Source organism: Artibeus jamaicensis, unplaced genomic scaffold, assembly GCF_021234435.1.
Source record: "Artibeus jamaicensis isolate MK-2021 breed Jamaican fruit bat unplaced genomic scaffold, CSHL_Jam_final contig_332, whole genome shotgun sequence".
NCBI classification, from domain to species: Eukaryota; Metazoa; Chordata; class Mammalia; order Chiroptera; family Phyllostomidae; genus Artibeus; species Artibeus jamaicensis.
Window position 1 is genome coordinate 22,686,489 of NW_026521788.1, and position 72,089 is coordinate 22,758,577.

A 72,089-nucleotide genomic window follows, 5' to 3' on the forward strand; every position below is an offset into this window, starting at 1 on the left:
GCATAAAGCACCACACGGGGGCCTCCCATGCAGTGCCCTTGTCCAGCCAGCCAAGCAGTGACAGAGGGAAGAGTTACGGGGCGCTCACTACGTGCCAGGTACTGTCATAAGCATTTACATGTGATAACATGGTTAATCCTCAAAACCTATAATGTTCCCCTTTTAAAGGAGAGTAGACGGGGGCTCGGAACGGTGGCATAGCCCACACATTTCCACCACTGTGAGTGACCGAGCCGGGCTTCCTGCCCAGACAGCCTGCCGCCGGTCTGTGGTCCCGTCCATCTCTCCACACCTCCAGGGCTTGGTGGGAGCAGTTCGACCTTTGGGGGCTCATGGACAAGCAAAGAGAGGTCAAGCCACGGGACCCGTTCTCGGACACTGAGCCTCCGGGGGATGAACTGCGAGTCCAGCTGTCATCGGCACCTCTTCCTGTCCCCACCCCTGGCAGAAGTCCTTGAAGTCCAAAGCGAACTTTGGATCACGGTGGTTTTGTCATGCGCTCCCTGTCGTCCTGGGGCAGGACGAGAGCGCCTGCTGGGAGAGGGAGATTCAGGCCTTCACAGAGAGAGCAGACGCGGCCGGCTCTGGGGACACGTTCTCCAGTCACAGAGTGACAGCGAACACAGTGCCCGTCAGCCCACCTGCCGGAACGCGCACACTCGTATGCACACACGCATGCACGCGCACACAATATTAAAGTCGTATTTTCGGTTGCTGGGAGGGCGCACTTGTCACTTCCTCCGCCCCAGACAACCGCGGGCCCAGCTCCACTTTTCCTCCCCACCCTGCCCCACTGTGGAGCACCATCCATTTGTATTTATGCAGACAAATCGGCCTGGCTAATTAAAGTTCTTTCACTGGAGAGTGAGGGAATTAATAAGAAGGAAAGAAACTTGGAACGGAGCCGACCGAAAGCTGGGGCCCTGGGAGCCAAAGCCAGAACTCACGGCGTAAAGGAGGCTGGAGAGTCTGGCCAATCCCCCTCGCCAGCCAGCAGGCAGGCCCTGTGAGCTCGCCCCCGCCCTCCCCCGGGGCACCTAGGGGACACTCCAGGGCCCCATTCGCTGTGCGTTTTGTGCTGTGGCGTCACATACGTGCCCTCTCGTTTACCTCAGGACCTGCAGCCCGGAGCCCCAGTGACGGGCTGCCTGGGCTCGGATCCTGGCTCTGCCGCTTACAGCGGTGCGACCTGGGCAAATCGATCTGCTGTTCTGCGTTCTATGTGTCAGTTTACTCCTCTGCAAAGTAGGAGCACCACGGGTCGGCACATTTAAATGGCTTAGAAGAGCACCTGGCAGGGGGCGAGGGCCCCATAGCCCTTTGCCCTATTATTGTCCACACTGTGCAGTGAATGAGCACAGAACGTAAGATTCCTGTGAGGACGTGGTGCACAGAGGCCTCGGAGTGAGCAAAAGGGCCCCTTTCCCCGAGCTTCCTGGGTAACTGGGCAGTGCCAGCTGCAGGCTGCCAGGTGAGACCACCACCCAAACACACCCTGGACTAGAGACCTGGGGGCCACCTTGCTTAGGCTCCCCCACCCGAGCATCCAGGATAGGCTCTTCCTCTGGCTAACAGGGCAGCTGCTCCAATCCCTGCCTGAGGCCTGGAATTTGCCTGAGAGATAAGTTCTAACCAAGCCGAGCAGCTGTGGGTGCTCCAGGACAGGGCGGGCCTGGGGCCGTTTGCACTGTGCCCCACCCTATCTCCCAGCCGCTTTCCCATGAACTCTGTCCTCAAAGACTCTTAAGGTCCCCGCTGCCCTTGGGCTAAGCTGGGGGAACAAGCCACCGACTCCTCCTGGAGGGGAAGGCACAGGAGGAATGGCATCCCTCACAACCCCTCCTTCTCCATTTTCCCAAACCTCTGTCCTCAGAAGACGGGGAGCCTGTAAAGCTGGGGAATCTGGATTCTCCTCTCTCTGTTACCAACAGGCTGGGTGACCTGGGTAGCTTCCAGCCCTATACACACTTGCACCCCTCCAGCTCAGCCCTCCGGGACACTGGACGCAGCCCCCAAAGAGCAGAGAGGGAAACGACGCCATTGCAGGCCTGGACTTATTTGCTCAGAGGAGCCAGCCAGTTGCGGGAGGACTCAGCACCGGGAAGTCTTGGACTCGAGCTCAGATTTCTCCTAAAGCTCCCAGAGGCCTCCTCAGCCCCCTGAAGGCGAGAATGGCGTAGACTGAGTTCCTGATCCCCCAGGTAGCCAGCTGGCCCCCTTCACCAAACCCAGCCCCAAAGAGGCAGCACGTCCCCCTCCGCAGCAGTCAGCAGGGGTCCAACCTTCTTAAGCTGCCCTTCTTTCTGTCGTGCAAGTCTCGACTCACGTGTCCCCTCCTTTGAGAGACTGTCCCTTCCCACTCATTCAGAAGCAGGCCCCTCCTGCCCAGTTCTCAATGCCATTTGCTTTTTGTTTTCTCCTCAAAGCACTTGATATACAACTTTTCTATTTGGTTACAATTTTGTCGTCTTTTTCTTCCAACCAGAAAAAAAAAAAAAAAGCTCCTCGTGGGTTCTCGGCATATCTCCAGCACCTGGCCCCGTGAGTGTTTTTTCAATGAGTAAGTAAATGAGTGCGTAGACCTCTGGGCAAGCCCCCTGTGGAGACAGTCGCAGGCGCAGCCCAGCCCGCGGGGGAGAAGGCCGGACCAGGTGGGCTGAGGCCCGGGCGCCCTGAGGAAGCAGCTGGACCTGTTGGAACCGGAGGCCCCCCGGGCTGGCGCCTCCTGTTTATCGGCCGATGCAGGCAGCGGGCCTGTCCCCTGAGCCCTGAGCGAGTTGAGGAGCAGAGTGAGGGCAGTGGGGGGAGGAAGGATGAGGCAGACATAACTTAGGGACAATGGAAAAGCGAGGGCCACAGGAAGAAAGAGAGGACGAGAGGAAAGCGCTAACACGCAGGACCGTCACTTGTGGGCAGGATAGCCCCAGTGCAGGTGTCCCTCCGGGGCTGGCTCATCCTTCCCCTTATCTCTCAGTGCAGCAGCGCCAGGAAAGCCCCTCCCAGCCGCCCCTGGAACCCTCGTTCCCGGTTTAGCTCATCTGGACCTCCCTTCATTTGTGCCCGGGCAGGAAGGTGAGGCTCTGAGAGGGCCAGAGACTTGCCCAGGGTCAGAGAGCAGAAGTGGCCACACCCCCTGTCTCCCGCCTGTCTGAGCAATGGCCTGTTCCTAGGCCATTGCGGGGGTTCACATGTCAACACCCTCACCCCACCCCAGCCCTTGTTCAACATCAGCCCGGGCAGACCTCCGCCAGGGCGTCAGCCACCTTTTTCTAGGCAGCATTTGCTGTCCAGGGCCTGGCGTCTGAGCGTCAAAGCCTAAAATAAAAAGACAGATTGTCCACCTCGGCAGTAATTATTGCCTAAAAAGACCCAGTGGGGAGAAAAAGAGAGAGAGGAGGAAATCTCATAGCCCATCATCCATCACAGGCAGACCGGCACATGGAGGGAGGGGCTGCGGTCACATGGGTGGGGCCCTCAGGCCTCAGACCCCTACCCCTCACTCTCAGCTCCAGGAGCAGTCTGTTCACAGCGTCTTTGAACTAGATAGAGACAAGGCAGGTCAGGCGGGAGAGAAAAGCCTGGGCCAGTTCAGCTGCCGCAGCCATAATTATCACCAAAAGGCAGACTTCTGTTGGGACTCAGTGATCTCACAAGAACAATGGGATCACTCATTCACTTAGCAGATGTGCCTACTGCGCAAGGGAGCTATAACGGGGCACTGTCTGTGTAGGTGGGAGTGGAGGAACCATTAGGTGGTTGTTCCAACAGTCAAGAGGGGAGACGACAGTGGCCTGACCCAGGACAACGGTAGGACAATGAAGAGAAGAGGGTGGTTTGGGCTGTGATTCAAGAGTCAAGCCATGTCCTGTGAGAACCCAGATGTCTGGGCGGAGCAGTGGGGTGGGTGATGGGGCCGTTTACCAAAAGAAGCAGCTCTTTTTGGGTGGACTTCAGTGTATTAAGCGTTCTCTTCTGACCAGGGTGATTTCAGATCCTGTGTGGTGATCTATCCACACAGCCATGCCAGGCCGGTGTGGTACAAACAAATACAGAGCTAAGTGGCATGGCTCAGGCCACAGAAACAAACGTAAAATCCATCCACAAGAGGCCAGTCTTGAAAATCACAGACCTGGGCAAGGTGATCTAGGAAGAAAGTGTGGCCAGAAAAGAGAAGACCCCAGACCAAGGCCTGGGCTTCTCCACATTTAGGGGCTGAGCAGTGCAGGGGTCAACAAAGGGGCCTGAGGAGGGGGTGGGGTAGGAGGGGAACAGTGGGGGGAGACTGTCCCCAAAGGACAGATTGTCTCAACTAGGCCAGTTGCTGCTGGACACCAAAGCAGTGGGACCCCAGGTTGGGTAACTCACAGTCATCGGAAATCCTGACAAGAACGTTCCACTGCAGTGGAGAGGCGAGAACGGGATGGGGACAGTGGAGACCGGCTGGAGACAAGTGTGTGGCACGTTCTCTTCAGGAGCTCGCGGGGGAGGGAGGGGTCAGTGGAGATGTGCTGTCAGGTGGGAGAGCCAAAGCACATCTGAAGGGAATGACCCAATAGTAAGAGACTTGGGGTGCCGGAGGGGGTGGCTGTGAGGACCGTGGGCGACGGGAGAGGTGGTGACTGCAGCACGGTGGTTATGAGGGGTGCAGATGGGGGCCTTTCTTGGGCCGGCACAGAGCCGTGCTGTGCTGAGTGTGCAGAGGCCCAGGGGTGGTGGCTGACAGCTGAGGCTGAGGGTGGGCACACGCAGGGTGCAGGCCACCCTGCTGGGACTATGGAACGGGAGTCCCCAGGTCTAGTCCCGGGAACAGCCTGCTCCTGTGAGGGCTGAGCAGAGGGGCCAATGGGAACAGCACAGCCTAGGTGGGGAAGGGCCGAGGCAGGACACCCCAGGGCCAGGTGGTCCAGGGCCCAGGTGAGATAGACCCAGAGCAAAATTGGCAGACCACTTCTTACCTTGTGACCTATGGGAAGTGCACGGGCCTATTTGTCCTGCCCCATCCCTCTGCCTCTCCTGCCTTTGCTGTGTTGCAGGGGAACTGGCCTCTGAGAGCTATTCAGATCCTAGGACCCCAGTTCAGATGCCTTCTGACCAGGGGGGCCAATGAGAGCCACTGGAGGGAGCTAAGGGCAGGAGGAAGAGAAAGCCCAGGGTACATCTCCCCTCCCCACCTGCCTTGGGTGGCATCTCTGCAGGTCTCCTCTGTGACTGCAGCTCCAGAATGAAGCACCAGTGACCCTCTGGCTTCTGCCCGTGGCCCAGCAGTCCAGGGCGGCCACAGCCTCCTGCTGTCACTGATCCCTGCACTGCCACATGGTCCCTCTCAACCTCTCAGCTCCTCCATCCTCTGTCCTATACACTTGAGGGCCCTTCTCTTTTCTAGTTAGAGCCTGACTGTGATGGCAAGTGGCCTGGCCTTTCCCACCTGTGTGTGTAGACAGCGCCTCCCTCCGAGCCATCGCGAGGATGAGGTGCCATAATGAATGTAAACCTTCAGTACTGGGCTGCACGGTGCAGAGAAGCAACAAGTGGGCGAGGGAGGACAGAAGTTCAATGCTCACTCATTCCACACTTAGCACCTGCTGTGCCGTGTGCCAGGGGCACCCCAAAATCCACACCTGGCCCCTGGCTTAGAGGCCTTGGCACCTGGAGAAGCAGGCAGATGTGGAGCTGCAATGCAGGCATGTAGGGATCTAACTGACTCTGCAGACCAGGTGGGTGGAAACTGACAGAGGAGGCCACTTCAGAGTTGACCGTGCGGTGAGAGGACAGCTCTGTGCTCCTGGACAGCAGGGACTGTGACTCCTCCTGTCCACTTCCCTCATGCCCGGGCACAGAGCAGCAACACTAACCAGTTAACAATACACACGGCTCCCTTTGGCCAGAGCTTCCCCCAGGTCCAAGCGCAGGGCGGAGCGCTCGCTTCACCAGCACGCCTTCCACTCCACACGGCAGCCCTGGGATTAGTGCCCTTGCCATTCCTCATCCCCATTTGACTGGATGGAGAAACTAGGTGCTCAAGAGTTGTGATGGCCAGGATGGGATTAGGAGGCAGAGGAGAGATTCGGGGGGAGTTTGCCTTGAGCACAGTGCACTGACTCCTTCGCTCACAAGACATCAAAGCAAGGCGGGGACAGTGGCCTGCAGGGCGCCGGGTGTGGTGTGCCCTGGACAACTCAGGGTGCTGTTGACATCCTGCCATGTACACAGTGCTCTCTGGTACTGGGCATGTGTGGCCTGCACAGGAGGAGGAGGAAGGGGCTTTGGGCAGGGGGCTTCCCCACGGCAAGCAAGGCTCCGTCCACTTGTTCCAGTAGAAGAAAGGGGCAGAGCCTTGCTGTGACTGGGGACAGCCAGTGCCTACTCCTTGGTTTTGGAGATCAGAGAGCAGGAAGGTGTCCCCAACCCTGTGTCCTGACTGGGCTTCTGAGCAGCCCTGTGGTTGTCAGAGCCGCAGCTCACACAGAGGCCCGCCCAGGGCCTGGCCCAACGCTGGCGAATTCTGGAAACTCCCCAGCCTTGGAAAACCACCAAGCAAACTGCTCCCACTTTGAGCCTAGACCATCAAGACGTTATCTGTGCGGTTTCCTGCTCATGATTTCATTAAAAATAAAGTGCTCAATAGGCGCATTTAATGCGTGAGGCTTCTCTGTAGGCCTCAGCTTCTTCATCTGTAAACCAGACCTATTAACTCTTCTGCACAGCTTTCTCCCAGAGCTGGCCCGAAGGGGATGAGAAGAGATTCGGGGAAACACTCTGTGAGCTGGAGACCGAAGCACGCGTCACTGCTGGTTCATTCTTAGGGCCATGTCCTGTTTATCTGTGTGCCCCTCTCAGTCTCCACAGATTTGCAGGGACTCTCGACCGAATGCAAGGCCATCAGCTGCCTCAGTTTCCCTTCTGTGCATTTCAGAGAGAGAGCCCCACTATTTCCCCAGACACAGCCAGAATTCAGTGAAGGGTGCAGAACAAGAAAACAGGAGATCAGTAAGGGATTGGCAGGTCTACTCTATGTTGAGAGCGTGGAGTAGCTCTCTATGTTGAGTGGCTCCCCCAGGGTAGTGTGAAGTGGTGGTGGTGGGGTGGGGTTCTCTTTCAACTGCCCAAGGGAGAGGTGCTCTTGCTGCAACCCCAGCCCAACTGCGGCAAGACCACGCCCCCTCCACACCCTCCCACCTCCCCAGCCATGTAGTCCCCTCAGCAGGTGCAGCGGAGGATGAGGCAGGGCCCTGTCTCTGAACGAGTGCCCGGCCCCCAAGCCCCATTGCTCCACCTGGTGATGGATAGGCCGGGCACATGGTGTCAACAAGGAATGTTCTTAGAGCTGCCGAAACCTACCAGCCTAGGCTTAGGCCTACCCTCATGCAGACCTACTCCTCAGGGCTGTCCCCCTCCCCAGCAGTGCCAGTCCCACCCCTGTCCCACAACAGCCCTTCCCTGGACAACTAGGATTTTCAAGCTCGGTGTGCCCTCAGAGGTGACGGGCCCTGCACCCCTTCATGTCTGGAGGGGAGGCCTGACCTGGAGCCCACCTGGGCTTTCCAGGGACTTCTCCCTGCTCTTTCCCTCTGTCTCCGCAAACCCAGCTGGGAGCTGCCTTCTGGCAGCTGCAGCTGCTGTCATTCATACGAGTGCTCCTGATGTCCCCCACCGTATAAGTGGGCAATAACGAAAGTAAAGGGTACCACCCCCATTGTCTCCAGCCCATGCATGTGCTAAGTACCCCCCTAAGTTTTCTGCACAGGCCTTGCTTAACTCTCACAGTGCCCCGTGAGCAGGCCCAATTATTAACCCCGTTTATAGATGAGGGAACTAAGGCTCTGGGACACTAAGTAATTTGGCCGAGACCACACAGTAAGTGATGTGATCATTTGTAAACCTCCATGACAAGCACCCTACGTGGCTGGGGTCCTGGGGAGCCTGGGCTGAGGGCTGCAGGTGCTGCTGGCTCCTCATCTTCCTCCTCAGAGTCACTTTTTAAAAGCTCCTGCTTTGTGCCAGGCCTAACACCAGACCCTGGAGATACAACGAGGAATAAAAACCCAGTCCCAAGTCCCAAGGGATATTAGAGTCTCAAGGGCAAGGCCAGATAGGCTTGTCTTTGGATAAAGAACCATGTGGTTAACCTTTAACATGTCACTTTATCAGTCCCTTCCCTCCCCCATCTGCGAAATGGGCCTCAGAGGCGTGAGCTAATGAACTAATGGCTGGGACCAGGCTCTAGAAAGTGTGATAAGTGCTCCACGGACAAGGCCCCATTATAGCCATTATCTGTGGGCTGGGTGCCTCTCTGCAAGTGTGGGCACTCTACCTTCAGGGCTGTGGCTGCAGGAAGGAGCAGCCCCTTCTAAAGCGGCTCTCACCTTGGGTGCACGTGTCCCCGTCAGGTCTCAGGTAAACAGCTCCCGGCCCCAGCACCAGCAAACCACGAGGGCAGATGGTGCGTCTCTGCTCAGGCCACCATCCCAGCACTTCACTAATGCCCTTTAATGGGCCTATTTAGCAGCCCTGTCTTGGCTGTCACAGCAGCAGCTAATTGTTCCTCCTCCTGTAGCCCTGCTCGCTCGGGCCTCTGCAATCAGCGGGCATTAACTGCTGCAGCAGATACGGCAATTCCACCCCGTCCGGCTCCACTCCCCCAGCCTCTCCAAACCCCCGTAGCCCCACATTCTTGCCATTGTCTCTGAGGGCCCTGAAGTGCCCTACACAAGTTCAAGGTGCAGAAAAGACAGCAGAATGGGGAATGCAGGCAATAGGCACAGGGTTGTTAGCAGGCAGTGGGGAGGAGAGAGGCCTCAGTGGCCCTGGAAAGGAATAGAGTTCAAGTCCTGGCCCCAGACCCTGTCTGACCACAAGGTACTTCCAGAGCCAACACTGGACAAGGATTCAAGTGCCAGTGCTTGTTTAGGAGGTGCCCAGGGAGCACCGTGAGAAGGATGGAGGGCGTAGACAGTGTTCGATGAGAGCCTTCAACACCATGGGGCTGCTCTGTGGGCCCCCGTGTCCTCATCTCCAAAGGGGGCCTATTAATCCTCCTGTCCGGGAGGGGAAGACAGCTGCAGAAAGGGCAGGTCACTGCCTGGCAGCCGGAGGAGCTGCCCCACAGGGCCCCTCCGAGAGACTGTGTGGAATGGACCTGGAATTTTCTGTTGGACGAGTGAGGAAGCTGAGACGCTAATCCCAGGGTCACTCCTGGGTCATGGAGGCTCCCATACTCCTGACCAGAGCCCTGCCAAGAGACACAGAGTGTCTACTATGTGGATGGAGACCAACTACTAGGATAGTTGTGCTGGGACACTTTTGCTGAAGGCCCTCAAACAATGGCCCCAAGCAGGAGGGGCGAAGCAGACTCAGCACTGACTTCTGGGTAGTCTCTGGGCTTACGGGGACCAACAGGGAGTGAATGCCGGGGTCTCTTCCAGTGTTGTGCCGATGTGTCTGATCATGACAGTCCTGGGGCTGCAGCCGCTGCATCCTGACCGCCCCTTCACGCCTTGAATCCTGGGAGCAAGGGTGTTGAGCAGGTGAGAGCTTGCCAGCTCCTGGAGGTTCCCCCTGAGGGACAAGGTGGCTGGAGTGTTGGCTGGGCAGGGACTTTCTGAGGTGAGCCAGACTCCACTGCCCCCAACCCTTTCCCTTTGTCCCTGGGGTGTGGCTGTGCCAGGCCAGCAGGCTGAGCAAGCCCGAAGATCCTTGCGATTCCTTGCCCCACCCCCACGTGCTGCAGAGTTCCAGGAACAGAAGAGGTAGCCGAGGCCTTTATATTACTCAGGCCGGGGAGATGGGCAGCCATCCAGGGGCAGCCTAGGTGTCCCCTGAGCCCATCTGCTTCCCACTGCCCCTTGCTCTAGTGACATCAGGCCAGAATCGCCCAACTTGAAGAGTCCAGGGGGTAGGGCTGGACTCCAACCAGTCCAAGCCCTGTGGTTTAAAAGGAAAAGCACCCCAAATACCCACGCCATCAGACCTCCTTAATACCTCTCCTCCTGATGGCCAGGGCAGGGCTCTGTCCCCAAGGTCATATCCCCAGATCTTAGTGGGCAGGCCCAAGCAGGACACCAATCCAGGTGACTGGTCAGTGTCCTGTCACCACAAGAGCCTACCCTGCACCCAGCCCCGGCCTGAGCAGAACTCTCCTCCTTCGTGTGCCCTGACCCCTCTGCCTGGCCTCCCCTCCCCTTCCTCACATCCCTCTGAGGCAGATCTTGTCTCTTCATGCATCCATTATTAATTTGCTCCAGCTACATGAAGCCTGGGTTGGTCTGTTGGCTCCTTTGTCATTCTTCCCTGGGTGGAGGGTGGGGGAAGCAGTGGGTGGGGATGGAGGCAGAGCAGACAGTTGGAGAGGAATCAGGACTCCTGCCCTGCAGATGCCTAAGTACACAAAGCGTGAATGGAGCTGGGTGGGGGGGTGGGGGGGTGGGCTTCAAGGTCATGAGGTCTAATTGGTGGGTAAACTGAGGCCCAGGGAGAAGAAGGTGCTTGCCAAGGGCATACGGTGCTCAGCTCATCCTAGGACACTTCAGCCTTCTATGGGGCTGTGACCCTCTTTCCCCTTCTTGGCATTGCCCTAACTGACCCGAATACACCCAGGGGATGCCCTGTGAGCCACTCGAGGTCCAATGGGGTTTCCAGAGTCACAAGCCAGTGACACAGAAAGCAGAGACTGCACTCTGAGGCCAAAGAACCAGCTTACCCACCAGACTAGGGCAGCTTTCCAATCCTGTTTGTGTTCGCATGAACACGTTTGGGGGGGGTCTCTTACCCCCAAATTCCCCTGGTCAAAAAGTTCAGAAACATTTCAAACCATATATATGTCTCCAGAGCCACGGCATAGCTCACAGTGTACAAAGGCTCGGAGAAGGTCCGCAGGCGAGAAACCTGACACCGTGACTGACGTAGGGCACCCCGGGGCATTGCAGAAAGTCCCGGACTCCCTGGATTCTGTAGAACGCAGGCCTCATGGGGTTCTACAGAACCTGCAGAGGGATGAGCTGAGATTCCCACATCCCCTCACCTCCACTTTGGGTAATGACCCCAAAGGGGGAGAAGCTGGGAGCATGAAGCTGGACTGCCTGGTGATTCTCACCTTGTTGTGGGGCTTCAGTGGGTCACTCGGCTCAGCAGGCATGGTGATAGAAAGTTCTGGGGTTTGGGAGCCTTACACATCTAGTCTCATCCCTATAAGTAGTCACCACATGTGCGCTCAGTTTTCCTCAATGCCTGCCATACACGTTGTCTCACAGAATCCCTGCCGTTTTTTCAGTTGGGGAAACTGCGACTCAGCAGAGTTAGTCCCTTGCCCGGTGCTACAGACACCCTGGGAATCTCAGCCCCAGAGCCCATGCCGTCAGCCAGGATGCTGCGCTGCTTCTGAGAACAAACCAGTACATCATTCTGGGCCTCGATTTCCCCATCTGTCGATGGGGGAATTAGGATGCTTCTTTGTCAGGCTGATTAGGAAGAAAATATCCTCACATGGTAGCTGGTACATAATAGGAGGCCAATAAATGGTAGGTTTCTTTAATCCTCTGTTGCATCCTACCCTTAAAAGGGCAATGGAGCCTTTATCCTGTCCTCTCCAACAAAAGAGACTGGGCGTCTCTGGCCCCACTGTCCAGGGCCCTGGGATCTGTGAAGGCAGAGGTGAGGGAGGGGATACCACTCCGTCCCCAGGCCAGCAGGCTGCAGGTCCACAGCCAAAGGCAGCTTCCAGTCACCTCGGGTGAGGCCGGCTCTAAAACACATTTTTTAAGGTCCCTTTCTCCTTTTCCTTTGCAAAACCAAGTCTTAAAATGTGATTGGTTGGGTAGCAATAAATACTGTTGGAATCCACAGCACGTAATGGTTTATAAATTGTGACTCATAATTCAACTGGTGCCTGGGTCTTGGGCTCCCTCCCCGCCACCAGCTCTCCAACCCGGCAGCCTGCATGAGTCCCCGGTGAAGCAATAAATAGGAAATAAGGGACACACTGCTAACTAAATTCCCCTTGTCAGCTTGAAGCTTGCATGCTGTGTGTTAAGTTTGTACAAATATCACAAAGCATATATATAGAACATATATATATACTATATATACACACACATATATATTTATACATATATTCATGTATATATAAATAAACTACCCTGCTGGCACGTAATTCCCTCAGGACAGAAAAACCTTTTCTGGCAAGAGCCTCATTTTTCCAACCCTATAGAGGCTTTGGCAGGTTAAGCCCCCGCCCCTCTCTCCCCAGCAGCCCTTTCCCCAAATTTAGGACTTTCCTGTGTGGTTGAGTCTGGGAGTCCTCCCCAGTGCAGTCAGAGACACTCTTATTAGCTCTAAGAAGGAACTTCCCCTAGGCAAGTGACAGTGCCTTAGAGTGACAGAGAGCCTGAGCTTGAAGAGGGGGAGATGGGGGTGGGGGGGTCTAGTCCCACCTTTGTTCTAGCTCCTCTGTGGTGCCTCCAAGGAGCAGAACTGAGCTGATGGATAAGAAACAGGGGCCAAGACCTCTTGGAGCCAGGCTGCCCAGGGCGTGACCACGCAGAGCGCTATGGCCTCAGAGCCCGGGCTCAGCTCCTGTCTTGGGGACACCTTAGGCTCAGTCCTGCGCTGCCGAAACTTGGCCCTCACCAGGAAATCCTCATCACAGATCCTAGGGCAAATTGGCTGCTCCCAAATCAGGTATTGTGGCTTTCTTTGTCACTGAGCTGTAATACCAGCAGTTCTCAAATTGTCTGATCCGATGAACTATGTGTTAATACGTGCATGGGGCTTCAGCCAGGGCAGGTGAGGAGCCCAGATATTTTTCACTCACCAGCTTTGTGACTTTAGGAAACTGATTTACCCTCTCGTAGGGTTCATTTCCTTGTGGAAAAGTATGAGCCAAAGCAATTGGTCAGTGGCTGGGTGGGTTCCACGTGGGGGTGCCACACACAGAGCCCCATTCTCAGAAGAAGGGGAGCACCAGTACCACAGGCTCTAGCATCTAGCAGCAAGCCCACCTATCTTGAGGCCTGGGGGAGGGAGGCTCTGGGCCCAACCCGGCCCATCAATCCCATCAACATGAGGAACAGCCCTGCCTGGGCTGTGGGAAGGGAATGAGTCTGTGTTCATCCCGGGTAATGAAAAGTGTCATCAGTAAATGAAGAATAACCTAATTACCCCGATGTCCCTGGGAGGATTTGTGGGGCCGCAGGCTGTGGCTGAGGTCTTGGTGCTGAGGGGCAAGGCGGGAGAGGGTGGCAGGCTGGGTTTGTGGGCCAGGAGTTCCAGGTCACAGGAAGCAAGCTCTGAGCCCTATGGACAGAGCACCAGACCCTCATAAAGAACCACAAGCCAGTGGCCCAGGGCTGAAGCTGTCTGTCTGGGGTCCATCGGTGACAAAATGGGGAGCAACCCCAGGCAAGGCTGGGCTCGGGCTTCGGGGCTCCTGAGCTCTCTCTGGCCCCACAAACAAGCTGGCCCTAAGCGTCACCTTTTTCTTTCTGAACCTCAGTTTATCTGCCTTCCAAAGAACATAACGATGACAACTACCTTTGCTACTGAGGGGTGGGCACTAGGGCCCAACTAGTCAGGGGCTGAAAACGTACTCTCCAGACAGAAACTCGTCCATACAGCCATCATTCCTGAGCAACACAACTCAATCGCATTGACTCTGCAGTTGGCAGGGGACTTTATTTTTGCTAAGAGGGCTTGGTGGCATTTTTCTGGATGATGTCTGAAGCCCCCTCTGAACCTTCTGAGCCCCTGCATGAGCCAATGTAGGGCTGCCGTGTCCTGTTTCCTCACCATCGTTTTTGACTAATGTGTCCCCAAACGATCTCTGTAGGCAACAGGATGGACAGGGACACTGGCAGAGGCCTTCTGTGTCAGCCTTCACTTGAGAACATTTAGATGTGGGACCGGGGGTAGGGGAAGGTGGGGGCCACCTATAATAGTGTCAACAATAAAAAAAAGATATTATTATAAAGGATGTCTTCTGTTTATCATTATCATAATATCATAATCACAACACTGAAGCACAGAAAGGTCAATGACTCACCCAAGGTCACACAAGAGCGCCCATGTCTCTACCCCGCTTCTGAGTCCTGCAACTTCACCTTCTGGATCTACTATCGGTGTCTTCTCTCTGCTCTCCTATGGGTGTCAGAATAAAGAATGCTCATTCATACGCCCCTCCCTCATTTTATGAATGGGGAAACTGAGGCACAGAGCAAGACTCACCTAGATGAGACCTGGACGGAGACAGGGTATGAGCCCCTGTGGTCACTCCTCTGTGCACCCAGGCCCAACAATCTCCCCATCCCATGCCCTCCTCTGTTCCTCCAGCTCCATCTCCCCCACCGGGTGGGCTGGTCCCGGAGACCCGGTGCAGGAAAGAGCAATGACAAACGACTGCCTGGGAGAGATAATCCACTATTAAAACACGCCTGCTGTTCTAATTATAAAGGAGACCAAATTGGGTTTAAATTGGAATTAATTGGATGCCCCCTTATCCACGCCATCTATCTTGCACTCACCAGCCCTTCTGGATGGATGGGATGGAAGAAGGCAGAATCTCATCTTCTCCCCCACTGAACACACATCCCTGAAGGCAACCCATGCAAGCCCCAGCCCCTAATCCTTTTAAACGTTTCAAGGAACACAGACAATGGGGAGCTGTGCTGCCTGGAGCCCTCCTCAGCCTACTTCACCAGAAGGAAATGAAGGGGGATTAGGTGGCTCTGGGAGGCTGTTGGGGGGTGGGAGTGGGTAGTAACACCAACACCCAAAAGGACCAAGCCTAAAGGGGGCAGGCAGGCCTGGGCCAGCTCTGAAATTCGTGCTGGAGTATTGTAATGGGCTAAGAGACCCGGGGTCTGTCACAGAGCAAGACCAATCTAGGAGGCCATTAGAGCGGGTGGTCTCTGCTGAGGGGTGCTCAAGATGGAAGGCCTTGAGGGAGAGGGAAATGAGGTCACCTAGCTAGCCGAATATGGGTCCAAGGCCAACCATGCTGCCTACAATCAACTGTTGGCTACTTGTAAGGGAAAGGTAAGGAAGGCCTCACCCAGAAACTCCTACCGATATCCTGTGACCCTTGGCAGTCCCCTGTTCCTATGTGATTGTCCGATTTCCTTCTTCAGCTGGGCTGGGTATCCAAGGTGTTTGCCACGTACCCTTGGTCGGCCAAAGCAATTGCTACTCTCCTGGTGTCTCAAATGAGTGGCCCAAGGGCCAGATTTTATTTGGCCCACCATGTTTTATTTTGTTTTTATGTTGAATACCCTTATTTGTTTTGGGATATTATCTCCATTTGTTTGTCCCCACTTTTCCTAATTTTATCTTGCACCTGGCTTGCTTCACTCATTTATGTCACCTCCCAGGCTTACATCAGGCATGTGAGTTTGTAATCCCCACGGGGTTGTCCAAACTGTGTGCTGTGGCCGATTCACCCTCTCCACTGCCCCCTAGATCCTATCACAACCTCCTGATTCCTCACACCTTTGCTATAACACAACTCCCCCTTTCCCTCCCCCAACACAGACCCAAATCCCAGTGGTCCTTTAAGGATCATTTCTAGGAGTCCATCATCTCTGACCCTGGGGACTCAGAATCCCTGTTCCTCTCAAGCCCCAAAAGCAATGCTCCTGGAAAGGCTCCCTTGAGTTGTTGTCCTTCCGGGGGTCATCTTATTTACTTAGGTTTCCACATACTGGGAAGGATTTACTCTGTATCTTAACAGAGCAAGTTGCTGGAGTAGGGACACAGTATACACTGAGGGACTACCTGGTGTCCAGCTGCTAGAGCCACGAACAGGGCATTGAGGACATGTGGGCAGGGAGCTACCCCAGGATAACCTCATGTTCTCAAGGCAGCTGGCTTCTGCCATGAGCTCCACCCTTTGTCCCCTCTTAAGCCCTTCCCACCTTTGCTTGCCCATGCTTCAGTAGTCCACACTGCTGGCCAGCCTGCTTCCTGGTCTATGTGACCCTCGAGCGAACATACACTCACGTATACACTGACCCCCAACTGTCACTGAACAGCAGTTGGGGTCCTGCTGCCCACCGCCTCCATCTAGGCAAAACTCCAGAGGCAAAAATCTGGTGATAAAGGAAAGGAGTCTTTATTTAAAATCTTCACAAGTTTAGAATAACAGCTTTTTCACAAGGATTAGTCACTCAAGTCTATCAATTAAGGCTAAACTATTTAACATCTGAGTTCTCCTTTCATTCTCCCGGTTTTTAGTTATCTTAGTTCTATAGAGTTACTTTACAAACCAAAACAACATAAGATACAAAAGCTACACACTTTTGAAAGGATGGCAGGCTTCTGCCTCACAGCTCATCCAGAACACCCAAAGAAGAATAAACCTGCGACCCTCTGCCAGGCCGGCCTGATCCTAGGCTGCGGCGCCCAGAGTTCCATCTCATCCAAGATACCATCTTTTGGGAAACTCAAGCAGCTGCAGCACTTTCCTTCAGGCACCCTCAAGGAAGAGAGAGCTGAGAGTCAGAGCCAGCCCATCCAGGAGCCTAGGAGCCCTTTTTTAATTTCAAATCTTCTAGCCCACAATTCCATGCACTCTAGAGGCATTCAGCTTCTCAGCTAATCCAATCCTAGGCTGTTTACCTTTGCCTCCTGGTAAGGCCCTTCCTTACTTCTCCCCAGTGATCTGATCAGATTGGTCTGTATCACAACCCCAGGCATATAGATTCTTGTACCCTCATCTATCACACCTAGAATTCTACCCTCTGTGCACAACACATGAACCCAGAAGGCTCCCCTTCATCCACACCTAAAACTCTGACCCTCCACCTAGGACTTCCCATGCTCTCAAGTGCACCCTGGAAACGGCCCCACTTTATCAACTCTCCAATGCTTTGGAATACCCTCCCTTTTCTCAATCCTGTAGTTTTATACCTAATATCTGTAATGTGTCTTTTTCTCTCCATTATACCCACATCTGGCCCCTACATCCATCTGGAGTTCTCAAATTCCAAACCTCTAACGCTTGGAATCCTGCTTTCTCACACATATATACAACTAGAACCCTGAGAATTCTGAGCCCCACTGTCTTCATGCCTCTCACCCTTAATAGTGGCTCCTCCAGACCCTCATTCTTCCCCTACTTTAGGGCAAAGGTGCTTTCATACTTGAAGTTCTATAAGACAGGTGTGAATGAAACACACCTACAGGAAGATACCAGAACTCACTCAACTTCAGGAGAATTTTCTTCTCTTTTATGTATGAGATAAATATTTCCTCAATTTCCCAGTTATGTACATAGCTTATGGAACATTTTGGGCAGACTTAAGGATCTTGGGCAGATGCTGGGATCTTAGCTGTCAGGAGAAGGAAAAGTGAGGAAGAATGTTTTCAGCTTCTGGGCCTTGTGAACTATATGGATGTCTTATTCTCTTTGGCCATAGATTCCTAGGTTAAAACAAAACATCGCTCTTGAATGCAGTAATCTGTGAGAAAGCAAAAGATGCTGGAGTCCTCTTGCTCAGAGAGAGGGAGAGAGAAACCTGAGTAGGTTGGTAGGGGAGGCAAACACAGGCTTTTGAAAGCCAGGAGATGAGAGGTGAGAAAGAGCTGCTATGTGCTCTTGAAGAAGTGAATTAAATAAACTAAAGTGCAAAGGGGTGGGGCTAGGAGTTTTCGACACCATGGTAGATGAAGATGGGAGAGGTTTATCTCTGAGGGAGGTTGAACTGGTAAGACACACAAGAGCTACTAACCAATTATGAATCCAGCAAAAATTTTTTGAGCACTATCATTTGCTGGGCTTGGTGTGAAGAGACTTGAACTAGAAAGATGGGGTGGCCAAAATCCTGCACTAGAGATGAGAGGGGAGGGCAGAGAAGCTGGGTGGTATGGGGTTATGGATATGTGGGATCCTGGAGGTGCACAGAGGTCAGTAAAGACTCCAGTCATTTGAGAAGGGTCATTTGAGCTGGTCATGGGAGACTGAGGAGGAGTTTGCTAGCTTGAGGAATGAAGGTAGTAAAGGTGGGAGCTGTAGCATATACAAAGACATTGAGGAAGGACTGCACATGGTGATTGGGGAGAGACCATGGAAAGGAGTTTGAACTTGACACTTGAGTACAAAGGGGAGCCCTCTAATTGGTGTGGAGGAGGGTTGATTAGCAGGTGTAATGTAGAGGCAGGAGACCCAGCAGAAGCTGTTGCTGTGATTTAGAGATGAGGGTGCAATCAAAGGCTGCACTGGAGGGGTAGAAATAAGTGAAAGGACACACTTATGAACAAGCCTTGGCGACTCCCAGGCTGCTGGGGTGAGATGGATGGAGGCATTGAAGATGACTCAGAGGCCTCTATCTTAGTAACAAAGTGGACAGGATGTACTCAGCATTTTGCTCAAGGAAATGAATAAAACCCACCACAATTTGTAATGGCCAAGTGTACATTTCCCCCCAAACCCAAATCTCAGCATCTCTCTCAAATGCACTGACATTGTGAACAGGGTACATTGGGTGAATTCTTCAAACCTTCCCTAACTTGCAGAAGGAAAATTTTAACTTTGGAAACAGAATAGAATTACCAAAAGTTAAAAAGAAAATCAGCTGTATACACTGAGAAATAAGAGTCCTAATTCTTTTTTCTGCTGCAACATTTATATGACCCTTTTGTTAAGATGAGTAAGTAATAAAAAGTATGAGTTCTGAGAAAGTATGAATAGGAAGGAAAGAAGACACTACCTCACCTTTGAACCTAAAGATGCTTCAGCACCGTGGACAGCGACATGCCAAAGAGGGTGGCAAAAAATGTAGTTCTGAAGCTGCTTGGGGCTTGAAGATTTCCATGAACCACCTACAATTGTACACAAATATAACAGGTTGAATTTTTAGAAAATCAATATTGTAGGTGCTTTAATATTAGTCTGTTAATTCTTAAGAGAGGATGAGCTTGAAGGCAAAAAGATTGCCCCACCGCCACTCAGGAAGGGAGAAACTAACCCCACACCAATCCCGGATAAAGGAAAACAAACTCTTTTGAGGGTCTAGGTTTGGAGTATGACTCTTGGAATCATAAGACCTTTTGATCAGAAATAGAGGAGTGGCAAGACTGTACTGGTACTGGGAAGGGCAAAACAGCTTAGTACCTGAGTGTTATCAAACTTCTATAGCTTGTGAAGAGAACAGTGTCTCAGTCTTCTGGGGAAGGGAAAGAATATGGACCCAAGTCCTTTCCCAAGAAGCAGAATCCCCTAAGTGGTCTGGCTGTGTGTGTGGCCATGAAGACTGGCTGCTGAAAAATAAGGTGAATGTCCTTGAGGGGCCAATTGGCAGGGAAAGAGTGGAGCCTCTGTTAGAGCCATCAACCTTGGAACAAACTGTACACACAATAAAGACTGAGAAAGGAGGAATGGAGTGGTGACTATCTGCAAGTGGCCCTAGCAAGCACCAGCACCTGCTCTGCTTTTTCAGGACTCTGGGAGACTGAGGCATTTGTTCACACTGAGGCTTAGAAGGATTCTGAAATGTTACTGATATTGGTTGTGGGTGCTGAAGTCAGGTTTAGTTTGATCAGAAAGGATGAGCATTGTAGAGTAATTATGCTTGTATTTATTCATTCTTTCATTTACTCAACAAATATTGAATGCCTACAATATATGCCTTGCACTGGGTGTGGCCTTGATGATCACTAGCAAGAAAAAATTAACAGTCCTTATCATCCAATGAAGGAGACAGACATTAGTCAAATGATAATACAAATAGAAGGAAAAACTAAAAGCACAACAAACATTTCAGGGAAGGAAAGTTACCCAAAGGTACACTAGAATAATGTACAATAGGGGATATTAACCTGGTTTGTAGGAAAATGAGGTTCCTGAGAAAATGATGGTTGAGCTGAGAGGTGAGGAGTAAACTGGAGTCATCCAGAATAGGACAGGGGAGGAAAGAGAGCTCGAAGAGGCACCAGCTTAGGAAAAAGCCCCAGGAGGGAGGAATTCCAAAGAGGGAAGGACACTTAAAGATCATTGAAGCTGGGTAGGGAGTAGAAAGGAGGGTAGGGAAAAATGGCTGAAAAGTCAGGTAGGGACTAAGCTTTTTACACTCTTGTCAGTCAAAAAAAGTTTCATTATTGTACAAGAACTTTGACGAGCTATTGAAAGATTTTGAGGAAGTGGGAATGGGGCTTAGCATCATGATTAACTTTGCATTTTGGAGGGTTCACTGTTTTAGCCTGGGTTTCTCTCAAATGTGGGACATGAAGTAAGGACTCGTGTACAGATAGTTTATTTGAAAGGCAATCCAAGGCATCAAGGATGAAGGACCAGGAAGAGTAAAAGAGGGAAGGAGAAAAAGCCAATACAAGGGTGCATTACTGAGCTGACCCCTACCATGCAAACCAAGGCTGATCCCCTGGGACCTTCTGAGGAGGACAAGGAATGCCTTTAGAAATTTTTCACATGATGGTTCACAGGAAGAAGCAATTCTACATTGACTCCTGTCCTCCCATAGGCCTAGGGGTGTTGACTGCCCTCCTCCCAGGCTTCCAGACTGCTCATGCTCTGTGCCTCGCAGACTTTTGCTGGTGTCCCACACTGTGGCATCAGAGAAGCCCTGGTGCAGAAAGCAAAAATCACACAGCTCATGCAACTGAGCTGATACTCTCAGCAAAAATCATCAGGGAAATATTCACTGCAATCACGGCTGGCATCAGAGAGAGGCTGAGAGGAAGTTCAGTGGGCACTTGGAGCTTCTGATTCATTCCTTTGGCTGCAGAATCAATTGCAGGCAAGAGAGGAGGGTGGCTTGGACCACACCCTTTCCAGAGTCAAGTCTCACATTCTCCTTAATACTGATACAGGGGAAAAGATCTTCTGGGTCCAAGGAGACATGGTTTCTAGGATTTGATCTGTCACTAACCCACACAGTCATGTAATTCATTCATTCAACCATTCATGTTTTTTATATATCTATTAAGGCAATCATATGGGTTTTTTTAATTTATTAAGCTGGTAAAATACAGTAGTCTTTGAATGTTAAAACAACCTTGAATTCTTGAGATAAACTCCACCTAGTCATAATGCATTAAAATTTTCAAATATTGCTAGAATATTTTGTTAAGGTATTTTGCTTTTTGTTGGCATGAGATATTGAACAGTAGTTTTCCTTTGTTATAATGTGTCTGGTTTTGGTGTCAGGGTAATGTTTGCCTCATAAAAATAATTAGAAGTGTTCCCGCCTCTTCTATTTTCTGGAAGAGTTTCTGAAGAATTGATGTTATTTTGTTCTTAAATGCTTAATATAACTAATCATTTAAGCTATCTGAGGTCTGGAATTTTCTTTGTGGGATTGTTTTTTTAACTAAAGAATCAATTTTAAAAATTGTTCCTCTAAGATCAGGAATAAGACAGGGATATTCGCTTTCACCACTTCTTCTCAACATTGCATTGGAAGTTCCAGCCAGGGAAATTGGGTCATAAAAGAAAATAAAGGCATCCAGATAGGAAACAAAGATGTAACACCATCTCTATTTACAGATGACATGATCTCATAGATAGAAAATACTAAAGAATATACACACCTACACACACACATAAACTGTCAGTACTAATAAACGCTTTAGCAAAGCTGAAGGTTACAAAATCTGTATATACAAATCAATTGTATTTCTGTATACTAGCAAAGCATAATTAGAAAATAAATAAAGAAAACAATTTCATTTACAATAGTACCAAAAACAATAAAGTACTTAGGAATAAATTTAGCCAAAGAAGTGCAAGACTTGTACACTGGAAATGATAAACACTGTTGAAAAAAATTAAAGAAGACTTAAATAAATAGAAAGATGTGCATGTATCATGTTTGTAGATTAGAAGAGTTAATATTGTGAGGATGGCAACACTGCCCAAGTTGATCTACACATTCAATACAATTTCTTTCAAAATTTAAACTTTTTTACAGAAATGAACAAGCTGATTGTAAAATGTATATAGGCCCAGAATAGACAAAATTAAGTTGATAAAGGAGAACAAAGTTGAAGGATTAACACCTTCTGTTTTAAAGGTGTTAGATTTCAAAACTTACTACAAAACTACAGTAATTAAGACAGCATGATGTTGGCATAAGGACAGATACATAGATCAATGGAATATAATTGAGAGACCAGAAATAAACACATACATCCATGGCCAATTGACTTCCAACAAGATGGCAAACACCATTCAATGGGAGAGAACAGCCTTTTCAAAAGGCGCTGGAACAACTGGATACTCATATGCAAAATCATGAGAGGATCCCATCTCATGCCATACACAACAATTAACTTGAAATGCATCAAAGGCCTCACTGTAAGAGCTAAAAGTAAAGACTTTTTGAAGAAAACGTAGGTTTAAATCTTCTTGACCTTGGACTAAGCAATGATTTTTTATATGTGACACAAAAAGCACAAATGAACAAAGAAAAATAGATAAATTAGACTTCATTAAGATGACAAAACTTTCATGCATCAAAAGACACTACAAAGACAGTTACAAGATAATCCATAGAATGGGAAGAAATATTTGCAAACTAATGTATCTCATAAGGGCCAACTATTTAGAATATATAAAACACTATTACAACTCAACAATAAAAAGACAAAAAATCAATTGTTTAAATAAAGGATTTGAGTAGACATTTTTTCAAAGATATACAGAGAAACAATAAGCATATGAAAAAGATGCTCAACATCATTAGTCATTGGGGAAAGACTAATCAAAACCACAATGAGATGCAACTTCACACCCACTAAGATGGCTATCAAGAAAAGAAAAGAACAAGTCTTGGTAAAATGTAGAGAAATCGGAGCCCTCATACATCGCTGGTGAGGATGTAAAAGAGTGCAGCCACTAATGAAACAGTTTGGCACTTCCTCAGAAGTTAGAAATGGGTGCCATGTGACCCAACAATTGCACTACTGAGTAACCAAGAGAAGTGAAAACATCTATTCATGCAAAAATTTACAGAGGAGTGTTATAGAAACATTATTTGGAATGGTCAAAAAACAGAAACAACATAAATGTCCACCACCAATATAGGATGTCTATGCAATGGAATATTATTCAGCCATAAAAAAGAACAAAATACTGACACATGGTAGAACTTGAATGGCTCTTAAAAACTCATGCTGAGTGAAAGAAGCTAGACACAAAATGTTATATATTGTAATATTTCATTTATATGGAATGTCCAGAATAGGCAACTGCATAGGGACAAAAAGTAGATTAGTTGTGTCAGGGCCTGGGGAAAGGAGAAAATGGGGAGTGATTATCACTTGGCATAGTGTTTCTTGAAAATGTTCTGGCATTAGAGAGAGGTGATAGCTGTACAGCCTTGTGAATATGCTAATAACCACTGAATTGTACATTTTGAGAGAGTGAATTCTGTGTTTTGTGAAATTTTATGTTATATGAATTACATCTCAATAAAAAGGGACTATATAAAAATTTTAATTTTTTCTGGAATGAGTTTTGGTGGTTTGTGCATTTCAAGAATTTTGTCTGTTTAATCTAAGTTGTCAAATATATTGGCCAAAGGTGTTTTATACTATCCTCGTATTACCCTTCTAATATTTATAGAATGGTTCCTCTTTTATCATTTATTTTTGTAATTTGTGTCTTTCTCAGCCTTCCTTATTTTTTTCCTGGTTAGTATGCCTAAGTGTTTGTCAATTTTACTGATTTTCAAACAACCAGCTTTTGAGGAAGTCTCTTTCTCTCTCTCCACCCCCCCACCCCACCATCCTCTCTATTTTTTAAAAAATTCTTCCTGTATCTTTAGTATTTCTTTTGTTATGGTTACTTTTAATTCAATTTGGTCTTCTTTTTCTAGCTTCTTGAAGGGAACTTAATATATTGATTTAAGACCTTTCTTCTTTTTTCTATACAATTATTTCACATTATAAATTTCCTTCCGAGCACTGCTTGAGATGCACCCCAGGCATTTTGATAGGTTTTCTTTGCATCTTCAACCAGAGCAAAATATCTTCTGATTTCTCTTGTGACTTCTTATTTGGCTCATTGTTTATTTAAAGAGATTTCATTGAATTATCAAATATTTGGGGATTTTTCAGATCTCTTTCAGTTATTGATTTCAAATTTACTTCTGTTGTGTTCAAAGAATATGCTTTGTATTAATTCCAATTTTTTAAATTTTGTGTTATGGTCCAAAATATACTCTGCCTCTGATAAGTGTTCCATGAGCACTTGAACAGAGTACACAATTTGCTGCCGTTGGTGGAGCGTTCCACAGATGCCGATTGGGTTGAGTGGACTGATGGAGCTGTTAAGGTTGTTTCTATTCTTACTGACCTTTTGTGTACTTGTTCTGTCAGTTACTGAAGAGGAATGTTGAAGTCTCCAACTACAACTTTAGATTTGTCTCTTTTTTAGTTTTATCAGTTTTTGTTTTATACAGTTTGAAGCTCTGATGTTAGTGCACATACATGTGTAGTATTATAATGTCTTTTTGATTAATTGACCCATTTATCATGATGAAACATCTCTCTTTATCCCTGGTATTATTGCTTGTTCTGACGTCTACTTTTTATGATTTAACCACTCTAGATTTCTTTGGATTAAGATTTTTATTGTATATTTTTGTCCATTTTTTAAACTCTTTACCTATCTGTTTCTTCATATATAAAATAGGCTTCTTATAAATGAGTTATACTTGAATGTTACCATGTGGCCCTGTATTAAAATTTTTGCCTTTTAATTGGAATGTTTAGACTATTTTACATTTAATGCAATTATTTATATCACTGGCTTAAACTTTCTTGTTTTCATTTTCTTTGACTAGCTTTGCTCTTTTTATTTGTTTAATTTTTTCTTAGCTGCTCCAGGGTTTACATTGTAAATGGTTAACCTCTGTCATGAAGGAGAAGGCGGCTGTGGCGGGAGTGAAGCTAAGCATCTCAGGAGATGAAGACAGCCAGAATTTTCAAAGCAGAGTAGCAGAAGGAAAAAATGTTGCCCAGAGAGAGAAACCCAAGCATCTGCAGAGGACCCCCTTAAATACTCAGCAGATCAGTGCAGATATGTGAGAAAACCACCCAAAGCTGAGAGAAAAAACAACATGAAAAGATTAGAGAGCAGTGCCTGAAGCTCATACAGAGACAGATGTAGTACGTCTTCTTACATGCCAGACTGGAAAAACTAACATTTCATGGGTATTGGGTAGAATACTCGATAACAGGGAATAATTAGCCATGGGCTAAGCACAGCTCCAGACCTGCCTAATGAATCATAAAAGCAAGACCAAAAGGGTCACACCATTCCCGAGTAATCTAGCTGCCTCATCCCAGAAAAGAAATAAACAAGAACATTTCTAGAAATATAAGGAGATCCAGGACTCAACAGGGTAACATTCGTAATGTCTGGGATCCAATCCAAGGTTGCCTGGCATGGTCCACATCGAAGACAGTAATCAGTCAACTGAAACAGACCCAGCAGGCAACAGATGTTAGGAGGGGCGGACAAGGCCATTAAAAAAGTTATTGTACCTACATTCTGTATGTTCAATAGCTAAGTGGACACATGGATGATAGTTTTTAAAAAGTGACCATCTAGAATTGACAGCTATAACATGTGAGGAAAAATCTTCATGACTGAGAAGAGATAAATGGCATATTAGACATGGTGGAAGAAGATATTAGTGAATTTGAAGGCACATCAGTAGAAACTATCCAAAATGAAACACATGGAGGAAGATGAACTTTTTTTAGATGTAAGAGCATTGTTGAACTGTGTGAGCTGAAGCAGCCTAGCATCTAATTGGAATTCCCAAAGGAGAGAAGAGATGAATGTGGAGGAACCAGGAAACGTATTTGAAGATATAATATAAAAAATCCAGATTTGATGAAAACTATTAACCCGCAAATCCAAGAAAATAAATTAATCCCAAGCATAAAACACATGAGAAAAATGAAAACCAGGCACATCCTAACTGCTCGAAACCAGTGGTAAAGAGAACATCTTAAAAGCAGCCATAGGACAAAGGCACTTAACACACAGAGAGGTAAAAAAGATAAGGATGATAGTGCAGATTTCTCACCAGAGAAACAAAAGCAAAAAGTCAGTGGGATGTGACTTTGAAATTGCTGGAAAAAAATTGTCACCCTAGAATTCTATGCCCAGTGAAAACATATTAAAGAAAAAAACACTGGAGACATTTATGGACTTACAAAATGGTCTAACCACCCCAATTAAAAGGCCAAGATCATCAGATTGGATAAAAAAGCAACAACCTAATGATATGCTGTCTACAACAAATGCACTTTAACTACAACACAGTTAGGGTAGAGTAAAAAAAATGGGAGAAGATAAAATATGCTAATATAAAACAAAAGGAAGATGAAATGGCTACTTTAATACAAGACGAAGAAGATATCAAAGCAAAGAGTATTACGTGGGGTAAAGAAGTTCATTTAAAATGATAGAAGTGGTAAAGTTAAAGAGGAGTGTGTAACATTATGGCTTTAATAGTAAAGCTGCAAAATACATTAAAAAAACTGATAGAGCTGGAAGGAAAATAGAGAAATCCACAATTACGTTGGAAACAATCAATACCTCCTCTCAATAGTAGATAGGACAAGTAGGCAGAAAATCATCAAGAACACGGTAGCTTTTAACAACAGTGTCAACCAAATTGGCCTAAATGACACGGAGATTGCCAACATACAGTTGCAGGATGTCAATCCTTTTCAAGTGCACATTCACAGAACATTCATCAAGATAAGTCCTATTCTGGGTCATCAGGCAAGTCACAACTAATTTAAAATGATTCGAATCATAAGGTATATTCTTTGACCGTAATAAACTTGAATTGAAAAGACATAACAGAAAGTTATCTGGAAAATCCCCAAATATTTGGGGACCAAATAACGCATACCTAAATAACTCGTGGGTCAGAGAAGAAATCGAGAGGGGCTAATGAATGAATACTTGGTAATAGCTCCTTACTTTTCTGAGCCAATTCACAGAAAGTTAACATCCGGTGTTGCCGGTGATGTGAGGAAATGGGCATTCTCCTTGAGTGTTTGGTGGGAATGTAAAACTGCAGTGCTTTAGGAGTCATTTGGTGGTACACATCAAAATTTCAAATGCTCCTGACCTGTGTGTGAGTCAGCAGTCTCTCTCTGACATTTACCCTCCGGCATGGCTGCAGAGGGTAACCGGTTCCGAGCTGGACTGTACCAGTGAAAACAGGAAACACCACCACTGCTCATTAGATGGGTAAATAATTAGGACATGTACAGGCTCAAAAGACTCAGTTCCAATAAACACACCCCAACTTACCCCCATGTGTACTTTTTTTCCTGGTTGCCCTTGAACTTAAAACCACGTTGGATAGTTCTCCCCTTGGGCTAGAAGGAGGGAGTTGGCCTCCGGCTAGAGAACTGGCTAGAGCTCCAGTTCAGGCCTTAAGGGGAAGCAATCGAATGTGTCTTGTCCCACCTGTCAGCTGGGAAAGGAGGCCCCAGCTCAGCCCTGTGGCTCCCTCACCTCCTGGCACTGTAGTCTTTGGGGCAGCCTGCAGCTCGGAGCAGTTCTGAGCAGGCCCGTTTTTACCATGGTGCCGGATGTTAAGACATGTTCTCCTTCGGAGAGCTCTTTGCTTCCTGTGGTACTGTCTTCTAAGGAATGACAAAAATGCCAGGGTTGTCACAGGTCAAGTCTGAAGGCCTCTCCATCACTTCCTGTTTCTCTGGCATAAAAATCACCTGAAAGATGCTACCTCAGCCAAATATTTAAGGCCAACAGCAACTGTCATCAATCACTTGGATTGTATAGACCTCTATACAATTGTATAGACCTCTATCAGTTTCCTGGGGCTGCTGTTACAAAGTGCCAAACATTGGGTGGCTTGAAACAATAGATGTTTAGATTCTGGACACTAGGAGTTTGAATTCTAGGTGTTGACAGGGCCATGTTCTCTCTGGGAGCTCTAGCCTCTTCTACTTTCTGGAGCTTGTCAGAAATTCTTGGTGCTCCTGGCTTTTATATGCATCACTGACATCATGTGGCCCCCTTCTCCCTGTGCATCTTCACATCATATTTTCCCTGTGTGTGTGTCTGTCTCTGAGTCCAAAGTTCCCCTTCTTACAGGGACATCAGTCCTATTGGATTAGAGCCCATCCTAACGACCTCGTTATAACGTGATCATCTCTGTAAAGACCGTATTTCTAAATAAGGTCACATTACGAGGGACTGGGGGTGAAGATGTCAACATATATTTTGGAGAGACACAATTCAACCCATAACAAAATTCAATCCATTTTGATATGCTGTGATAAAAATGGCATTTTCCCCCTATGGTCTTTCGATAATGTATAACCCCAGGGTCATCATGAAAAAACATCAGGCAAATTCTGAGAGAGATAATACAGGGGCATTCTACATAATACCTGACCAATTCTCCTCAAAACTGTCAAGGTCATCAAAAACAAAGAAAGTCTGAGAAATTGCTGTAGCTAAAAAGAACCTAAGGTGACATGATAACTAGATGTAAAGTGGTACCCTAATGGGACCCTGGAACAGGAAAACAACAGTAGTGAAACTAAGGAAATCTAAATAAACAATGGACTTCAGCTAATAATAATGCATCAGTATTAGTTTATTAATTATAACACATGTATCATAGCTATTTAAGATATTAATAATTGGGAAAGTTGGGTGCAGGAAATTCTCTGCACTATCTTGATTTTTGTGTAAACCTAAAGTTGTTTTAAAACACAGTCTGTTGAAAAAAGGGAATTGGATAGCATTTGATAACATATCAGAATTTGTAAGCTCCTGCTCTAGTAGAACTTGGGAAGTTCACAACAGCAAACACCTGTATTAGAAAAAGAGCAAGTTCTCAAATCAGTAACTTCAGCTTCCACCTTAAGAAACTAAATAAATTAATTAATTTTTAAAAAGCTAATAAAATCCAAGTAGGCGGAAGAATATAATAAAGATCAAAGTGTAAATTAATGAAACAGAAAAATAATAGAAAATGTTACTGAAACCATATGGGGGAGGGTAAGAATAGTAGGGGAATATAGAATCTAAAGAACTTGAGACACATGGTCATAAACTAAAGGGGGGGAATGGTGGGGGAGAGGGTGTGCAGGGTGGAGGGGAATGAAGGGGGGAAATAGAACAACTGTAATGGCATAATCAATAAAATAAAAAATCAAAGGAAAAAAAGAAGATCAATAAAATTGCTAAATTCTAGCAAGACTAATCAGGGAAAAAAGAGACAGAGTATATATATATAAAAGACCAATCTCAGTAATCAGAGAAGTGATATTACTACAAATTCTGAAGAAATTAAAAGGATAATAAAGAAAAACTACTTGAAAGAGAATAACTTTATGCCAATAAATTCAAGAATCTGGATAAAATAGATAAATTCCTTGAAAGACATAAACCACTATAGCTCACTTATAAAGAAATAGATATCCTGAATCAGCTTATACCTATGGAACAAATTGAATTCCTTCCCATAAAGATAACTCTATGCTCAAATGGCTTCACTGGTAAATTCTATTAAGCATTTATGGACAAAATAATATCAATTCTACAAAAAGTCTCCCAGAAAATAGGAGAGGAGGAAACAGTTCCCAATTCCTTTTATGAAGCGAGCATTATGCTGATACCAAAATCAAAGGCATTGTAATAAAGGGAACCTATAGTCTCACACTGCACTCCATGAAAAGCAGAACCCCTTAACAAAATACTAGTAAAGGGAATCCAGCAATACGTGAAAAAGGTCTTGAACCATGACTACTGGAGTTGATCCCACAAATGCAAGGCTGTGTTCACCACTCAAAGATCAGTGTATTTCACCAGCTTAATGAACCGAAATAAATCATAGGATCATCTTAACAGACCCAGAAGAGGCATTTGAGAAAGATGAATACTCATTCATGATTTTAAAAAGAAAGATTTCAGCCCTCACTGGTGTAGCTCAGTGGATTGAGCGCGGGCCTGTGAACCAGAGGATCGCAGTTCAATTCCCAGTCAGGGCACATGCCTGGGTTGCAGGACAGTTCCCAGTAGGGGACATATGAGAGGCAACCATACATTGATATTTCTCTCCCTCTCTCTTTCTCTTTTATTTATTTAGACAAATAAATAAATAAATAAATAAATAAATAAAATCTTTTAAATAAATAAAATCAAATAAATAAAATCTTTAAAAAAATAAAATAAAAATAAAAAGAAAGATTTCAGCAAACTAGGAATAGAAGCATGTATGAAAACCTGACAGATGACATCACATTTAATGGTGAAAGGCTGAATATTTCCCCCCTAAAGTTGCAAGAATTTCCACTTTCACCACTTCTATTGAACATTGTAAGGGAAGCCCTAGCCAGGCATGCAGGCAGGGGAAAAAAAAGGCACAGAGACTGAAAAGGGGAAATGAAAACTGTCTTCCTCACAGATGACATGATCATGTCTAGGTAGAAGACCCTAAAGGATTAAAAAAAAGCCACTAGATTTGGTAAGTGACACAGTGACAGGTATGAGAACCTATTGTATTTCCCTATACTAGGAGTGAACAATTGGTAGCTTCAAATATTCCAATGCCATCTACGAGAGCAAGAAAATATTAAATAGAACAAATGTACTGGTATATTTGCAATTTCTATACACTGGAAACCTGAATAATGATGAGGCCTACCACACCCACGAATCAGAACACTCAATCTCATTGACATCAATTCTTCCAAAATTATTCTGTTTGTTGCATGAAATCCCAATCAAGATCCCAACAGGGTTTTTTTTTTTTTTTGTAGAAATTGACAACTTGATTCTAAATTTTGTATGGAAATGTAAATAACCTCAAAAGGCCAAAAACCTTGGGGAAAATAGTTGGAGGCTATACTATCTGATTTCAAGACTTATTATAAAGCTATAGCAATCGAAACACCATGGAATCGGCTTAAAGACAGACAATAATTCAAAAGAACAGAATGGAGAGTCCAAAAATAGAACCACACATATATGGATAACTGATTTTTTACCAAGAGACAAAGTCAATTTAGTACAACAAATGGTACTAAAACAATGATGTATTCTTATGCAAAAGACTTTGACCCTTACCATGTCATATACAAATATCATATACAAAAGTTAACTCAAATGAAATATATACCTAGGTATAAAACCTAAAACTAAAGAACTTCTAGTAGAAAACTTAGAAGAAAATCTTTGTTACCTTCAGTTAGGCAAAAATTTGCTAACTCTGACACTAGAAACATAATCCATAAAAGAACAAATTGATGAACTTGACCTCATCGACATTAAAAATGTCTGTTCTTTAAAAATTATTTCAAATAGGATGAATACACAAGGCACAAAAAGAAAATATAATCTAGCCGTTTCACTATTAGGTATTTTACCAAGATATTGCATAGCTTCATACAAAGACTTGTACATAAATATTCATAATGGATTTGTAACACTCCCAAGTGGAAAAATTCAAACATCCAAACATTCATCAAAAGGTGAATGGATTGATGAACTGTGGTATATCCAAATAATGGAACACCACTCAGCAATAAAAAGGAATATAAGCCACTCAACAAAAAAATGCATACTGTGTGATCCCATGTTTATAGAACTCTAGGAACTGCAAACTGCTCTATCGTGACACAAAGCAGACCAGTTCTCACTCAGTAGGGGCGCAGGATGTGGGATGATGTTGCAAGGAGGGTTCTAGAGAAGCATATGGGAACTTTTTGAGGTAATGGATATGTTAAATTTCTTTGTGGTCTGATAGTTTCATTGGTGAACACATATGTCAAAACTGACCTCTCAAACGTTTTAAATATGTGTAGTGTGTGTCAATTAGATTTCAGTAAAGCTGTAAAGCATTTTCAGTCCATTATATTTTAAAGAGATCAAAAATTATTTTTAGAACATCTTTTATACTCCCTCATATTTCTACATTACCACCACTTTTTCCCACCACATATCTAATGATTTTTAAAAGAATAGAATAATACACAAAAATTTTAAGATACTAATCTAACCAGAAATGAATACAAAAACTATCCTCATGAAGTATCACAAACTGGAATGTCTAACAAGCCCTGAAGAAGCCCTGTAAGGAAGAAAATCTAAACGCCTTAAAGTCTTTTGAAATCAAAAACCCTAAAAATGTCCAGCCTCGTGTAAAAAGATAATACTTACAACGATGACTTTAAAACACTTTAAGAAATGCTGTGTCTTTGATTTCATATTCCATTATTTTAAAAATGTATAAGGCACATACTTAGTGCATTCTAAATTATTCAGTAATCACAATACTCATTTAAACAAACTATCCAGTTCCTTAATCTCTCACTCTGTGAGTTTATGGCTTTCCCAAGCTTATTCAACTAATGGATTGTTGCAGCAACCAGGCTCTCACCTCTCACAAGAAGACTTTTTATTTTTTTAAACTGCATTTTGAGTAAATGAGTTTGTGGGGTGGAAGGACACTGTAGAACTCTGATGGTGCGCACATCGATTTGCATATTTTGCAGCTTAGTTATGTAAATCTTTTAATGCAGAACAAAGACATTAGAAAAAGATTTGGTGTTAGTAAAAAGAAAAAGTGCCTGTAAGGTGTAAGTTAACCCCTTCCAATATACTGGACCATTTCAGTCCAGTGGGTTAGCATTATTCATAACTTTACAAAGTCCACACAAAATCTGAATATAATTACAACACCTGTCTTGAAATAAAGATCACAGTGTATGAAAACCCTCCTACTCAAAAGACTTCGGGAGTGAAGAGATAGGCAGTCAGGGCCGAGGGACATAAAGGAAACCTTTTTTCTCACTTCATTTCATTAAAATTTCTGCAAGCACACCAAACTGCAGAGGAAGTATTTGTTTTGAGGGTAGTGAGGAATGTTTTGAGAAACTGCAGAAAAGTGTAGAGAAATATGTCTTACAGTATACATGTACTGTATTTTTCTGACTATAAGACACACACCTCCCAAATTTGGGAGGAATAATGGTTGTTAATGCTGCTGTTGGGTTCTGTTTATATTTACATTGGTGAAATATTATGTTATTTATGTTATTAAATATTTTACCACATTTTTTGCTTCAAAAAATTTTCCCTATTTTTCCTCCTCTAAAACCTAGGTGCGTTTTATGGTCTAAAAAATGTGGGTAAGTATTGCACTCATTCCCAAAGATTCTGCTTTATCGCTTGATAACTATTGTGATAAATCGGGCCAAGATGGAGGCGTAGGTGGAAACACTGTGCCTCCTCACACAACCAGGTTTAAAGACAACAAAGTTTTAGTAAGAAAAAACAACGCATCCAAAACACAAAACATTGAACTATACAAAAGTCCGACAACAATGAACCGTTCAGCCAGACTGGTAAGAGGGGTGGAGCCAGCAACTGGCAGAGCGGGGTTGCGCAGAAAAACTCGGCCAGACCGACCCATGCACGTGGGCAGCGGTTGGCAGATCCCAGGCGTGGGGTTGTGACGGGCAGACCCAGTGAGGGCGCAAGGCAGCAGGCCCACCAAGTTCACAGATTCTCGAGCAGATAAACCAGGTAAAGGAGCGAGCAGTGAGATGGATGGTGCAGGCCCCAGCGGCAGGAAGCAGCAGATGGGACCGCTATTGCCCCTCTTTGACCCCGCCCCCACATACAGCATCACAACCCAGGGACTGGGTTGCCCTGCCCTGGTGAACATGTAAGGCTCCGCCCTTCATACATAACAGGCGCGAACAGATCAAAACATTATGGCTCAAGAAGAACTCAAAGCCCCAAAGCCCATAACTCTAAGCGACCAAGGAATAGACAACCTATCAGATGCACAGTTTAAAACACTGGTGATCAGGATGGTCACAGAACTGGTTGATTTTAGTCACAAATTAGAGGAACAAATGAAGGCTAAACTAATTGAAATGAAGGGAAATGCACAGGAAACCAGTCAAGATGGAAAGGAAACTGAGACTCAAATCAAGGGAGTGCACTAGAAGGAAGAAAAAAATGACCAAACAGAAAAGGATGAAGACACGAGAATTAAAAAAAATAAGGAGAGGCTTAGGAACCTTCAGGACATCTTTAAACATTCCAACATTCGAATTATAGGGGTACCAGAAGGGGAAGAGGAAGAGCGACAGGTGGAAAACTTATTTGAACAAATAATAAAGGAGAACTTCTCCAATCTGCCAAAGGAAATAGACTTCCAGGAAATCCAAGAAGCTCAGAGAGTCCCAAAGAAGTTGAACCCAAGAAGGAACACACAAGGGCACATCATAATTACATTAGCCAAGATTAAAATCGAGGAGAGAATCCTAGAAGTAGAAAGAGATAAGGGGACAGTCACCTACAAAGGAGTGCCCATCAGACTGTCAGCTGATTTCTCAAAAGACACCTTACAAGCAAGAAGGGGCTGGAAAGAAGTATTCCAAGTCATGAAATCCAAAGACCTACATCCAAGATTGCTCTATCCAGCAAAGCTTTCATTTAGAATGGAAGGGCAGATAAAGTGCTTCTCAGGTAAGATCAAATTCAAGGAGTTCATCATCACCAAGCCTTTATTATATGAAATGTTAAAGGGACTTATCTAAGAAAAAGAAGATAAAAAAGATGAACAGTGAAAGAACAGCAAACTCACAGTTATTAAGAACCACACCTAAAACAAAAGCAAACTAAGAGGACAGGTAGATCAGGAGCAGAACCATAGAAATGAAGATCATATGGAGGGTTAGCAACAAGGGAGTGGGAAGAGGAGAAGGGAGGAGAAGGTACAGAAAGTAAGTAGCATGGACAGTAGATAGAAAATAGATGGGGGGCAAGAATAGTATGGGAAATATAGAATCTAAAGAACTTGAGATACGTGGTCATAAACTAAAGGAGGAGGGAATGGTGGGGGAGGGTGTGCAGGGTGGAGGGGAATGAAGGGGGAAATAGGACAACTGTAATGGCATAATCAATGAAATATATATTTTTTAAAAGTATCATGATAAATCCACTGAAATGCGCTAGGGACAGCTGTTTTAAGAACACACGCACGCCAATAATTGCCCTGTCCCCTATCAGGGGTGTCCAAACTTTTGGCATCTCTGGGCCACACTGGAAGAAGAGGAGTTGTCTTGGGCCACACGTTAAATACATCATGACACGTAATCATGAAAAATCTCATCATGTCTTAAGTAAATTTACGATTTTTTGTTGGGCCGCATTCACAGCCATTCTGGGTTGCATGTGGCCCAGATCGGAAACCCCTGAATGTTTAGGTAATACCCACACATGCCAGAGAAATACTATCACACCAGCTTCCTAAGGTTACCTGATTCATGTACCTGTATGTCACAGTGCCTGATCCACACTAACCCTCACTACCTAGTCCACCAGGAAATTACCAAGTACAATGCTCAAATGAAGAACATGATCTCATATAGAATTTGCAGGTCAGCAAATTCAAGTCCACACTAACATCAGTACCACCCAGAAGGGACACTTGACACGTGATTATGGACTGAGGATCTCCAGTTGCAGGAATGTGCGTGGCAGCTCGCCGAGCTTCTCAGAGTCGTTCCTTCTCAGGCATGTCTATGACCAATGCCCAGGCATTCTATGGAAGGAGCTCAGTGTTAGTCACTGGGTTCGGACAGTGGCTGCAGAGGTGACCAATCAGGCCTGGGCTGCTCCCTTGGGAGATGACAAGAAATGGCAGCCTGAGATTTGAACCCACACCATGCTAATCTCCTGAGGACCACAACTCTTGATTTCTCTCTGTCTATCCAAATTTCTACCTGGTATTCTTTCCTTCCTGAACAACTTAAGCATCTCTGTCATTTCTGGTCTATTTCTAATGCTTGGTTTTTCACATGAAATGGGTTATATTTTCCTTCTTCTTTGCATAACTGGTAGAGTAGAACTTGATGCGCCACTGCTAGAGGGGCATCATGAGCAGGAGTGGAAAATCCTCAAGGAGCTGAAGGCAGCCCCTAGACCGCACCCAACATGGAAACCGGGGCCTCAGTCTTGCAAACACAGGACCTGCGGTTAAGCTGGGAGGACCATCCCAAGCTCCAGAAGAGAACTAAGCACACTGACACCTTGATTTCAGCCATGTGAGACCATGAGCAGAGCACCCTGCTGCACTGTGCTATGCCTGGACTTCTAACCCAATAGAACTGCGAGATAATAAATGGGTGCCCTTTGAAGCTACTGCGCTTGTGGCAACTTGTTACGGTGGCAGTAGAAAATACACCTGGTGACTTTGGTTTGGGCGCCAGACATTGTGAATTGCATCTTTTCGAGTGCTTGATATTTATTTATGCATTTCCATAAATATTCTTAAGTTCTGCTCTGGGACAAAAGTTACTTGAAAACAGTTGGATCTTTTCTAGTCTTATTTGACATTTTTCCAGGTGATTCTAGAGTATCCTATATTCTAAGTCTCATTTAGGCCTACTGCTGAGATCATACTTTTCTAGAGACCCTGGCTGATGTCTTCCGTGTTACAGGGGTGGGCCGCTCTGACTGGGGTGAACAAAAACAATTCTCCGCCCTGTCAGAGCTCTGGAACCTGCTCAATCTATTGCTGTCCAGTGGTTCTTTTCCTGGCCATTTTCTTTTGCACACGCCTAGTTGAGTTCTCAGCCAAAGACCCGCGGGGACCCCTAGGTGATGCTCTGGTGCTTGTCCCTCCTTTGCAGTGCTCATCTCTCCAGAACTCTGCCCCCCAAGTGCTAGCCACCTCGGTCTGGCTAAACTTCAGTCTCCACTTCCTAACTCCAGGTGGTAATTGATGAAATTGCAGGGCTCACCTCATTTATTTCCTTTCTCTAAGCAATTTAGTCTTGCCTGGCCTGTTGTTCAATGTATAAAAACCATCACTTTCTGAATTTTTGTCCAGATTTCTAGTTTTAACCTGGAAAAGTAAGTTCCATTTTTACTACTGCCTATAGCTAGAAACAAAAGTCTCTGGGGAACACTTCAAATACTGAAGCACATGTCTCATCCCAGCATGTCCTGGGGGCAGACCTGGGCATTTTGAAAAGCTCCCTCGGTGGCTCTGATGTGCAGCCAGGGCTGGGAACCCTTGAACTGGAGGATCTATGCAAATTCGTATTCATAGAAAGCATCTATCTGCCATCGGTGAGTACTCACCATGCCCAGGCATTCTGCTAAGTGTTTACATATCTATCTCATCCAATCCTCCCAGCAACTCTGGGAAATGGGTATCATCTTTATTTTACAGAAGAGGAGGCAGGGGTTCAGGGAGGTAAGTGACCTGCCCCAAGTCACCGCACTGGTAAATGAAAGAGCTGAAAAGTGAAACCAGTTTGCCCGCAACCGAAGATTCTTTCCGAAATATACACTGCCACGCCCTTCTCATCTGACTGTGGGAGTCCAGACTGCCTCGGGCCGGTTTCTGAGGAGGGTGGACAGACCCATGGGCCAGGATGCCCTGGATAGGGGCTGGGTTACCAACCCCTTGACTTCCCAACTTCCCAGTGACCTCACAAGAGGGCCGAGGGCCAAGGGGACTCTTTTTACCTTCTCCTCAACTCAGAGCCCCTTCTACAACTCCCTTCTCCGCTCCTGCTTGACGCTGCTGAGAAAAGCACTGATGTTCCCTTGGACTCTCCACTCACTCCCTAAAGATGGGGAGGCATCAGTTGCTAGGGAGATGGCGCAGCTGGAGCTATTTGACAGGGGCAGATTGGCAAGGAGAATGGCTTCTCTGGGTCCTCCATTCATTCAACTTCTGGAACAGGGGTCTGGATGTGACAGGAGAACACAATGGTGTCAGGAGAAAGTCACAGAGCTGCAGGATCCTTAGAGACTTTTTGTCCAATGTTTTCCTTGTGTAAATGGGGACAGCATGCCCAGAGGCAAAGGGACTCTCCCAAGGTCATTCAGAAACCTATGGAGAGGGGACAGCCAAGTGTCCTACCCACCTGCCCACTGCTCCTAGGGCCAGGGGCCTGCTAAGGGACTCCAGCTGCTCCTAGCATCCTTGCCAGTGAAAGCTCGGGGAGGAGGTGTTCAGGGAGCCCCCAGGATCCCTCAGTGGCCTGCAGCAGAGCGGAGGGTTTTCCTCTACGGGCTGCTGCTCTGGAGAGTTGAATGGCCACTCCATCCTGGCTCACCCGCCCTTCGGGGCCCTTGATTGAGCCATGTGGTTCCCTTGGAAACAGAGCCGCTTGTCTCCTGGGGTCAGCAGCACTTAATCTGCAGTTACTGCAATTTTGATGCTAGTGGGGGAAGGGATCCTGAAGTCCCCTCCGCATTCCTACACCACACCCCACACCTGCTGCTTCTGAGAGCACACATTTTTCATCCTCATTCTCACACTCAGGTTCCCTGCATGTGGGGGCACACATGTGCACACACACACACGTTCTATCGTGCACAGAGAGATTTTAATGACTCTGTTTTCTAACCCCCCAGTGAAAAGGAACAATCATGTCCCTACCAATTACTATCCCTTTGTGCCCCATGGTTGTTGGAGAACCGGAATTGGAACACCCTTTCCTCTCCCATGCTGTCTCTGCAGCTTTAAAATCAGGTTAGGAGCGGGATGGGGGAAGTGGGCCAGATCATTCATTTTCCTTACCCCTCTGCCTTCTAAGAGACTTCAGTGTCTGCAGGGAAAACCAAGGCTGCATTGGGGCATTACTTTGAACACAATGAAGTTTTAAATAATTACATGATAATTTGTCAGTGTGCACTCTGCTCCTGGCTGCTCCTTTGAGACTTTCTGGCTTTCTGTCTAATCCCTGCTCTGGCTCCCTAGCACCCAGGCACCCAGTGCATCTGTGCTGAAGGGTGAGATCCTGGGCCCCAGGAAGGCAGAGACGGAAGCAGCCGGTGCCCTGATTCTGATCCATGAAAGCAGCTGATATCAGAAAAGAAGAGAAGAGGCTTTTCAAATGTCGATTAAGTCTTACCAGAGACCCGGGTAGAGAATGGAAGGAGAGGCACAACCTACACCAGGAAACAGGAGTTTGAAATGAACCTGCAGTTTGGAGCATAGTGCCGGAAAGGATGAATGGGGGTTGGGGTGGAGGAGGAGCGAACTCCATCAAAACAGTAAGAAATAATAAAGGTGACAGCGGGACTTTTAACCACATCCAGAGCCCGCAGTCACTGGAAGGCCCGGGCGGTGCAGAGGTAAACCAGGACAGGGACAGGAACCTTGAGTCCCGTCTGGCGTCCCTTTCCTTCCAGGAGAAGGTCGGGAAGGAGCCCGACATGGGGCTCTGGGACACGTGAATGGTGGGGACGGCAAGGGGCAGGGCGGCATTTTTTAAAATTATAAAAAAACACATGTATTTGGTAAAGAAAGTTCTAATACAAAGATCAAAGGAAGATCAAAATTCCTCTCTTCCTCTCCACACCAGTCTCAGTCTCCAGAGATACTTAAGGTATTTTTTGCATATCCTTCAAGACATTTTTATAAATATATACACATATTAATAATGTTTAAAAAGGTTTTATTTATTTTAGAGAGATGGGAAGGAAGGGAGATAGAGAGGGAGAGAAACATCGATGTGTGGTCGCCTCTTACGCGCCCCCTACTGGGGACCTGGCCTGCAACCCAGGCACGTGCCCTGACTGGGAATTGAACCAATGACTTCTTGGTTCACAGGCCGGCACTCAATCCACCGAGCCACACCAGCCAGGGCTATATACATATAATTTTAAAAACACAAATAGAATCATATTGCCAGGGAGTTCTGCATTTTTATTTGACTTAATGTGTCAGAGCTCTTTCCACGTCAGCCCAGGCAACTCTAGTTCATTTTTTCTAATGGCTGAAGAGTAGTTCATTTTATAGGTGAGTCGGCGTGAGCAGCCACCTAGAGACGAAGCTTCTGTTTCTAGTGCTTTTACAATCTTGCAATGAATATTCTAGCACATTTATATTTGAGTTATGTGATCAAATCCCTAAAAGCAAAGACATATGCATTTAAATTTTTCATAAATATTACTAAACTACCTCTTAAATACTATATTGTGGCCATTTACGTGTTCACCACCCATATGAGCAAGTGGCCGTTTCTCCAGGTCCTGGCTGGCGTTAGGCTTTGTAAGACTTAATCTCATTGTTTTACCTTAATCATAAGAGACAGAGCATAAGGCTCATTGGCCCTTTGTATTTCTTCTTTTTGTAAACTGCCTATTCATATCCCCTGCTCATTTTTCTATTCTTTTTCTTATTGATCTTTATAATCTGCTTGCATGACAGAATAATTAATCCTAGTCATAATTGAGACAAACATTGTAATCAGCTTTTATTTTGGAGAGGTTCTTTTTTTTTTTTTTTTTTTTTTTTTTTTTTGCATAGATACATTTTCAAATGTTCCCATGTGTAAAGGCAGTCACAGGGGTTTTGTTCTTGCTGGTGTGGGGCAGTTTGGTCCTCCGCTTTAAGCAAGTTTGCCTTCTGATGTGAGCAATTCATCTTTCAGCTTCCTGAAGAAGAGGAGACCTGTTTGCAGGCCCCGACACAGCAGCCCTTGAAAATTCATAGAAAACATGAGAGAGGTGAAAGGAGGACCATAAGCACCCCAGTTTTCCAAAGAAGAGAAAGATAGATTCCAGAAATTTAGACAAATTAATTTTATACTAGTTTCAAATAAAATCATAGAGCAGATCGCTAGGCAGGCAGTTTGGCAACAATTATCGGAGGGCGCGTAGGCATCAAGGGCTGGCCTGGGGTCACCAGGAGGAGGTCATGCCAAAGCCAAGGACCCCATGATCGTCAGGGTCCGGCGCAGATGAAGCAGAGGCTGCTGTGGGCCCAGCACGGCTGCGTTGCCGCAGAACATCCGAGAAAGCCTCCAGACCTCCCGTGGGCCGGGTGCTAGGCATCCATGCCTGGTTGAACAACTAAGTCCAGAGAGACTGGTTTGTGAATTAGTATTGAGTAGGAGGGCTCTCTGGAGGTTATAGGGCTTTCTCTAAACTTGACCACGCCTACTTTAATGCTCTTATCAGTGGCTTGGATAAAGTAAAGGCACAGAAGGTCACATCAGATTTACAAAGAACACAGGCCTGGAGAGAAAGCTAATATACAATGGGATGCTGGAATCCAGTTATAAAAATATATTGACAGCTTAAAACAGAGGTAAGAGGAGTAAATGTAAAATCTTGCACTTTGTGTGTGTGTGGGGGGGGGGTGAATAAGCAGACCTTTCAAGAGATAGGAGTTAAAAGCAGTAATTCATGTGAAAAAAGACAGGCAGTTTCCAGGTGTGCCTGGCTGTGGAAGAACTGTCTCAGGAGCCTCCAGGGACTGCTCTGCTTGGCTCCTGGACGCCCTCACAGTGAGGAACGGTTCCAAGAGAAGGCCATTCACCTGGAGAAAGCCTGAGGGGACACGCCACTGATGCTAACTGTGGCAGGGCCATCCTGAGAACAGAGAGCAGACGGATGCCTTCTGGCTCCAGCTGGCTGAATGACATCCAGGTGGTACAATTACAAAACAGGAAAACTGGGGCTCACAGAGAGAAATTTCCTAAACAGCAGATTTCCCAAGAGTCAGAGGTCCATGCCCAGGCTGGGAGCTGTCTGGCCACCTTCTGGCCCAGGTGCAAGGTTCAGACAGATCGCTTTGCTATAGCTTTGGATTCCATGAAGGTTCAAGGTCACCTTCAAATGTAAATGCCGCTTTAAGACAAGTCCTAGCTCCCCTTCCTGCCAGTTTGCTGCTCCTAAACCCCTATGTACAAAGCCTGAATCCACCATTGTGCTTCTTAGACACTGTGGTCCTTACCCCCAGTCTCTGGAGTTCCAAAGACGTTTCAAGTACTGGTACTAGCCCAGTGACAGAGAAGAGACCCCAGCATCTGGTACCTCATCTCATTTTCAGAGACTTTCCGAACCCTTTAAACACAGCAGGTCCCAGCATCTCCCTCGAGTGGAGCCTGGATTGGAGAAGCCTTGGGGTGGGGCTGGCTGGGAGAGCAGCTGACTTCTGGGGAAGAAAGGGGGGGATCTTTTGTCCCTTCAGCACACCTTCCTGTGAATGGGAGCCATTCACATAGTGTGACATGCCCAGGACCCCAAACCAAGCTAGTGTCCAGGGTACATCACAGGAATTACGTTGTCACAGGAACCACATACCATGCACCTTAGGCACAAACCGAACTGCTGCTCAGTCCACCACACCCACCTCGGGGCTCCAGACACCACCACCCTCTCCAATATGTTCGAGGTGGTCAGCCAGGAAGGTCCCATTTGCTGAGCCAGCTTTGGGTTCTGCATTTAATATCCCCAACGTACACCACCTGCAGCCACTTCCTGTCGCACAGTCACTTCCTGCCACACACTCAGCAGCCCAGAGTGCCCTTTCAGCTGAGGGGCACCCCAGCTAACTCACCTCCTACCACCATTTCCACCTTCCTCTGGCATCTGCTTCCTGCTTCCTTCCCTCCCTTCCCTGTTCTCTCCTGCCATTCCGCCATCAGCCCCAGGTCTGCTCCCAGCTCTGAAGTCACTTCCCAATGCCCCTACCCAACCTGTCTGCTGGGGAGGGGGCAAGTGAGGTTTATTGTCCAGGTTATTCTCTGACGCCTTGGGCTTTCAGAATCTCAGCTTTCTCTGTATAAAATGAAGATGATATTCCTCCTGCATCCAGCATCTCATACCCTAGCATTTTATAAAATTCTGCAAGTCCAATGCAAATGGTTTGCCTGTATGAAGTGCCTATTACCTGCCAGGCTCTGTGTGCAGGGGGCAGTATTTTGTGCCTGCGTCCAGAACCCCTAAGAGGTGGCAGTGTTAGCAGCCCAGTTTTGCAGGAAGGGAGACTGAGGCAGCGCTGAGCGGCTATGTACTTATCCATGGCGAGTGAGCTGGCCCGTGCAGAGCTGGACGGAAGCCAGGTGGCCAGGTGTGCTCCAGGTCCGCCCCCGAGTCCCAGGTCCCAGCATGGCTCAGGCTGCAGAAGATTCTGGAGTCTGAGCTTCCACCTTATTTGTGATCAGGATAGAGAAAATGAAACTCTTCTGTCCTGAGAGCCTCCAGCTCAGGGGAGCCATGATGGCCCCCGACTGTTCGGGGCAGTCTCCAGAGAATCCCCCCAAAGCTGTTGCCCACCCTAATTTGTTCTAAGACTAGGATGACAGGAGATTGTCTTCCAGTGTAATAGGACAGATTTGGGCTAGGCAAGGGTTGTTAAAGAACAGTTTTTCATTTTTGCCACAGTGGAAGAATCAGACAGGGCAGAGGGGCTCTACAGAGAAGAGCCTGCTTCGCTGAGACCCACCCCTCAGCCCAGCTGCCCCGAGGCAGCCCTGTTTAATGCTCTCCGTGGCTCCTTCCAGCAGTTCTGTCATCTCCCCAAATGGTATGGTTTGCTGTTTCTTGTCACTGATTTTAGCCATTTCTATTAACTCGAATGGAGGACTTTGGACAGGATCTGTACAAGTGCTCTAGGAGCGGATGTGGAGGGGTGGGGAGTGGGGTAGTAAGAATGCATTTTTCTGGAAGACAGGGGTTGAGGGGCTGGGGTCTAGGGACAGGGGGGTAGCCTGTTAGTATAAGGGATAAAAGGATGGCCCTGCTAAAGGGCAGGGACAGCCAAGGAGTCTGCAGCTCCATCCTTGAAGCCCAAGGCACCCCACAGTTCCACGACTAAAGGAGCAAGTCTCTGTCCTCGCAGCTCACACATTAAGCCATAGGCATTTCCACCCCCAGGCCGCCTGAACAGGCGGCCCCCTCTCCTCCCTGCGTGCCCTCTCTCCTTTGTAGCCCTGTGTCTAAATGCTACTTGTCCCTCCAGCCCTAGCTCAGAGCTTCCTCCTCCATGAAGCCTTCTTGGCCAGGGTCCCTGCCTCTCCCTTTCCTTGAGTTTCTGAAAACAGGGCCATCAGAACAGCACAGCACATGCCTCTCAGTTTTTGGTCACCTTGGGGTGCACACCTGGTCTCTCTGGCCGGACATCAAGGCCCAAAGAAGCAGGGGCCTCTCTGACGGCTCACTGGCACCCCCAGTCCTGAGTTTCACCCTGGCCCTCATGAGGGTTCAGGGCGAGGGGTTGGGGGATTATCACAAGTTCTGCAGGAGGCCCCACAGCAGGGAGGAAGTGAGTCAACTAGATCCCATGTGACATCATGTCTCTGCTGCCTGGGGCTCTGAAAGAATAAAACGTCCAAGTTGCCCTTTACATTTATAAAGCACTTTTATAACCACCCTGGGCATTGTGCATTGCCAACTTTCCAACTTGAAGGAGGAATTAAATGAGGCTCAGAGGAGTTTTCCAGAAGTCCCACTGCTAGAAGGAGCAGAACTGGCCTAGAAGTTTGGGTCTTCAAACTCATTCCTCTGTCCCAGGGCCCGGTCCAGCCACAACTCCCTGCCATTCCACCCTTCCCCCCTACACACACACACACACACACACACACACACACACACACACACGAGAGTGGGTATTGGACAACGGCTGCTCTGGGAAGCTGCCAAATCATGTAGGGGAGAAGGTCAAGTGTCTCCCAGGCTGATGGGAGACAAGGCCCAGCTGCTTCTCCCTCCTGCACGCGGAGCTCCGTCTGCAGCCATCCGCACTGTCCTGTCGCTTTCATTGCCGGGCCCTTGCCCCGAGGTCCAGGCCAGTCCCGGCTCACCTGAGGGAAGCACCCTCACAAGTACCCACCTCTCAGGGATCTTGCATAGGAGGAAACCAGGGCCTGGGTGGGGCAGCACCTCGCCCAGTGCCAAGCTGCCAGTTGGTGGCAGGTAGGAGAACTGGGGCTCTTGACTCCCCGCCGAAAGGTTCTTCTTGCACTTGCAGCACCTGGCCAGTAGAGTGAGGGAAGAGGGGAGCCATGTGCAAAGGAGGGGGAGAGTATAGCGCATGCCCCTGTGTGGTGGGAGACGTGTGTGTCCACGGCCAAGGGTGTGTGTGTCACCGTACCTGTATATGGGTTTCAAATAAAAGAATGTATGAATCCTACAAGTTTACTGTTGCCTCAACCAAAGCAAGTTATAAGATAATGCATGACCCCATAGAGATATACATACAGACAGACATAAATATTTTCTTAGATCAAGTTGCCATAACAAAATGCCACAAAGAGGGGGCTTAAACAACAGAAACTGAATTTCTCACCCTTCCTGGGACTGGGAAGTCTAAGACACCAAGATTCTGGCCAGTTTGGTTTGTTTGGTGTCTGATAAGAGCTCTCTTCCTTGCTGGCAGATGGCTACTTCCTCAATGTATCCTCACCGTGACCCTTCCTCACCCTGTGTATGCGTCGGGGTGGGGGGCACAAAGTCTCTGGTGTCTCTTCTTACAGGGGCACTAATTCTGTAGGATCGGGGCCCCAGCCTTATTAACCTGCATTGCCCCCTTGCAGGCCCTATCTCCAGGGACCAGGGTTCCTACATATGGATGTGGGGCAGGGACTCAAACACTCAGCCCATATCAAACATATAACTAACATGCATGAGTGTGAGAGAGTGTGGGTGTGAATGTGGATTTCCATCAACCACGCCCTTCGTCAGTGCAGTTCCGCCTGGGACAACAATATACTTCTCGTAAACATTATAACTTTTACGAGAAAAACAAATCTGCCACCAAGAAGCAAAGGGGAGGGGAGAGAGAACAGCCTCCCCGGCATCCTCGCCTGCAGGCTCACGGTGAGCGATCTCAGACACCTGTCTGAGAAGTGCAAATGTGGCCAGACACCCAGATATCCCACACAGCTGCTGGGCACTGGACACACAAAACATCTGCTGGCCTGAAATACCCCCGTCCCTTGGCTGGGTGTTCACCCTCAACTTGTCATTTACCATTTCCTGTGACAAGAACCAAATGGGGACTCCAGTTGGGCCCTGCGGGCTGCATGCTTGGCAGGGACTTGGCACACGTGGTCCCCCACCAAAGGCCCAGGGGAAGAAGGCACCAGTCATCCTGTGGCCCTTCCGCCGCCCTGCTCTGCCTGCAGGTCCGGGAGGCTGAGGACAATTTGGTCTAGCTCTTGGCCCATTCTCTGGAGGTCCAGGCAGCAGATGTCTGGAGCAAGCACATCCAGAGGCATGAAGGAAAATCAATGTCCCATTTATCCCAGGACTCAGACGGTCCACGTCTTCGAGGTGAGCAGTCTGCAGCCACGATGGCCACTGGTACCGAAGGGACACTGAAGGCCCAGAGAGAAAATCCATTTCCCACGACAGAGTCTGACAGTCCCTGTCCCTATTTTGACTGCCATGAGCTGCCTCCTGGCTCTGGGGAGGGTGCCTCCACCCATACAGAGCCCGAAACAAGGGTGGCACAGGCTTTTGTCACTCATGCCCCAGCGGCTCCTGACAAGCTTGGCAGCTGGAATCCCAGGGAGTGGCTGAATCCATCACCGGGGTCAAAGACAGGGCCTGGGGTATGTGTTAAAACAAGAAAACCAATCAGAGCTGAAAATGAAAGGCAGTGGAGGTGTGAAGCAGAAATGGAGACTGCCAGACGGGAAGCAAGGTGGCTGGCCAGCTGGAGGGCTGGTGCCCCCACACCTGCCTCCCTGTCAGCGTGGGTCCCCCCAGGTGCCCCACCACTCCAGGAGGCAGGTGGCCAGTGGGAACCTTGGGCCTGCTTCTCTCCACTTAAAGAGCAGGGCTGAAGTGACAAGTAGATGAGAGAGAAAGAATCCCCATATTTATAGTCTGTCTGCAAAAGCCTGTCAAAGTCGGTACACAAATATCCCCTGTCGTGACACCCATGGTGAGCCAATGCTCACCCATTGGGAGTGGTCTGGGGTCCTTGGATGACAGAGTCCAGGTGGCCCCAGGCTTCCTGGCTCTAAAGCCCGTCTCCCCTGTCCTAGCTGCGGGGAGAGCAGTGTGGGGGCGTCAGGTCCAGGAACGGGAGTCTAGTACCAACCAAGCTCATGTCCTGGGCCTGGCCCACTTACCATTTCACTGAGTCCTGTGTCACCTTGTGAGAGAAACACTATTTTTGTACCCACGAACAGAAATTCTGAGTGCTAAAGTGACTTGCCCAAGGTCACAGAGCTGTGGAGGGGTGGAGCAGTGAGTGAGGGGGTTACAGACAATAGACCTGAGCCTTTTTGAGGGGCCCATGGCCTCCACGTTCAGTCCCTGGGACAGACCCATCCAACAAACACTAATGGAATGCCTACTGTGTGCTGGGCACAAGGCCACAGTGAGGCCAGAGAGCCTCCTGTCCTCTCAGAGTTCACCATCCTTAGGAGGACAAAGTCCAGATCCTTCCTCATGTCCCCTCAGTGGCACCCGGTGACAGGAGACAGATCGTTGGCCCCTGTTGCTGACCACCCATCAGCACTGCCACTTGTCTGAGCTCCCATTGGACGGGATGGGAAGATGAGGTCTGTGGTCGCACAGAGGCATGTGCTGAGTGGGGGCAGCCAGGCTCCTGAGGCCTCCTGGCACCACTCCCTACGGGCCCTCCTGGCCGTGAGGCGGCAGGGCCTGACCTCTCCTCACCCGCATGGCTGAGGGGTGAGGCCACCCTCTGGAGTACCCAGGAAACGGCCAGCAGGAAAGACAGCAGAAGGAAGGATAGGGTGGGAGGCTGGTGCTCAAGAGGCAGGCTATGAGCCTGGGTGGTGTGCAGAGCCTGAAAATGAAGGGAGTGGGCAGAGTGAGGCCAAAGGAACAGGTTATACTGGGAGGCCCAGTGTCAGGGACTGACTGGGGGCACCAATAACCAGGGCTGGACTTGGGGGAACTTGGAGGACAGGCTGGGCCAGCAGGGTGCCTTCCTCAGGCCGGGGAGCTGCAGCGCACTTTAGGCTCTCATCAGTGCTCTGCTTAGATCTCCGGACAAGAATGTAGAGCCAGGTGGCACAGTCAGGCTGACAAGGTGACTGCCTGCTCTTGGAGAAAGAGAGGCCAGCCCAGGCTGAGCTCCCACTTTCCCCTCTGCCTGGCCACCTTAGCTGACAGGCCCAATTGCTCATGCTGGCCTTGGGCGCCCAGCAAAGCCCAGGAGAGGGCTGGCAGCCGCTCTATTAACACACAATCCAGTGGCCCGGCAGCTGCTGACACTGGGGTTAATTAAATCTATCTTCCCATCAATTCTCATTCAACTACTATCGACAGCCATTAGATGGGTGACAGAGTGACAAGGAAACAGTAATAGACTTGTCATAACCCTCATGCTGTGCAGAGAGGGGGCTCCGCACTAGGGTCTCCCAGGAGAACCCTGCCCTCCTGCCCTAATCCCAGCCCCCACCTAGGTAGAGTTTGGCTCAGTGTAGCCGCTATTCCCCCTCCCAGCACCTGGCCGCCAGCCAGGCTCACCTCATCCTTGTTCACTTTGCAAATTCTTCCTAAGTACCTCCTCTTTGCCAAGCTAGTAGATAGAGAAGACCATGGCAGCACTTAGACTGTCCCCTTCTCTGTACCTGACTCAGTTCTTCCTCTACCAAGTCAAGTCTATGCAAGGCTGTCCCCTCTGAGAAGCCTCGGGCCAAACCTAGCTCCTATAGCTCTGATGGTCTCTGCCACCCAGTCCCTCTGTGGCCAGTGGAATAATGCCTCTCCAAAAACATCCACATCCTAATGCCTAGCATCAGTGACTATGTAATCTCACCTGGTGAAAGGCACTATGCAGTGTGATTCACTTAAGGATCTTGAGGAGAAATTATCCTGGATCACCAGGTAGACTCACTATCATCAGAGGGTCCTTATAAATGAAGAAGGGAGGCTCGCAAATCAAAGATGATGTGACAAGGGAAGCAGTATAAAAGACGTGCAAGGTGAGAAAGGCTGGCCATTGCTGGCTTTGAAGATGGGAAGAAGCCATGAGTGAAGGAATGTGAGGAGCCTCTAGACTCTGGAAAAGGTGTGGAAATACATGCCCTTTAAGGATGAAGCCCCCCTAACACCTTCACTTTAGCCCAGGCAGACCCATTACATAGACTTCTGACCTCCAGGACTATAAGAAGAAACATTTGTGCTTTAAACCACTAAATTTGTGGTCATTTGTTACAGCAGCAACAGGAAACACCCCTTTTACCCATTCTGTGCTCTAACCACAGCAAGCTGCCTGCAGCATGTGAGCGTCCCAGTTCACATCTCCCTGCCTCAGCACATGCTGTGCCCTCCTCCACCTGAGGTGCTGCTCCTAGCTCGTTGCCAATGTCTTACTTCAAAACTCTCCCCAGCACTCCTTGGAGAAGCCTTCCCTGATTTCCCCTCTTTGCAAGGGGAACCTTATCCTTGTGCTCCCACTGAACTTGCTCACTCCTCTCCCAGAGTGTAGCTCAGTTTTGCCCTCAGTGTAAACTCCTATAGCAGGGAGTTTTATCCAACTGCATAACTCCAGATCCTGTCACATATGGCAGTTCAGGAAACATTTGTAAAATGAGGAGGGATGGCCTGGTCTGTTCTGTGCTACCTGAGTCCAGAAAGAGTAGACCCTGGCTGTTGAAAATGTACATTCATGTCAATGTGACGGCAAAAGAAAAAATTAGGACGTCCAGTCAAGATGGCAGCCTAGGCAGACATGGCTCACTTCTTCACATAATCACATCAAAGTTACAACCAAAGTATAGAACAACCATCACTCAGAACCATCAGAAATTGAGTTGAATGGAAGTCTGACAACTACGGAATTAAAGAAACCACAGCCATGCAGACTGCTAAGAGGAGCGCAGATGCAGCATGGGCTGGTCACACACCCACAAGTGATGGATAAAAATTTTGGAGAAATATCTCCAGAGTGAGGAGTTCCAGCCCCACACCAGGCCCCCCACCCCAGGGTTCCAGCACCAGGAAGATAAGTCCCCACAACTCGTGGCTGCAAAAACCAGTGGGAATTGAGTAGGTAGAAGAAACTGCTAGAGCTGCAAGCAGTTCCTCCTACAGAACCCACACATGGACTCAACTACTCAGACTCACTCCCTTTAAGCTCCAGCACTGAGGTGGCGACTTGAAAGGCATCAGTGGCACACTGGGAGAAACTGAAGTGTCTGGCATCGAGGCAAGCAAAGGCTATTGTCCCTTTTCTAAAACCACCCCCAACAGAGCCACAGAGCTGGCAATCTGGTTCCATATATGAGACTTCATCAACCTGGCTAACACTGGCTCAGTCTTGGCTCGTGTTGAACAACTTCCTAAATCCTATCAAACAAGCAACAGCTGGCCTCAGTGAGCCCCAGGCCTGGCACTAGCAGCAGTCAGTCTAGATTCACAGCTTGGCTTCACCTGGAAATCTCCAAGCCTAGCACAAGTAACAGCCATCTCAGACAGATTGCTTTCTAGCTCTGGCAGGGTAGCCCCCAGCAAAACTCAGGTGAAGGCTGACCTTGGCCTGCACCACCTGGGAAACCCCAGGGTCTGTGCACCCAGTAGGCAGCTATAGACCACCACTCTGCCCCTGCACAGCTGATCATCCACGGAAAGTGGAAGTTTGTGGTAAGTAGCCACAGCCAATCCCTACAGCTGACTGGCCTTGGTAAATCCCTTCCACTGACCTTCCAACAGTAACCAAGGCTCAGCTACAAGAGGAGGGAGTACTCAGTCCACAAGATGGGTGCACCTCGAGTACCCAGCTTAGGTGATAGGGAAGGCTATGCCACTGGACTCTACAGGACACCTACTACATTAGGCCACGCCACCAAGACAGAGAGCCATAGCAGCTCTATCTAATACATAGAAACCAACACAGGGAGGATGCCCAAATGAGGAGACAAAGAAACATGGCCCAAATGAAAGAACAGATCAAAACTCCAGAAAAAGATAAATGAAATGAAGATAAGGGATCTGTCAGATGCAGAATTCAAAACAATGATTATAAGAATGCTCAAAGAACTTACCGAAAACCTCAACAGCATAAAAAAGATCCAGTCAGAAACAAAGGATAAACTAATGGAAATAAAGAAAAATTTACAGGGAAATAACAGTAGAGTGGATGAAGCTGTGCTTTGGAACACAAGAAAAAAACAACCAGTCAGAACAAGAGGAAAAAAGAATTCAAAATAAATAAAGATAGTATAAGCAGCCTCTCAGACAACTTAAAGAGGTCCAACATTTGCATTATAGGGATACTAGATGAAGAAGAGAAAAAGCAAAAAATTGAAAATCTATTTGAAAAAATAATGAAAGAAAACATCCCTAATTTGGTGAAGGAAATAGACATGCGAGGCCAGGAAGCACAGAGTACCAAACAAGATAGATTCAAAGAGGCCTATAGCAAAACATCATAATTAAAATGGCAAAGGTGAAAGATAAACAGAGAATCTTAAAAGCAGCAAATGAAAAGCAGTTAGTTACCTAGAAGGGGAGTTCCCATAAGACTGGCAGCTAATTTGTCTAAAGAAACTTTGCAGGCTAGAAGGGATTGGCAGGACATATTCAAAATCATGAAAAGCAGGGACATACAGCCAAGGTTGCTTTACCCAACAAAGCTATCATTTAGAATCAAAGGGCAGATAAAAAACTTCTCAGACAAGAAAAACTAAAGGAGTTCATCATCACCAAACCATTATTACATTATGTTACGAAATGGCGTATTACGAAATGTTAAAGGGACTATTACAAAATGTTAAAGGGGCTTATTTAAGAACAAGAAGATCAAAACTATGAACAATAAAATGGCAAAAAATACAAATCTATCAACAGTGGAATCTAAACAACAAACTAAGCAAACAAGAAGAGCAGAGACAGATCATGGATACAGAGAGCGTTTTGATGGTTTCCAGACAGGAGAGGTAATGTGGTAGAATTGGTGAAGAGGGGAGAGGAGTAAGAAGTACAAATAGGTACTTACAGAATGGTCATGGGGATGTAAAGTACAGTATAGGAAATGAAGTAGCCAAAGAACTTATACAGATGTCCCACAACATGAACAATGATGGGGCATTACACCCGAGGGAGTGGGGGGTGCTGGGTGGAGGGGGGCAAAAAGGGAAAAATCAAGACAACTGTAGCAGCATAATCAATAAATTAAAACTAACAAAATAAAGTGCTTGCAATACACCTGTAAAAAAAGAAAATGAATAAATATTATACTCTAGTTAATATTTATGATGAAGTATTTAGGGAATATACACAAATGTTTACAACTTATTTTTAAATGCACCAAAAATAAGATTGAAGGGTGATGGGACACCACTAAGTGATGAAACAAGCTTAGTGAAATGTTAATAGTGTACAGGTGTTCCCTGTAAAATTCTGCCAACTGGTCTGTGTGATTAATTTTTTTAATAATATTGGAAAAAATATACACTGTGATTGTTAAATTTATACACCATCTTGACTGGACTGTGGAATGGCCTGTCACTAGTGAAACATTATTTGGAGGTGTGTCCGTGAGGGTGTCTCCAGAAGAAATTAGCATTTGAATAAAGATCCATCCTTATCAGCGGTAGTAGGCACCACGCAGTCTCTTGAGGACCTGAATAGAACAAAAAGGAAGAGGAAGGGCAAATCTGCTCTCTGCTTGACCTGGGATATCCATCTCCTCCTGTCCTTACACAGTGGCATTCCTGGTTCTCTGGCCTTCTGACTCAAACCCCTGGTTCTCAAGAATTCAGGTTTGTGCCCTGGCCATTGTGGCTTAATTAGCGAGAGTATTGTCCCATAACCAAAAGGTTACAGGTTTGATTCCTTATCAGGGCACATACCTAGGTTGCTGCAGGTTCCATCCCCAGTCGAGGTGCACACAAAAATCCCTGGTCCAGGCACATACAGGAGGCAACCAATCAATGTTTTTCTTTTATATCAGTGTTTCTCCCTCTCTCTTCCTCTCTTTTGAAAAGCATTGAAAAAAATGTCCTTGGGTGAGGATTAAAAAAAGAAGAAGAATTCAGGTTTGGACTGCATCTATACCACCAGTTTTCTCGAGTCTCCAGTTGGGAGATCATGGGATTTTTTCCATCTCCACAATCATGAGTAAATCCCTCACAGTAAATCGGTTCCATTTCTTTAGAGAACCCCAATGCCCTAAACAGGGGTGTCGAACTCATCGTCACCAGGGGCCACATCAGCCTTGACCTTTCAAAGGGCTGAATGTAACATTAGGACTATATAAATGTAACTACTCCTTAACAGTTAAGCAAGAGCTCAGTGCTGCTGCTGGGTAGAAACAAGGTGTTGGGCCAGATAAAACAAGGTGGAGGGCCGGATTAGGCCACAGGCCTTGTGTTTGCCACCTGCGCCCTAGAACTAGACAGTCTTAGATCAAATCTTGGCCCTGCAATTTCCCAACTGTATAAATGTAAGCAGATTGCTTAACTTCTCTGGGCCTCAGTTTCTCATTTGTAAAATGAGATAGTCCCTCGTGTGGTGTTATTGTGAGGACTGAATGAGTTAGCGCACACAAAATACTTAGGAGCAACCCAAGTACCAAAGAAATGTTAGCAGCCACCATGGTTTCCTCTTCCTGATAAACCCCACATCTCCTTCCTCTCCACCCCCAGGAGTCACCAAGCTAGGCATGGCAGACACTTGGGGGCCTCTTGGTGTGCTAGATAATGGCTGTTCCAGGACTGGAGATAGAAGGGGGAGAAAAGAATCTGCCAGTCAGCCTATTTTCCTCAGCCTAAAGGAAGGATTGAGGACCTTCCCAAACTTTACATCCAGCAGATGCCAGGCACTGCTGCTCCTATCTTTCAACATCAGAGCTGCTTTGGAATTCCAGAGGGAACAGCCCAATAAGGCACAAAAGCATGAGAGCAGCTTCTGGAAGCAGCAGCAGTTACCGGAGCTAACCAGGTCCTCATTGAACAGAGCATCTGAATATCCAGTCATGGGCTCTGTGGGGGAAACCATGTTCACATGTGCTTAGGACAATTACACTTGAAACACGGAGAATGAATGAATGGGAGGGAGATGGGAATAGAAGCCCAGGGACCAGTTAGGAAGCTCCTGCTATAATCTGGATAGACCTGAGATACAGTGGCAGAGACAGAACTGAGGTATGACTCTTCTCTTCTGGGTCTGTGAAAAGGATCATCTTATTCAACATTCTGTCTCTAGCTTTTACCCCAAATCTGACACATCAGATTTACATCAGCTATTAAATTCAATCAGTGCCATTTTCAACCCACCCAGCACAGAGGTCATCCAGAACAGGAGTGATCAAGTCAGTTCCCATCCTACCTAAGTAGGTGCTTAGTAAGTTTAAGAGACTAAACAGACCCCTGCTAGAAGGAGGAGGTCACAGCTTATGGGGTCCTGGTGCTCATGGAGGGAGGAAAAGGATAGTGGATCCTTACTGCCCAAGCCCTATAAGAGGGACTTCAAAGCAAGAAATGGAACCAGACTAGACCATTTCTTCCCTCTAGGCTTGGAAAAGAGCTCAGCATCTTGCAGCCAAGATTCGAGCCATCCAGAAAAAGTACAGGCAAGAATAAGGTCTCTGGGTTGGAGGAGCCCAGAGACCCAGAATGATCAGGGACAAGAGGGGCATTAGCTTCATACAGCTCTTGATAATCTTTCTCCAGGTTAAGAGTGAAGGACAGTTAATGAGCTGAGACCAGTGGTGAGGAGAGATGCAAGATCAGCAGTACAGGGGACTCTGAGGGTAACTGGCATTGGAATTGGGAAGAAACCTGAGGCCACTTACCCTGGAAGGGAAGGCTCATGGCAAGTCTAAACACGATCCTATAGATACTGCCCATGTGTAGGTATCAAGGTTCGAGAGAAAACGAAGAGGGGCCAGCTTGTAAGGTAAGAGCCAGAGGACTAACAAGCTTGCCTCCAACCCAACAAAAGAATGAGCCAGTGGCTTAATTAAGACCAAAGAACATGCATCCAGAGCATCTTAAAGTTATCGCACAATGGCCATATCGGTCAGAATGTAACTGAACACAGGTCCAGCTGCCAGCCACGTCGAAAGCCAATACTTGAGAGGCAGGTGCTGATGTAAAAAGAAAGTATTGGGTTGGCCCAAAAGTTTGTTTGGTTCTTTCTGTGAGATGACTGTACTGGTGCTTAGTTGTCTTTAACCTCATTCTAAACGATTTTGTTAGATTGTACTGTGACAGCTGTCATAGAGCATGCATTAAAAAAATTGGTGGGTTTTTTGTGTAGCCATTTTAATATTGAAGATGGAAGAAAACACACAATATTTTTGGCATATTATGCTTTATTATTTTAAGAAAGATAAAAATGCAAGTGAAATGCAAAAAAGATTGCGCAGTGTGTGGAGATGTGACTAATCAAATGTGTCAAAAGTGGTTTGTGAAGTTTTGTGCTGAAGATTTTTTGCTGGACAATGATGCTCCATGGTCAGGTAGACCAACTGAAGTGGTAGCAATCAAATTGAGACACTAATTGAGAACAATCAGCATTATACTACACAGGAGATAGCTGACATATTCAAAAGATCCAAACCAATGAAGTTATTGGTAAAAATTTAAAAATGTGTATTTTATTTTATAGAGAAAAACTATAATGACTTTTTGGCCAACTTGATCATTTTATTCAGGTGCCGGTAACCTGGAAGATGGGGGACTCTCATCTCAAAACCCATTTTAGCATCTCAGGAGTCCTGGCTGGTTTACGTAGGGGAACCAAGGGAGGAGGGGGACTAAGGAATTTCTTGTGATGGGCAGTTTCTCGGTTCTGCTGTTGGGTGTTTCAGTGTTATCTCCTGTACGCGTCACCATGTGGTTCCATCAGCTCCATCTGCAGTTTCACTGCCGACATCTGGGACAGGACGTGCAGACAGCGTTTCTGCTGGTTCTGACGTGAGTCACTGGCGCCCAGTTTGTCATGGTCAGGGCCGTTCCTTGGTTAAGCAGGAGCTGCAACTGCTGATGTCTACACGATACTTCTAAGGACACTTTAAATACATGAATCTTCTATGAGGGTGTTAGTACATTTTATTCTAATTCCATTGCAGGGTAAGTCAGAGTACTATAAAGTTTTTATTTCCTGTTATAAGAACAGACTGATTGAAACAGAAGAGGAATTTATTAGATAGTATAGAAGCCAGAGAACAAGGCTCAGCCAGAAACATCCCCCTCCCCCAAATCACAGACGGAACTGCTTCAAGATTCTGCTGCTGCCAGTGCCAAGCATACACTGTGAGATTAGCTGAGAAAGCAAGTTTAAGATACTTTTACTTCTATGGTAGGAAGACACTGACACATCTAGAAGGGGAAATACCTAGACAGAAGAAGAATTTAGGTTCACAGCAAAAGGAAACACATCCTTAAGCAATCGCTAAGTACACCCCTTATAATACCTAACATCAACAGCCTCTTCTTGCCATTCTTCAAGAAAGTATGATACTTATTACCTAGGTAGCCATCTCTGGCCCCCACCAAGAAGAACACCCAAGTCATTCCACTGCCATCCAACAGAAGGTAATATCCATTCTTTTTAGTTCTGTTCAAATTCTGTCATGATACTGTGACATATGATCTAGAATGTGCAGAGTCTCCATCACAACTTATATAAGAGGTAGACAGTAGTCATTGCAAGGAAGATAAATGTAGACCATTGTTAAAAGATCTTGCATTATAACAGTTATAAGGCAGTGGTTATTTGTGACTCATCTTCCAAAACAAACTCCATCATTCCCTTTCCTTTAATCTAAGACTTCAGCTTACTGGATTATTTTCAGGGGTGTCCAACCTGTGGCCCATAGGCTGCAAGTAGCCCTACATGGCTATAAATGCAGCCCAACACAAAACCATAAATTAACTTAAAACATTATGAGATTGTTTTGTTTTTGTTAGTGTTTGGATATTGAACCTGTGGCCTAAGACAACTCCTCTTCTTGCAGTGCACCTAGAGATGCCAAAAGGTTAGACACCCCTCATAGATGGGGAAATAATCCAAACTTTTATTACTGAAATAAGTATATCCTTGGTAGTGTTGCTAATGTAAGGTTGCTATGGTCTTCTAATCTACCCAGGTAATAGGGTTTTTTTTTTCCCAGGGAATTCTCTGGATCACACTGTATTTTTCCTGCTTCTCTTACATAGGGTAACCTTATTTTCTTTGACATCATTTATAAGTGTCTAGGTTTTTCTCTGTGAATCATAGGTGGCAGTGTGACAGGTTTAGTGATGCTATGTAAACAACTGTTCATGCAATTTACATGTGTTCATAGGATGTACTTGGGCCTTGGACTATTGGACATGCCCAGTGATGGCTGGGCACATCAACTAACATCTGGTCAGTATAGGCAGTATTTGCTTTCTATCAGGGACCAAATAGAATGTCAAGCACTGCATCAAGAGCAGTTACTTGGGAAACTTCTGGTCAAGATGGAGGCATCATAGACACACTTCACCTCCTTTCACAACCACAAGAATTACAATTAACCTCAAAACACCACCCAGAACCACCAGAATATAGAACTATATGGAAATCGGACAACCAAGGATTTAAAGAAGCCACATTCATCCAGATGGGTAGTAGGGGAGGAGAAACAGAGTCAAAGAAGAGAGGCAAGGAAATGCAGTGTGGTGCAGAGAGTCAAGGGTGGTGGTGGTGGAATGGGTGGCCCCACATTTACATGTGGTGGATAAAAATTGGGAAGGACACCATGGGAGTGAATGTTCTCAGCCCCAGGCCAGACCACACAGCCCAGGGTTCCAGCACTGAGAAGATAAAGTTCCATAACTTCTGGCTATAATAACCAGTAGGGGTCAGGGAGGCAGAAGAAACTGCCAGATCCTCAGGATAATCTGTTTTAAAGACTCACACAGACTTATGATGTATGGAAATACACCCACTCTAGGATATATCACCAGGGCAAGAGCTAGAAGGATGCCAATCACATAAAAGAAGCAGATAAAGTAACTGGAAATGGGGTACATCCCAAGCAAACGTCCAAAAGCCAGGCAGCAGCACTGTCCCTTCTCCCAGCCCTCCTCCCACAGAGAGCCACAAAGCCCTGAAACAGGTCTCCCTGCCCTGGTGAATACCTAAGTCTCTGCCCTGCACAACTTAACAGGTGCACTAAGACAGGGAGTCAAAGCAGCCCTATGTAATACACAGAAACTAACACAGGGAGGCTGCCAAATTGTGGAGACAAAGAAGTATGGCTCAAATGAAAGGACAGAAAAAGAACTAAATGAAACAGAGATAGCCAACATATCAGATGCAGAGTTCAAAACGCTGGTGATCAGGATGTTCAAAGAACTCATTGAGTACAGCAACAACATAAAGGCACAAATGAAGATTACACTAAGAGGAATAAAGAAAAATCCACAGGAAACCAACAGTGACAGGAAAGAAGCCAGGATTCAGATCAACAATTTGAAACATAAGGAAGAAATAAACACTAAACTAGAACAGAAAGAAGAAATAAGAATTTAAAAAAGTGAGGATAGTGTAAGATGACTTTGGAACATCTCCAAATGTGCCAACATCCAAATCGTAGGGGTTCCAGAAGGAGAAGAGGAAGAGCAAGAGATTAAAAACTTATTTGAAAAAATAATAAAAGAAGACTTCCCTAATTTGGTGGAAATAGACATACAAGTCCAGGAAGCACAGAGAGTCCCAAACAAGTTGGACACAAAGAGGACCACACCAAGACATATCATAATTAAAATGCCAAAGTTTAAATATAAAGAGAGAATCTTAAATGCAGCAAGAGAAAAGCAGAGAGTTACCTACAAAGGAGTTCCTATAAGGTTATTAGCTGATTTCTCAAAAGTAACTTTGCAGGCAAGAAGGGACTAGAAAGAAGTATTCAAAGTGATAAAAAGCAAAGACCTACAACCTAGGTTACTCTATGCAGCAAAGCTATCATTTAGAATGGAAGGAAAGATAAAGTGCTTCCCAGACAAGGTAAAGCTAAAGGAGATCATCATCACCAAGCCATCATTACATGAAATGTTAAAGGGACTTATTTAAGAAAAATAAGATTGAAACTATGAACATCAAAAAGCCAACAAATTCACAACTATCCACAACTGAATCTAAAAAAAAACATACTCACCAAACAACAAGAACAGGAACAGAATCATATTGGAGGATGATCAGCTGGGAGGGGGGAGGAAAAGAATCGGGGGAAAGGTGCAGGGATTAAGAAGCATAATTGGTAGGTACAAAATAGACAAGGGGAGGTTAAGAGTAGTATAGGAAATGGAGAAGCCAAAGAACTTATATGTACAATCCATGGGCATGATCAAAGTGGGGAAGGATTGTGGGAGGAAAGGGGATACCAGTTGGAAGGGGGCAAAGGAAGAAAACCTGGGACAACTGTAATAGCATAATCAATAAAATACACTTAAAAAAAGAGCAATTACTTGCAGATGGCAGCCTGGCTTTGCCCTGAAACCCTAGGGGTTTCCACTGAGATTCTATTAGGGATTGCCAGGAGTTCCACATAGCATCCCAGTTTTCTAAAGACACTTGGACACAAATATCCTGCTGGGTCATGAGCACCAAGGGGCAGAGCTGCCCAACCACATTCTGTTTTGGCACCTCTTCTTGCTCTGGGCACCACTCAGACCAGCTTTTCACATCACCACCAAAGGCAGAGCAAGTATGGCACATGGCCGGCTTCAAAACTAAGCAGCCCACCAAGAACTGTGCTTCTTACCATGAACAAGCAGATACAAGTAAGATTCAGCAGCACTGTGTTCACTAAAGTGTGGCTTTGGACAACAAACCAGCCACTTTTGATAGCAAGAACCATGTTTTGAGTCAAGACAGAGCTTGACTCGGAACGTGGAGTGGTGAGTAGATAGCTTTAAGGACATTTTGTTCTTGGTGGCAGTTTGTTTTGTTTCTACATGGCATAGGCTTGAGAGTCTCAGACCTTCATACCAGTTGGATTATCACTGCCTTCAGCTCCAGCTGGCCTGGAAGGCTAGTCCATTTCTCTTAAAGTCTAGTTTCTTGCAGCCAGCCCAGCTCGTGATTTGTCAGCTAGGGTGCTTGGTCAGAAGCAACAGAGACTGATTTTGGCCAATGTAAGCAGGAAAAAATGCATAATGAAGACTGAGGGCACTCGTAGAATCCTCAGGATGGCTGAAGAAGTCTGGGGCTCTGAGGCCACACAGCAGACCTGTCTCACTGCTGAGGACAGCTCAGCCCCCACCGCTGAGCACTAGGTGATTCAGTCACCTCTGCTGGTGGGACAGAAACATGGCCATTTTCATGCTGCCTGGAGCTTGGTCTTGGTGCAATTATCACAGTTAACAGAGAGAAGTTTACCATCTAAAGTCCTAGAATCTTTGCTTTCTAGGCTATTCCAAATCCAGAGTGAGCATACTAGTCCATGGAGCCTGGGTCACATGTCTACACTCTACCTGCAAGAGAGGTTGCGGAAGGGGTTATCTGAATTTCAGTTTCTATAGTGGCAAGTGAATGCCTTTTTCCAGTAGGACTAAAAGGGTAGAAATTTCTACAACCATGGGCAAAGGGACTCAGACTCTAGGTGGTCACAGGCAGCAAGCACAGCTTGGTGAATCCATGATGCCCTGACTTCCCTGGGTCTGGCTCCTATGTGTTCACACAGGATGAAAAACTCTCACGTGCTGTCCCTTCTGCCACATCTAAGGGACAGCCATAGTCCAGTCTTCAGAAAGATGCTGTCTGACTGGCTTGCTGCCCTTGAAAATGCCTTTGTTCTTAGAGCCACTGAGGGAACATCCCTGAGGCAAAGTCACGGCTACCACAAGAAAGCCAGCTTCCTCGTGGGGCTTGGGCTGCAAGGCCATCACCACTACCAGGGTGCCAGGGCAACACTGGGTTCTGAGCTGAAGACAGGAGTGAGGGGGAGAAGGGGAAAAAATGTTTTCACAGCCTTATTAGGAAGATACCCAGGGATCCAAACTGCAACAGCTCTGTCCCAGCTGAGACAGGGAGATGGACAGCAATGATGGAATTGGTAGGGAGAGAACTGCCCAGTCCACAGAGAGCACAAATCAGCCCAGGCAGTGCTAAGCTATGGTCTCATAACAACTCAGTCCACAGTGACTTAATATAAAAGTTTGCTTCTAGCTCAAGTCTCACTAGGGTAATGTTTGTGCAAGTCCCAGGAATGTTCTATCTTCAGCTATACCATCTAGAATCCATAGCTTTCAGGGTCAACCTCCCTGCCCCACCCATAGGAAGAACACTGCCTTGGATCAGAAGTGACATCAGTTCCACTTACACCATGTCAGTGACAGTTAATGATGTGCCCATGATGCATGAGGACTCTGAAGTAGAGGGCATGTAGATGGTCACTGAGCATTAACAGCAAGATGCCCAAATTCCTGTCACAGGCACTGCATGTTACACTTGCACAAGAAACAGCATCACTGCCACACTAGCTAAAGAATTCTTTGATGAGACAGAACAGCCCTTGGCCACCCAGGGGCCAGGAGGGATGCTAAAGGTGGCCTTGCATGTGTGCGTTTTTACCTGGCACTGCCAGCACTAAAGATACCAACACAGAAGGACCTTCTGGGGCCAGCAACATTCAGGAACAGCCCTGAATATAGATGGATCAAAAGTAAGATTCCTCACTTGGACACAAAGATAAGTCACCCTCGGGGCAAAGCCTATCTTGTCCTCTAGGAGTGCCTGCTTCTCAGCAGTCACCATGACTAAAGTTATTGTCCCCATAATATGAGAACTGGAAGGTAGTCAGAAAGGCCAGCCTCAGACACTGAATAGGTACAGTCAGGATGTTAGCCCAACATAAGCTACAGAGCTGGGAGACTGCCTCTGGGAGCGGACCTGACCCAGGTCTCAGTGGCATGCTTGTCATAGGAAGTCTGCAGTGACACTACAGCCTCCTTCACAGAGAAGGCAGAGGCCTTCCCACCACTCACTGCCACGTCCACCGCCCAAGCTGGTGCCTTAGCACAGACGTTCATACACACCTAGAGGGTGTTCACTAGTGCAGTTAACTGTAAGCGTCTGGCCATTTCAGAGTGGCTGCTTTCCCCAGGATCGCACCCTCAGGGACCTCTCAGTGAGAACATAAATGTAAAAAGCTGAAGTACTCTTTAATAAAGAGGAGCTAGCAGAAGTCAGCTAGGTGCTCCCCACCAGGCCCTGCTCGTGAATAGTAACTGAGCAAATTCACTTTTGGAAGGAAGAAATTGCCATGTGAGAGAGCTACTGTTCATCAGGAGAAATGGGAAAGATGGCGAATGGGTGGACATGCAGCAGAACAAGGATGTAGCTCCTTCTGCGGGTGTGTTAGACCTTCTGCTGGGAGTGAACGCGGCCCCTGGAAGTACAGGACCCCAGATCCCGGCCATGGGCTGTCAGTTTATATAAAGCTAATTAGTACATAGAGACAGGACGCTGGATCTTCGCATAATGCCAAAGTGACAACACTTTGAGTTTCTTCCTAATGACAAGAGATATAGACTGCGTGTGAGTGTAGGTCAGATTATTGCCACTCTGATCCAGTAGAAGTCTTATCACTAAGGATATTTTCTGATACCGTGCAACATAGAGTGTTATTAGCATTATCAATAATGGATTCATGTTTAATACTTTTAGCTAGATTACATTAAGCATTTTGATGCAAAACTTAGGTTCCAGAATACATACAGGATAGATGGACAAGCTAGACTATACTAAACAGCAGTAAGCAAACCTATCTAGAAGGCATGACACTCCTCAGAATAACTTAACATGATCCCTTACAGAACAAACTTCAAAAGCGATGGATGGTACTAGACAGAACCAGCTGAGGCATGGTACTGAACTGAGAACTGTTTGGACAGAGTATAGATGGCAATCTGGCCTCATATCATATGTTATATTAAGAAAAAACCTGGAAGTACTAGACCATTGCAGTAATGATCTCTGGTCATCAGAGAGTAACATTATTGCTTGTCTACTTTCTATAGTAATAGGGTGCTACTTTTGTAACAAAAATGAAAAGTTATTGTAAATACGGAAGGGTCTGGAAATGGGGTATATCTTATTTGACTAAAGCCAAAGACTTAACATTGAGTTCTCATAAATAATCCCATAAGTTCAGACTCTTGCAATGTCTGCGTGAACATGAAGAATGAACTTGACTCTCTGGTTACAATATTGGAGAAGATGCTCACTGGCGAGACAACCCCAAACGGCCCAGTCAGGCTGACGCGGACACACCAGCTCTGGTGTCGGGGAGCCCGCTGGGATGGGCAGACGCCTCCTGGGCCTGTGCCGGTTAGAAGACAGCCTTCTTTCCGAACCTGACCGTTCTAGGCATTCTCACAGGGTGGTTTGTGGCAGGATGGTTTCTTCACTGCTCCGAGCATCAGACTCAGTTCCCAGCCTTAAAAACATAAATGCCCATTCCACCTACAAACATGGATGCAAAAGACTAAAAAAATGGCTAACTAAATCCAATGCTGTACTTAAAATTACAACATGAGCCCTGGCTGGTGTGGCTCAGTGGACTGAGTGCCAGCCAGTGAACCAAAGTGTCTCCGATTCTATTCCCAGTCAGGGCACATGCCTCAGTTGCTGGCCAGGTCCCTAGTTGGGGGCATGTGAGAGGCAACCAGGCATGGATAGCTCTCTCCCTCTCTTTCCCTTTTCCTTTCCCCTTCTCTAAAAATAAATAAAATCTTTTAAAAAATTACAATATGAAAAACAAGGTTTTATCCCAGGAGAAAAAGAGTTCAAATTCAGAAAAGTCTAGTGTCTCACCATGTTACTATACAGAAGGAAAAAAAAGTGCTTTTGTTTTTGCTCTTTCACTTTTCAAGCAAAAAGTATTTTACCTGTTTAGGATTTAATAATTTAGCAAGCCAGGAAAAGAAAATGTCCTTAACTATAAGGTTTCTAGGAGTTAATTTAAGAAAAAAGATTCTCATAAGATTCTTTTAGAATGAACAGTCCATGTTCTTGAAAGAATTAAAGATTTGGTTACCTTCAAATTAGTTCATAAGTTCCCAGTAATCCCAAAATCCTTGCTTAATTTGGATTACTCAAATTTATGCTACAACCTATATAAAGAAAAATGTCCACAAACAGCCAATTCAACTGCAAAGAAATATAAAGAAGGGGACTTGCCCTAGCAACAGGGTGCAATAGGGAGAGTAGTATGGCATTCACAGGAGGACGGACAGGGGAGCAAGACCTAAGTGTGCATAGCAGCGAACTGTGACAAAGAAGCCACCACACAGCAGTGGTAAAGGACAAGCTTGTCCAAATAGTGTGGAAAAACAATGTTACTCATGAGAAAAATAACTACTGAGTACCATACCGCTGTATGTTTGTATTCTTTTAGAAAAGCCCTTTAGCCATAATTATTTTCATAAGAGGGTCTAGATAGACTAGAGACCTAATAAAGAAAATAGAAAATGATTTGGCAATACCCTCGTATCACAAACCTTAAGTCAAAAATATGAGCTGGATCAAAGTTAAGTTCCTGTTCAGTGGAAAGTAACAGTGAACAATGTTATGTCAGAGAACAGATTGGAATCCAATATAAAACCAGTGAGGGACTATTATCTTGGAACCAGAGGAATTCCTTTAAAATAAGACAGATGGGAACCCCAAAAGAAAAGACAAAGTCAAGGATACCCAAAATGCTATACGAAAAAATGTTCATCCTCAGAAATGCAAATGACAGGATGTGATCCCTTCACGCCCATTAAGCTGACAAGTGCTAGAAAGTTAGATTATATGAAATATTGATAGGGATGCAAGAATACAGAAATACTCATGCACTGTCATGGGAATGTGCACTGGGACAGCCATTCTGGAAAACAATCTGGTATCATTTAGTCTAATTAAGCAATTCTATTCCTGGGGGTAAAACCCAAAATGTTTGTCCTACAGATAGATAGGGGCACATGCAGAAAGATGGTCTTCTCAGTGTTTGTGGTGACAGATGGAGGCAATTGAGTGTACATCCCAGGAGAGCAGCAAGGAAAGGTGTGGTGGCCATGTGCCATTGAGTGTCACATAGCAGATAAACAGACTAGGTGCACACATAATGCGAGCGTATCTGTTAAGACCTAGTGGGGGCACTTCTGGCCAATATGGAGGCGTAGGTAGATACACCGTGCCTCCTCACACAACCAAAAGAAGGACGATAACAATTTAAAAACAAAAAACAATCAGAACTGACAGAAAACCAAACTGTATGAAAATTGGACAACCAAGAAGTTAAAGAAGAGGCATCCATTCAGACTAGTAGGAAGGATAGAATGAGGCAGTCGGGAGAAGAGGGGTCATGGCAAAGTGGCGGTCGAGGACCCAGGTGGGCAAGATAGCAGCTGGCGGACCCAGTGAGTCGGTGGCTGGTGGAGCGGGTGGTCCCACATTCATGTGAGGATAGACCAGGAGGAACACCTGGGGAGTGAGACAAACCTCAAAACCCTGGGCCCATCGCAGAAAAATAAAGCCTCAGACCACCGACTTAAAATACCTGCAAGGGCTGAGGTGCTGGGAGAAACTCCCAGCCTCACAGGAGAGTTTGTTGGAGAGACCCACAGGGCCCTAGAATGTACACAAGCCCACCCACATGGGAATCAGCACCAGAAGGGCCCAATTTGCTTGTGAGTAGTGGGGGAAGTGATTGAAATCTGGCAGAGAGGAGAGCAAGCACTTTTGTTCCCTCTCGGACCCCTACCCCACATACAACTTTGCGAAGCAGCGATGTGGGTTGCCCTGCCCTGGTGAACACTTAAGCTTCCTCCCCTTATACATAGCATGCAAGCCTAGACAAAAAAAAAAAGGCCCAAATGAAAGAATAGCTCAAAGCTCCAGAAAAAAATACAACTAAGCAACAAAGAGAGCCAACTTATCAGATGCACAGTTCAGAACACTGGTAATCAGAACACTCACAGGATTGGTTGATTTTGGTCGAAAATTAGGTGAAAAAGTAAAGGTTATGCTAAGTGAAATAAAGGAAAATGCACAGATAACCAATGCTGATGGAAAGGAAACTGGGACTCAAATCAATGGAGTGGCCCAGAAGGAAGAAAGAAACATCCAATCAGAAAAGAATGAAGAAACAAGAATTTTAAAAAAAAAATGAGAACCCCCCAGGCTTAGGAACCCCCCAGGACATCTTTAAATACTCCAACATCCGAATTATAGGGGTACCAGAAGGAGAAGAGGAAGAGCAACAAGTGGAAAACTTATTTGAACAAATAATAAAGGAGAACTTCCCCAATCTGGCAAAGGAAATAGACTTCCAAGAAGTCCAGGAAGCTCAGAGAGTCCCAAATCAGTTGGACCCAAGGAGGAACACACCAAGGCACATCATCATTAAGTTACCCAAGATTAAAGAGAGAATCTTAAAAGCAGCAAGACAAAAGGAGAGAGTTACCTATAAAGGAGTGCCCATCAGACTGTCAGCTGATTTCTCAAAAGACACCTTGCAGGCAAGAAGGGACTGGAAAGAAGTATTCCAAGTCATGAAAGGCAAGGACCTACATCCAAGATTGCTCTATCCAGCAAAACTTTCATTTAGAATGGAAGGGCAGATAAAGTGCTTCTCAGATGAGGTCAATTTCAAGGAGTTCATCATAACCAACCCTTATTATGTGAAATGTTAAAGGAACTTATGTGAAAAAAAGAAGGTAAAAAAACATGTATAGTAAAATGACAGCAAACTCACAGTTATTAACAACCACACCTAAAACAAAAACAAACCAAGCAAACAACTAGATCAGGGGCAGAACCACAGAAATGGAGATCACATAGAGGGTTAGCAACAATGGAGGGGGTGGGGGAGAGAGTGGGAAAAGGTACAGAGTATAAGTAGCATAGATGGCAGGTAGAAAATAGACAGGGGGAGGTTAAAAATAGAATAGGAAATGTAGAAGCCAAAGAACTTATATGTATGACACATGGACACGAACTAAAGGGGGGGGAACGTGGGTGGGAGGGAGTGTGTAGGGCAGAGGGGAATAAAGGGGGGGAAATGGGACAACTGTAATATCACAATCAATAAAATGTATTTTAAAAAAGAAGAACAAATTGGTAGTCACAAATTAGTCATGGGGATGTAAAGTATAGGATAGGGGTGTTAGATGGGTACTAGATTTATCAGGGTGGTCACTTTCTAGGTTGTATAAAAGTCTAATCAGTATATTGTATGCTGAAACTAATATAATATTGTATGTTAACTGAAGCTGAAAAGTAAAAAATTATGTTTAAAAAAAGACAGTGGGGAAAAGACAGGGTGAGACTCATTAGTATATGCACGTAAGACATTTTGTAATAATGCAAGGAAATGTTCGGATATCGTACACTTCACATTGGTTGTCTATGGGTGATAGGGTGGGAGAGAAGAGTGGGCACAGGGAAAGGTAATACATGGAAGGATCCATATAAGCCAGTGATGCTCATATGCCATGAATTAATGAGCAAGTTTGATTAACTAAGCTATTTCCACTGGAGGTTCCCAAAGCTTTAGAAGAAGCATCTTAGAAGAGTGATGGACTTTGGAAGGGCCCTGATGAGTTGCGAGGCTAAATCTATAGACTTTTCTCATTTATTATACTAAGATCTAGGAGCCCTTGCCTTGTTTTGTAATCTGCCCAGGTTCTGTATAAACAATGATTCTAAGTATGGACACCTTGACAGAGCATGCTTCCTGCTGTGCATAGATCTAGCAACCACACCCTGTTCTTTCTGTGAACATAGCCCTGTACAGCCACTAAAATAATCCCCCTTAAGAAACTCTTGGTCTCTTCTTGCCCCTTCATGTCAACTTAACCAAAGCCTGTTCTCACCATTGGTCCCTGAATAAGATTCCAATGCAAAGGGAGACCACCTAATGGAAAATGATGCAATCACATTTACCCAAGGGCATAAGGGACTAGAAGTGAGAGAAGGAAGATTTAGGAGAAGACAGATTTACAAGAACCTAAACTGTGTGTTGTATTTCAGGGACAGGCTTTGAAGAGAAGCCTTTTAAGAACCTGGTACAATCATAAAAGTCCTAGAGAAAAACATAGGCAGGAAAATTTCAGATATCCCATGTAGCAATATTTTTGCCAGTATACCTCCTAGGGCAGAAATAAAGAAAAATATAAACAAATGGGACTACATCAAACTAAAAAGCTTCTGCATGGCCAAAGAAACCATCATCAAGATCAAAAGGGAGCCAATTGTATGAGAGAACATATTTGCCAATGGTATCTCAGACAAGGGTTTAATCTCCAAAATATATAAAGAACTTATATGACTCAACACCATGAATACAAACAATCCAATTAAAAAATGGGCAAAGGATCTGAATGGACACTTTTCCAAGGAGGATATACAGAGGGCCCAGAGACGTATGAAAGGATGCTCAGCATTACTAGCCATCAGAGAGATGCAAATTAAAACCACAGTGAGGTACCACTTCACACCACTGAGAATGGCCATCATAACTAAATGAACAAACAACAAATACTGGTGAGGTTGTGGAGAAAAGGGAACCCTAGTGCACTGTTGCTGGGAATACAGACGAGTATGGCCACTGTGGAAAACAATATGGAATTTCCTCAGAAAACTAAAAATAGAAGTGCCTTTTGACCCAGCAATTCCACTGCTGAGATTATACCCTAAGAATCCTGAAATATCAATTCAAAAGAACCTATGCACCCCAATGTTCATAGCAGCACAATTTATAATAGCCAAGAGCTGGAAGCAACCTAAGTGCTCATCGGTAAATGAATGGATCAAAAAACTATGGTACATTTACACAATGGAATTCTATGCACCAGAAAGAAAGAAAGAACTCCTACCTTTTGTGACAACATGGTTGGAACTGGAGAATATTATGCTAAGTGAAATAAGCCAGCTGGTGAAAGATAAATAGCATATGATCTTATCTATAAGAGGAATCTAATGAACAAAATTAACTGACCAAAAAATAAATAAAACCATAGGCATGGGAACATGGAACAGACTAAAGTGACCAGAGGAGAGGGGAGAGGAAGATTAATGGTGGAAAGAAAGAAAAGGGACTAGACCAGAGTGTCAAACTCATTTTCACTGGGAGGGGGCAGGGAGTGCCACATCAGCTTAGCAGTTGCCTTCAAAGGGCCAAATGTAATTTTAGGGCTGTATAAATGTAACTACTCCTTAACAGTTAAATGAGAGCTCAGCACTGCCACTGGGTAGAAAGAAGGTAAAACAAGGCAGAGGGCCAGATTCGGCCCAAGGGCCCTGTGTTTGCCACCTGTGGACTAGACAGGAAACATGTGTGAATGACCCACAGACATGGACAACAGTGTGGGAATTGACTGTGGGAGCGGGATGGGATGGGCAGAGGAGAGCAAAGGGGGGGGGATTGAAATAACTGTAATAGAATAACAATAAAAATGATTCAACAAAAAAGAAAAACCTAAAAAGATAGTAAAAAATGAATAAAATTAACTACTGCATTAAAAAAAAGAACCTGGTATGGAGGCCAAGAGTACTGCTGAAGACTCCAGGCTCAACAGTCCTGCTTCTAAATGAGTTCTTTATCTCTTAGAGCTAAAGTCAGTGCAAAGTAAAACACTAGCATCACATTACAAATATTTACAGAGTCTGCTGCCTGGATTCCATGTTTTTCTAGATCTGGGAGCATTGGCTGTATAATCACTGTGACTTGTACCCTCTCTCTCATACTGCCATGTGGAGTTGAATTTCATGTGTTTCCCAGACATCGAGCAGTATACTTCCAGGACTGATAGATGTCCCTTTGGTCTGTCATCTTAAAAACCCAGCTGTTGTCTCTGAGTGACTGAAGATCCACAGTTCCTTGGCCAGGGCAGCCCTTCAGGAACTCCTTCATAAAGGACTTATTCAACTAGTTTCAAAGCACAGAGTTTAAGTAATTTATACAAGAAACACCAAAGGTGGGGATGCCTCAGCTATTGGTGAAGATGCATGAACAACAGGTCCCACCAGCTGCACATTTTGAAAAAGGAAACTTTATTAAATAAAAAAAATCATTAAAAAGTTAGGTTCCTTGACCCAATTTCAACATGAGGGGCCCCCCACACAAACAAACAATCCTTGGACACAAGCAGGATGTCCAAGAATTCAACTCAGTTCTTTAAGTATCTACTAGACATAGCATCAGATTCCATGAGTTAAGGGTTTTGTCCTACAAGACTGTCCCTCCCTCCCTTACACACACACACACACACACACACACACACACACACACACGTCAGATGCCGGATGCCAGATGCTTGCCCAGGATCTTACTGGTTCTTCTGACAAAGTGGCTATAGCTGGAGGTTCCAGTCACCTCCTCCAACTCAGAATGACAACTGAAAATCTAGATTTTTACCTGTGCTTCTAACCAACTGGCTATTAATCAGAGGTCCCCACAACCCCCTCCTTGGGTTTGATTCATTTGCAAGAGTAACTCAAAGAACTCAGAGAAACATGTTACTTACTAGGTCACTGGTTTATTGTAAAAGGATATAAGTCAGGAACAACCCAATAGGAGAGATGCAGAGCAAAGCATGTGGGAAGGAGCTCAGAGCTTCCAGCCTCTCCAAGTACACTCCTCACCCCACATGTCCATGCCTTCACCAACCTAGAAGCTCTCTGAACCCTTTTCTCTTGAATCTTTAGTGGAGGCTACATAGGCATGTTGACTAACTTATTGGACTACCAACTGATTCAACTTTGAGCTACTCTTCCTCCTTCCTGTCCTCAAAGGTAGATGAGGGACAGATGGAAAGTTTCAAACTTCTAATGTGTAGTTGGTTCTCTTGGCAACAAGCCCCCATCCTTTGGTACTTTCCAAAAGCTACCTCATTAACATTACAAAAGACACCTTTTATCACTCTCCACACTCAGGAAATTCCAAAGGTTTGGGGAGCTGTGAGCCAGAAATGAAACTTTATTTGAATGGGCGACCCAAAAAATTAGAATAACCAATACATACTAGGAGTATATATTTATAAAAAATCACAATATCACAGGTATGATAAAGCATGTTCACTACCATGTGCCATGCAGTCTATGTTGACCAGCAGACACAGTGCCCACCCCTAAGGGAAGGTATCCACATTAGGAATCCCATAAGTTCAGGACTAAGTCCTAGGTGGGGAAGGGGTCCTGTGTACATCTACACATTAGGATCCCATCAACAGGACTAAGTTAAAGAATTGTCTTGACCATGAACTGGGCTTTACTGCAGGGTCTCAGATCCCACCCTGGGGTTCATCTGATACTACTGAGCCTCCTGGTTTCTTAAGTTAACACAAGTCCCCTCTGAAGGCCAGTGCCAGCTTCTCTCCTAGCATCCCTTTCTCCCCACTCTTGGAGGAGCCAAAGCAAGATCTTTGGTTGTCACTTTCTTGTGGCTACAACTCATCCAGACTAAGCCCAGAAATTCAATGGTGCCTCTACTTTAGTTTCCATACAGTCAAATCTGTGGTTAAAAAAGATTAAATATGACTCGCCCATTGGGAAGTTCAATGCCTCCATTTCAGGTTACCCGGCACCATGACCTAGTTGGCAGCTTTCTTCTTCAAGTTCAAATCCTTTACATGCGATCAGCTGAAGGCCCTGAGCATCTGTTGTAGAAAAATCTAAGTCAGGCCAGGGAGCCACCTGGACTTTGCTACTAGGCAGACCTCAAACTCTGCCAGAGACAGATGCTACTTGTATGATTTCATGCTCTGTGAACCCAGGAAACTAAAACCAAATGTCAGCTTAGAGGAGAACCATTTGAAATGAAAGTCATGTGAAAGACATCAGGTCAGGCCCTCTCTGATCTCCAGACCACTAGTCAAGTTTCGTGGTCCCTTCCAGTCCTTTGAGCTCAGTTTAATGAAAGGGAGGGCCTAGGGACATGCTTGTACTTAGAAAAGAATGAAAGCTAAAGAACAGACAAGACCTAGTCAAGGAGAAGGTGACCATGTCAGCAAGTGATAAAGGTTTCTTCATATCATCTCTCTCAGCCAGAAATGTCAAATCCAAAAGCCATATGCAACAGCATTTCTGGCCAAGGCATGGACAAGAGGCTAGATAGAATCTCAGACCCTAAGAAAAAGGGTATGAAAATGCCATGTTCAAAGGTCTAGAGGAGACCAATCAAGACCCAGGGAAGACTTTCCTGGAGAAGGTCCCAGTCCCATGTTCAGCTAAGCATAAAGGAACATAGCTGCCAGTCTTAATGTGAAAATCTTTTTTCAATTGTTGGCAGCTAAGGCATCAGGTAGAAAAGAGTAAGATCAGGAAAGAAAACTCTGAAGAATAACAGGCATAGTGGAGAAGAGAAAGGCATCAGAGCATATGTAGCAAGAATAATAGATTCTGTCTCCTCATTGAG